This window comes from Scardinius erythrophthalmus (genome assembly GCF_964197995.2).
Source record: "Scardinius erythrophthalmus genome assembly, chromosome: 4".
NCBI classification, from domain to species: domain Eukaryota; kingdom Metazoa; phylum Chordata; class Actinopteri; order Cypriniformes; family Leuciscidae; genus Scardinius; species Scardinius erythrophthalmus.
In genome coordinates, this window is record NC_138224.1 from 42310055 (window position 1) to 42382143 (window position 72089).

The 72089-nt window shown below is 40.8% G+C and overlaps 1 protein-coding gene across 1 annotated transcript; it reads left to right on the forward strand.

Moving 5' to 3' along the window:
- Window positions 1–33901: 33901 nt before the first annotated feature.
- Window positions 33902–46865, forward strand: LOC308689310 (chymotrypsinogen A-like; the record flags this gene model as incomplete). The annotated part of the gene is made up of 8 exons (XM_081362962.1): window positions 33902–33947; window positions 34291–34453; window positions 34542–34822; window positions 34909–35063; window positions 35234–35422; window positions 46361–46459; window positions 46559–46606; window positions 46809–46865. 8 exons carry the CDS (start codon window positions 33902–33904, stop codon window positions 46863–46865), a joined length of 1038 nt encoding a protein of 345 aa, XP_081219088.1.
- Window positions 46866–72089: the final 25224 nt, after the last annotated feature.

Sequence of the window (72089 nt, forward strand, 5' to 3'; positions counted from 1 at the left end):
AGTTTTGCTCCGGTTTTGTCCGTCATCTTTTCAGTGCTCATCACTGCAACCTTTAATGTGTTGGGAATAGATCATTATGATCAATACTTTTCACGATTCCTTAATCTCGATTGCTGTAATAGTAAAAATGTAGTATTGTAGTAAATGTAGTTTTAGAGAGAGTTCCACATGTAATTCTAGCTATTTCATATGCAAGTATGTCAGCCAATCACACCAGCGGGCGTTTACACTGAAGTCTCACAGCCAATCACAGCAGTGGGCGTTTACACTGAAGTCTCACAGCAGACACGCCCCTTCAAACAGAGCGTTCAAATCAGGCTAGGAAAAATGCCTGATAGAAATTATGACCGATGTTAAAATCATACTAACATTATAAGGGCACCCCAGGAAACATAAAATTATAAAATAATCCAGTCTATGACCCCTTTAAATTTTCACTGACAGCCCAAATTTTGCCTTGTTTTAGCCTTGTCAGGGCTGTGTTTGGACGGCTATTAGATGTCTTTTAAACACAAAATTGCTTGCTGGGCTGTCACTCACATGGTTGAGTTTCACATATAGGCTACATACGAAAAGGGGAGAAAAGACCATCACAACTTCTGCTTCCTGTCAACTTTAAGGGTCTGATGGCACTTTTTTTTTCTTCACACATTGACCACAAGCTTGTTTGCCACTAGCTTTAAAAAGATGACGAGTGCTGATTACATCTAAAAAAACAAGGAACAAAATCAATTATTGTTAAAGAGGCCGACAGAGAAAATGGAGATGACAGTGGTGATCTATGAGAGTACAGTGAGAGATCATGACTTCAGGACAGAGATAAACACACATCAACCACTTCAGCGTTCAGGTAATCACATTCATTACTTTGATAGAAACATCACAGTCTGCACATGTTCAGTCATCTAATGTCATAACTGTGGTGTTCAGTCAGTGATTGTGTGAAGATCAGAAGCTCAATAGCAGCTACAGTGTGTTTGGTTCTACTTTTTGTTCTTCTGACGCTATTATTGGATTTAATTTCTAACCGTTTGTATTTAAAAACAGAGCAACATGTTTACTCAGCTTGTGTGTTTTAGTTAGGATGGTCATAAATCTGAAATGATTTTATGAACTGAACTGTACACTGATAACATTGAACACAACTGAAGCACAGTGTCAGTCTATTGTTTGCTCTTTATTGATGAAGCAATCCTCAGATGAGGTCAGGTGTATTTGAGTGTCAGAAAAACTGCAGAGAAACATCCAGCATTAGTTTGGTGTTATCATGGCCTTCATAATAATGTTCATTGTGTTGCTGGAGAAACAGAGAAAACACAGATCATAAAAAGTGATCTTAGCCTTGACTTTAGTGCTGTTAGTCACAATCCTTACACTGTAAATTATTTGGCCGTACATTTACAGTAAATTACTGGCTAGGCCTACTAGTATGGTTTTGCAGGAAGTTACTGTATCATTTTTATCGATTTTCATCGCATTACTGTGATTTAGCAGTGTGCTCCAGTATAGGCCTAATTACTATATTTAACTGTGAAGTTAGTTAATGTCATGAGATTACTATGATTTAGCAGTGTTCTCCCGTAGAATTATTGTATTATTGTACTGTGAAGTTAGTTAATGTTGATGAACAGCCAATTAGAGTCCTCTCTCTTACCGACGGCGATTCAACATGTCGAATCGGCCAAAAAAAGCCAATTTCAGCTGACAGTGCGGAACACAACTTAGATTTACAGAAAACTTAAAGATTATGTGGGCAAACAAACTTGTTAACTGTCATAATGCCTACATTAAAGGTATCTGTTATTGTGTGTTAACAGATTATCATAAACAATCACATGTCTGATAGTGCAGATGTCTAAGCAGGTACATAGCATTAGACACATTACTCTTCATACCACACTCAATTCTCAAGAAATACATGCTCTAAATACATAAACATCATAACATAGATCTGAACATGTGCTGTGTCCGCTCTCACATGGCATAAAGGAAAGGTCTGACGAATAACGTCATTAAAGTTTCACAAACTCCTTTAAAATGAATACAAGCGAGTCATGCATTTAAACTCAATAACCATAACCATGTGAATATTTAGAGCTATTTTATATAAATTCACATTATTCTAGCATTGATAACTGCACATATATTTTAATACTCTTTTTAATCTTCGATGAAATATGCTAATGAACTGACTATATCATGAACTAGATTTCAACCGATCACCAGTTACTGTGTTCTCATCATAAACTCACAAGATGATTAATAAAAGCATTTTACCACTGAATCTGACTGGACTTCTTATTAACAGTACATATTGAATGCACTTTTACATGTAATGGCTGACAAAGTAACGCTAAATGAGGTTAACATGTCTATGTGTAGACTAATCACAGACACGTGTGTATGGGGGTATTATTGTTGCAATATTCCAAATAAATAGATTAATATTCACAAATAAATGTAAAGAGGTTCACAAAAATGTATCGAATTCACAAATAAATAGATTAAGATCCACAAATAAATGTAAAGAGTTTCACAAAAAATTATAAAATTCACAAATAAATAAAATGAGATTTGCAAATAAATAAAATATTTACAAATGTTTTATTATTTTACAAACACAACTCTGCGTGACATTTATTTGTGAACCGCTTTCTGTGCATTTGTAAATCGCTGCACACATTTGTGGATTTTGAAACACTTCTAGTGTCGACGTGCAGACAGATCCACAAATAAGTGGACTCCACCCACCGCCTACTCAAGCCAATCAGATAACGGCCACCTCGAGCTGGCCAATCGTAGCACATTCTCGCTTCAACCAATCACGTTTTTTGACTTCGTTTTTAATACACTGCATGTTTTGCTAACTATTTTTCATATTTCAATCGCTGATCTGAACTTACAAATGCGCTTCCAGAGTTTTCATTTACGCTTCTGAAGTTTTCGTTTACGCTCCCAGAGTTTTCGTTCGCCGTTCTGACACATTTCTCTTGTGGGGGCGGGGCTTAGTAGCAGTGTGTTCTCATTGGTTACTGAGTTTTTGATTGACAGCTTTGTGACCTGGAAGTGAAGACGTCAGTGTTGTGTTTATGTGAGCGTCTTTATATTTCATTTTAGTGATAAGTTATGTTTGTTTTTTAATTTTATCTGTATTTACCTGCTGCTACTACTTAGTTGGCAGAAGCTTTAGGAGCACAAGAGATCTATTCAGTCTATTCAGGTGTAATTGCACATTAAAGTAATGTATATAATACTTAAAATATTGTAGTGTCCAATGTTTTCGGAGAATATTTGTTTATTCCTGATGATTCCTTTGCATGTTAGGCTCTGATTAGGTTGAGCTGTTACAATTTAAAGAGAATACTAGCAAACGTATGTGATATATTCAGCCGTCAAGAAAGTCAAACTTCAACCAGGTAATCAAGGTTGGCAACCATGGCCATCACACTACTCATTGTTAGCATGATATACGTTTACACCATCAAAATGAATGATCACTTAAATAAGAGGAATTTAAACAACATGAAAATTACAATCGTGGCCTGCTGTCAGATACAGACCTCAAAGGGCATTTCATTACATATGTCACACAAAGAATGTTCTTGTTGCCATTTTTTTAATTGATAATTGTATTTAGTTATTTCATTTAATTAACACTATCTTCTAACATTTAAAATTGTAAATATATTTTAACAATCATCAACCATTTCAATCGTGACTTATACAACCAGTTAAATGAATGTAATTGAAAATATGAATTCAAATAAACTTACATTCTTTATTGTCACCAAAGCATAAACACAAGTATCGAAGTGAAGGTCTTGGACGCAATTATGTTGTGACTGGAAAGACCAGAATCCACAAAACATTAACTGCATAATATACATGTAATGCACAGTATCTCATCATATACATTACTATACAAAGTGCACAATTACAAATACAGAATACATTTTAAAAATTCATATACATTTTAAATGTTGCAATGATTCTTTGAGCAGTTCCTGTTGCAGTACAAGTAACAAAGCAGTGACTGGACACAAGCAGTGCAAGGATAGTCCACCCAAAACATGAGCATTCTCTCATCATTTACTCTCTTTCATGCCATCCCAGATGTATATGACTTTCTTCTTCACATAAACATAGACAAAGATTTTTAAGGAAATAATCCATCTCTGTGAGTCCATAATACAAGTGGATTGTAACACATGTACGTAAGACAGTTGGTCGGAAGTGATTTTTAATAGTTAAAACAGTCATATTATTAGTATTTTTCTTATCTAGCCTATTGTTTGACTTCAGAAGGCATTGATTCATCCACTGAGGTCGCATGGATTACCGTCACGCTCACTGTGTGTGGTTTTTAAAGCATCTTTAGGACTCGCAGAGATGGATTACTTTCCTTACAATCTTAATTTGTGTTTATCTGTAGAAAGAAAGTAAAATGCATCTGGGACAGCTTGAGGGTGAGTAAAATAAGAGAGAATTGTATTTTTGAAACATGTAAAAAATTGTAAATAAAATATAAAAAAAAAAAAGAATTGTATTTTTGGGTGAACTATCCCCTCAACATTCATATGCTATTGGTATGCTAATAAGAATAAAGTGAAACCTCTTGTGTACTTGTGAACTATGTTTGTTTTAATCTAGAGGAAATTGAAATATTTGCTAGTTTATATTAAAATAAATCAGGTGTCTGAAGATCAAGATCCCAGTCATTCAAAGGTGATGTGTCTGAACAAAGTAAGATTATTGTCTGATAGGGACAGTGGATCTCTGGTACTATCACTCCATCCTCTGTGTCAGCATCAAAATTTTGTTTATGGAAAAGTTGCTCCACTCCCTGGAAGATGAGAGAGGAAATGTATTATAATCTAACAATACAAACTGCTTTGAACTCCCCATACAGTAACAAGTTATTATATACAGTATATATATATATTTAAGGGATTTTACAGTACTAAATATTTACCTCGGAGTCAATCAGCATTTATCATCTGTAATACTGTTGTGTAACCAGTAGATGGCTGTATTGCCCTATATATAAACATATATCCATGGCTGTGTATTCCCTAGTTGCTGGATGTTTTCAGTAATAATTACTTGCATGTATTAAGTTTTTAATTTGGACATATATTATTATTAAAGACTATTAAAGATTAAACATTTTTCTCAGAAATGTTCATTTCAATTGCACTTTTTTTCATTATTATTAGTCAAATAAAAAAATCATTTTGTTACTCATACGAGATACATATAATAGCTTTATCAGTCATCTTTATCACACAAAGGTAATCAGAATAAATATTGCAACCAGGGCGATACTTCAAAATAATTGAGTGTTTACATATTACGAACAGAGACGTGGTCTGTGGTTAAGTCGTGTCTCTCCACTTTCAAAAACTTTGCATCGCAAATTAATCAGCAATTGAGAAATTCAGGTTTAAATAGCTTTATTGGCATGGTAAAAAAGGCTTTACATTGCCAAAGTTGAATCAGGCAGTGATTGACAGTGCTCTGGTCCTATGGCATCGGCCCAATGTTGTTTGGGGTGGCTGGGGGGAAATATGATCTAATCGAAGCAAATATGATCTAATCGAAGACTGTAACCGAATGTAGATAAACAAGTCATGTAACGTAATGATTGGGCTAACAGTTAAATCAAGACAACACAGCTGTATAATGTTATGGGCTCTCACTGAGCTCTAAAATGCCTCTCCACCAGAAAAAAAGCCAGTAGCCTATTATAAATAGTATTAGTATAGTATTAATGGAAAAAAAAATCAAACTTACCATGAGTAGGCTAACGTTATCCAGTATCCTCCTGATATAGCGACGATGACTAATGATAAATATCATTCGTCTGTACTGTTCCTTCTATAAGAAATCATCTCAACAATATAGTGTAGCAGCAAATAAATACAGATATAAACTTAATATCACTAAAATGAAATAGAAAGCTGCGATTACAGACGCTCACATCCACACATAAACACACCACTGACGTCTTCACTTCCAGGTCACGAAGCTGTCAATCAAAAGCTCAGTAACCAATGAGAACACACTGCTACTAGCCCCGCCCCCACGAGAGAAATGTGTCAGAATATCGAACGAAAACTCAGGCAACGTAAACGAAAACTTAAGAAGCGTAAATGAAAACGTCTCCGGTTACTTATTGTAACCTTGTTCCCTGAGAAAGCGGAACGAGATGCTGCGCTGCTCAGCGCATTGGGAACATATTTTATCGTGACCAGCTGTGAATAGTGTGTATAACACGTCGATGGAATTGACCCGGAGGTAATATAGCCTCGGTCGGTGACGTCATCGGCGCGCCCCCGCGACACGAGGCTATAAGTAGATGAGCCACAGGTGCATCATCAGGATATTTTGTCTGAAGAGCAGTCCCGGGACATCTTCAGCACAGCAAAGTAGCGCAGCATCTCGTTCCGCTTTCTCAGGGAACAAGGTTACAATAAGTAACCGGAGACGTTCCCTTTCGAAAGCTACAATCGATGCTGCGCTGCTCAGCGCATTGGGAACGAGAATACCCACGCCGCCGTGCTTGAACATGTCTGGACTCCCACGGTTGTGCAGGTGTGTTTCACAAGAACGTAAGAAGGCCTAGACATTAGCTTGCGATGTCGACTCAAGGACATGAGAGCCCGGAGTGGCATGAACATCCAAACTATAAAATCTTATGAATGTGTGCGGAGAGGACCAACCTGCCGCATCACAAACATGTTGCAAAGGGGCCCCCCTTGCCAGAGCACTAGAAGAGGCGACCCCCCTGGTGGAGTGAGCTCTAAGACCTATAGGCGAAGTTTGCCCGCGCGCCTCATAAGCAAGAGCAATAGCATCCCTGACCCAATGAGACATGGTCTGCTTGGTAGCAGCTCCTCCTCTGTTGCTGCCCCCATAACAGACGAACAGTTGCTCCGACTTACGCCACTGGCTAGTGCGGTGGACGTAAGCCTGAAGAGCACGGACTGGACACAGCCTATGAGATCTCTCCTGCTCCGGCGTTGAGAACGGCGGGGAGCAGAAAGCCTCAAGAGTGACAGGATGTACAGCCGAAAATGGAACCTTAGGCAGGAAATCAGGATGTGGATGCAAAATCACTTTCACCATACCTGGGGCAAAGTCTAAGCAGGATGGCGAGATAGACAGAGCCTGCATATCCCCAATTCTCTTCAAGGAAGTTATTGCCATCAGAAAAACCATTTTTAGAGTCAGAAGTTTATCAGACGCTGATTCTATTGGTTCAAAGGGGGTGTCAACCAGACCCTCAAGAACTATAGCTAAATCCCATGAAGGGATCTTGGTTCTTACTGGAGGCCTCAGTCGCCTGGCTCCCCGAAGGAAGCGTGAGAGCAGAGGGTGTCTCCCAAGTGGCGCCCCGTCAACTAAGGCGTGGAAAGCCGAAAGAGCGGCCACGTAAACCTTAAGAGTGGCAGGACATGTGCCTGTTGATATTTTCTCTTGCATGAAGTCCAGCACTGAAGCAATCTGGCAGTTAACTGGATCTACATTGTGTTCAACGCACCACCTTTCAAAAACACCCCACTTAATAGCATAACTTCTTCTAGTGGAGGAAGCCCTAGCACTCAGAATGGTCTCAATAACATCCGGCGAAAGCCCAGTGTCTCTTAATTGGTTCCCATCAGGGGCCAAACATGAAGATTCCACAGGTCGGGCCTGGGATGGAATATCGTGCTCTCCGCCTGAGACAGAAGGTCCCTCCTCTCCGGAATCGCCCACGGCGAGCCGTCGAGGAGAGCTATTATCTCCGAGAACCACACTCTGTTCGGCCAACGTGGCGCTATCAGCAAGAGGCAAGACCCTTGTTGGCGAACTCTGGCTAGAACTCCCGGGAGCAGAGAAACTGGAGGAAACGCATAAAGGCGCATCTTGGGCCATGTGTGCGCCATCGCATCCAGACCCAGAGGAGCCGGGTGACTCAGAGAGAAGTAGAGGGGGCATTGCGCTGTCTGTTGGGAGGCGAAGAGGTCCACCTCCGCTTCGTAAAATTTGGTCCAAATCTGTTTCACTACCTCTGGGTGGAGTTTCCATTCCCCCGTCGGTAGCGTCTGTCTGGACAATAGATCTGCTCCCACATTCAAATGCCCTGGGATGTATACTGCCCTGAGTGACAGGAACTTGCCCTGGGCCCAGAGAAAAATCTTCCTCGCTATTCTGTTCAAATTGCGTGAGCGCAGACCTCCCTGGTGATTTATATACGAGACTGCTGCTGTGTTGTCCACCCGCACTAGGACATGACAGCCCCTCAATTGATGGAGAAAATATTTCAGAGCCAGAAATATGGCCATCAGCTCGAGGCAATTGATGTGCCAATCGAGCTGATGACCCTCCCATTCCCCTTGAGCTGGACGGCCATCCTAGTATTAACCAATCGTCTATGTAATTCAAAATGCGAATGCCCTGGAGTCGTAATGGAGCCAGTGCTGCATCCATGCATTTTGTGTATGTGCGGGGTGACAGTGCTAGACCGAATGGAAGAACCCGAAATTGGTACGCTTCGCCCCCGAAAGCGAACCTCAGGAACTTCCTGTGTTGTGGCAATATTTCTATGTGAAAATATGCGTCCTTCAGATCGATCGTGACGAACCAATCGTGATGTTGTATTTGCGACACGACCGTCTTGACGGTTAACATCTTGAACTTGAGTGCTTTGACTGTGCGGTTTAAGCCTCGAAGATCTAAGATTGGACGCAACCCCCCATCCTTTTTGGGTACTAGGAAGTATCTGCTGTAATAACCTGACTCCCTCTCTGGAAGAGGAACACGTTCTATGGCCTCTTTGCTCAGAAGAGTCTGCAGCTCTTGCGACAGTACATGCATCTGCTCCGGTTTCACGGTAGTGAAAATCACGCCGTTGAAACGCGGAGGACGACGAATAAACTGGATTCTGTATCCTAACTGTACTGTGCTTAATACCCACGCAGAAACGCCCGGCAGAAGTTCCCACGCTGCCAGACTTTCTGAGAGTGGTATTAATTTTAATACTTCCTTTTGAGGGGATATTAGATGTTCCGTGTCCGGAATGACAGCCGGAAACGACGGAACATCTAATATTTCGCTGGAAACCGCTGCCCCCCGAAGCACGAGAGGTGGCGGGGATGGAGAGGTTTTGTGAGGGTAGCGGGAAGGGACGAATAGATCTTGAACGCGCCCCATCCCGCGGGGGACTACCCCCACTAGAATGGGCGCCAGACCATCAGGACTTCCTCTTTCTATTGATGACAGTCCTGAGGTCTGGCTTGGGAGGCTGCTGAGCCTGGCGAGTCTGCCTCCAGTCTCTCTGAGGGGGAGCGCGACTCGCCACGCTCTGCTTTTTCACCTCCCTGGCTTTTGAAGGACCGGGGCGGGGCTGGGTGGCAGACGGCCCCTCCCCTTGAGTGCGGCGAGGAAGAAACTGCACGAACGCTTCCTCGTGTTTCTTGACTTCCTTAAAGCGTGTGACTACGGTGTTAACCGCGTCACCAAACAGCCCAGATGGAGATACAGGAGAGTCAATAAGAAACAGACGATCTTTCTCTTTAATCCCTGTCAGATTAAGCCACAGATGCCTCTCCGTGCTGACTAAAGCAGACATAGAACGGCCGATGGCACGGGCCGTCTGCTTGGTCGCACGGAGAGACAGATCTGTGGCACGACGAAGCTCCGTGAACGCTTCCTCGTCGATCGTACTGCCCACACTCAAATCCTTCAACAGGTCAGCCTGGTACGCCTGTAACACTGCCATAGTGTGCAGCGCAGCACCAGCCTGACCTGCAGCTTGATAAGCTTTCCCCACTAATGATGATGTTATACGACAGGGTTTAGTGGGGAGGGTAGGTTTCTTTATCGAAGATGCCGACTCGGGTGAGAGATAGCCCGCGAGCGTCTCTTCAACCCGCGGCATCTCCGTATACCCCCGCGCTTTCGCACCCACGATAGTCGAAAAAGTCGACGTCGAGGGCACAAAAACGCGAGAAGTATATGGTTTACTCCATGACTTAGACAGCTCGTCATGGAGGTCCTCGAAAAAGGGGAGAGACTGATGTAATGTTCTCTCCCCCCTGCCACCGGACAGAAACCTATCCTCAAGCTTACTGGGTTTGGGGGTCTCTTGGTCGCGTGGCCAGTCAAGCTGTAACCTGGCCACCGCGCGAGTGACCACCTCTAGCAATTCCTCAACAGATCTTTTTTCACGGGAGGAATGCTCAGAGGCTGGCCGCTCGTTATGATCTGACGAACCAAGAGAAATATCATCCCCCTCGTGAACCGAAGAAGCACCGGAGCGCGCTTCGAGATCACGAGAAGGGATGTTAGGATCTGGTGACGCAGCAAGCGAAAGGGACGGACCCATCTCTTGCTCGTCATGCAGATCCATACGAGAGCCCCACGATGGTAATGCGGGTGCGGACTGGAAATAGTTCAGACGGGAGCGAAGCATCTTAACTGTGAGCTGATCACAATGCTCGCACCCGCCTTTCTCTATCGCCAGTACCGCGTGCTCTTCCCCCAAACAAACAAAGCAATAATCATGTGTATCCAGCTCAGACATGGGACGGGAGCATGGAGGAACACAACGCTTATTGCTTTGTTGGCTCATTTCTCTTTCTTTTTTTACTTTTTAAACTCTTTGTTGTAACGTGAGAGAAAAAGATTTGAGAATGAGAAATTTCTGCACACTGCCTGACAAAAACTAACTCCTAACAAAGATCTGAGAACAGATGAGAGTAGAGAGAATGTTTTTCAACGCACACACTGCACAGTAATGGTCTGAAGACAAAAGACCTGATGATGCACCTGTGGCTCATCTACTTATAGCCTCGTGTCGCGGGGGCGCGCCGATGACGTCACCGACCGAGGCTATATTACCTCCGGGTCAATTCCATCGACGTGTTATACACACTATTCACAGCTGGTCACGATAAAATATGTTCCCAATGCGCTGAGCAGCGCAGCATCGATTGTAGCTTTCGAAAGGGAACTCTGGAAGCGCATTTGTAAGTTCAGATCAGCTACTGAAATATGAGAAATAGTTAGCAAAAATGAAGTAGGCTATTAAAATTTATTAAAATTTTAATGTATGAAATGTATTAAAATGAAATGTATTAAAAAATAATGAAATGTATTAAAAACGAAGTAAAAAAAATTGCCTGCAGTTTATTCTTTTTCAGTTTTAGAGATCATTTATTTAGTTTCAATTTATATTTTCATTAGTTTCTTGAAAAGCTACGTTCATTATTATTGGCACGAGAATATCTCCATACCCGCCCGCCATTCCGCTGATTGGGCGATGCAAGGCACTGCTGATGACAGCCGTGAGACTAGTGCTGCGTTCCAGTCCAAAATTGTCATGCCCTTCACTCGCTAACTTCCATCCGTCTCGTTCACTCGGATGTACGTCATTGCTTACGTTGCACAAGTGCCCACTACTGACGGAAACTGCAATGGGCTGAACTGGAACGTCCTAAGCCCTTAATCACTTGGAATCAGCTGTGGAGTTGATTTATTATTTACATTTTTTTTATCCTTTAAGAATTTGTTTAATGCAGCATCCAAATGTTTATGTGTGTTTGTTTTTTTTTTAAATAAAATAAAAAAATATAATTAATATATCATAGAGTTGTCTGTTGTGGTGGTGATTAGACAAGATATGTGGTGATGTCACAGTCGTACTGCATTGTGGGACATATAGGTACCTGAAGTGTACATTTGAAGTAGACTCGCTCCCTCGGTCAAGGTCGAGGGAACGAGGGTCTGTCCATATAAACTTCCCTCGTCCACTTCACGAAGTGGAACGCACTTCAAAATGGTGGCAGGGATTCCCCCAAGGGGAAGTGCTTAGGGAAGTTCGCAAGTGCGTGTCTAAAAGTGGACTGGAACGCAGCATCAAAAGCTCTTACCTCAGAATATCAGCTGTGAACTCTGTCTCTGATCGGCGCACAGGGACAAAAATAAATAAATAGCCTAAATTAGACGCACTTCGGCAAAGCTGACCTTATCTGATCTGATCTGATGTACGGCTTCTGTACAATATTTTCATTGTAGCCTAATAGAAAACGCATTTTGGCACATCATTTCAACATGCTGCTATTTAGCCTACTACTAATGAATGCCTATTTCACTTTATTTTTTAGCAAATAGATAGAAAGCACGAATAAAATAACAAGCCTGTTCTGAAGACTCCCGTTAATTTTGAATGCACGGGAAGAGAGCGGAGAGCGCGTCTTTTTCAGGCACAGTGCAATTCATTTTATACCAACAACAGGCCTAACAATCATATAATAAACTATAGAGCCTCGATATTAAAGAAACATCGACTCTGTTCATTCCGAAATTCGATGAAATTCCACCGCACAACAGTGCATGTTCACATTTGTAATTGTCCATAACAACCCCAAAAACATACCTGCTTGTCTTGCACATCTAATTAATGATGTGAACTATTTCAAAGTGTGCTCACATTTTTTTGGATGAAGGTATAGTCACATAACAATATTTAACAATGATACATATATTTTTCATTTGATTGGTTCAACCGCCCACCCGCCCGAATTTAATTAAAATATTATTTTTCGTCACGTCATCCGCCCGATCCACGGTTTATCCACTCTATCCATTCTATTCTGTTAGTCAGCTACCGATGAATAGTGTAACTCTTGGGTGCCCGCTGCTGACGAACCTGAGTTTAACCAAAATGAACACAGTGCGATCCAGTAATACAAATAAATGTGACAATAATGCCTTTACCACGTTCAAAATTTAAAGGGGGTGCAATTTTATCTGTCCCTTTGACATCCTCAGTGCTACATGAACTCAGCATGTTTCCTAAATATCTGCAAACATATTGTGGTATTTTTATGCTTTAGTAGAGTGAAAAATTACATACAGCACCTTACCTTACAACTTTATTTCCCAGTGGTCACCACAGAAAAATGCTATCGTTGTTAGTACTAAGCTATAGTTAACACATAATGACCAATGTTTTTTAAATGAGGCTCCAAAGAGATTTCCGACGGTGTATCTAAAGTCTCACAGTTTGCTACTAACTTAATACAGTACAATTAACACTAAAACTAACATCTTTAAATTGACATGATCAAATCTACGCAAGTATGTTAACCGCTAACAACATAAGCTACAACTAACGCTATTTGGTTAATACTTTTAAATTACATGCTCTATCATATCGTTTAATTGAGCAAATTTTTACATTTTAACACTTACCACTGAATCCATCAGATGAGACCACACAGGAGACGAGGGCGCTCAAAGACACAGTGTTCACAAAAGACTGAATTTACAGTAGTTTCCTGCATTATTTTCACAGTACAATTCTGAATATGGTATTTTCAAATATCACAGTTAAAGCCTGTGTGATAATAATGTAATTTACTGTGAAATATTAGTTACATCTTGTAAAATCCTGGAAATAATTTACACTCTAGGTTCTGTGGTACAGAAATGAAAATGTTTTGAAGATTTCTTGAGATTAAAAAAAAAAAAAGCTTAAAAGAACACGCTTTTAAAGTGCTATTAAAAGTATCATCAAATATGACCATATGACCTGGGGGTTTATTCCAAGTCTTCTGTAGTCATGATATGTTGGTGTGAAGAACAATCTGAAATTCAAGTTGTTGTTTATTGATCAACTTCTCCAGTGAGCTGTTAAACGATGCAACTGAATAAGAGTCACCCTGAAAATGTGTTAACTTGAACCCGGCTACTACATCTAACCACACTACCACAACGGTGCCTTTTAGCAAGAGCTTTTTGTTACGCAAATTTATTGGTATTATTATCATTTCCATGACCAAGTGAACAAAAATGTCTCAGCCTGTTTATGGCTATATAAACACTGATGGAACACAAGATCTGGACAGAGACACTCAGAGAAACCATACAGGTAAATATAAAACACCATTAGGTAATTAATAAAACCTTTTTCATTATTTTCTTTACTTTATTTTCAGGAAGTGATTGTGTGAAGACCAGAAGCTCCAGAGCAGCTCCAGTGTGTTTGGTGCTTCTGTGTGTTCTTCTGCTGACTGCAGTCATAGTGCTGTGTGTCCACATCCATACCAAGAGCACAAACTACACAGAAGAGAGACAACAGTTACTAAACATGATTACCAACCTCACAGAAGAGAGAGACCAGCTACTAAATAAGGACATAACCTTGACAAATGAAAGTGATGGAGTAACCAAGAACAATTACCAGACTAATGAAAGAGACCAGTTTAATCAGGAGAGAAATGCACTGTGGAAGATGCTCAATGAAATGGGTAATGTTAAACTAAAGTGTTTCCATAATTCAGTACCAGTGGTAAAAGTGCTAGTGGATGATCTGGTTCTGTTTACAGATGGATGTATTAATCAATCCAGTTTTTACTATATGTCTTCTGAGAAGAAGAACTGGTCTGAGAGCAGAAGATACTGTACAGAGAGAGGAGCTGATCTGATCATCGTAAACACCAGAGAGAAAGAAGTGAGTGAAACATAGATTGACCACCGAAGGTTGTGCTGCACTCTTACAGTATGACCACTCAGAAACACAGACGTTAAAGAGTTAATTCACCCAAAAACTCTGTCATCAATTCCTCAACCTCCTCTTTTCAAACCCATAAGACTTTGTTCTTTCTCAGAAAACAAATGAAAGATATTTTTAATGGAATCTGAAAGTTTTCTGTCCCTCCATTGAAAGTGTATTCACCCAAAACTCTGGTTCAAAATGCTCATCGAACATACGTAGAGATCAACCGTTCTTGCTTGATGCATGAGAACAATGTTGCTCTGTTTGTTCGCTGATCAAAGTTTATATGTGAATAAAAGCTAAATTGTATCTGTCTCTAAATTGAACAGTCTCTGAATAGACTGTTAATGGAGGGGAGAAATCTCTCAGATTTCATTATAAATATCTTTATTTGTGTACCGAAGATGAATGAAAGTTTTATGGAGCTGGAACAACATGAGTGTGAGGAACTGATGATAGCATTGTTCATATTTCGGTGAACTAACCCTTTAAATGTAGTTTCCTTGTTGGTTCTACTAGGAGCTTGTTAAGAAGATGACTGGAAAAACTGCAGTCTGGATGGGTCTGACTGACGGTGATGAGGAGGGCAGATGGACATGGGTTGATGGCAGCACACTGACCTCTGGGTGAGAAATCACTGAACTGATTATTCTCTAATAAATGATCATATCTCACAGTCTGAACATCTAATGCTGATCTGTTGATGCAGGTCCTGGATGTTGACAGAACCAAATGGACATAAAAAAGAGAACTGTGCTGTGTTATTTCCATCAGGGTGGTTTGATTATCCATGTGAAAATGCTTTTAAATGTATCTGTGTGAAAAATATTTAAAAAGAGTAATTAAATATATTTTAATCACAGCCGTAACAACATGTGAACTGTGTTGTAAGTCAAGTTTCTTAATATTCTCCCCATAGTTGTAAATAATGACAGTCACTACTTTATAGTGACAGTGTGTAAAGTATATATAAAACAAGATGACATCTTATCACAATAAATACATTATTTATTAACGTATTTAATAAATGAGTCCAAACACAGAGTTCAGTCAAATATAACCAACAGTAGCTTGACCCCAGACCACAAAACGATTAGCTTTGATGGAAGACTGAAGATTAAACCTTTAGATGACACACAGCTCATACGCTGAAGATTGACCAGATCAAAACAGTGATGGACTAGTTAAAGTGGTCATGACAAATCAAATCAGCCCTGATCTTTTGACTTAAAAGAGGTCTTTGTACCATTAAAACAGCTTAGCTTAAATCTCCTCCTCATTATATAAAGCATTTATTTACATTAATAACCTGTGAAAGTGAACCTTAATATAAAGTATACACTTGCCCCAAGCGGTCTTTATAGAGCTCCAGTTGAGTCTAAAGCCACTGTGTGATTTATTATAGTCCTTTACGACTGTTGCTTGTCAGACTGAACGAACATGATCCTCACTGTAAGCCGTGTCACACTGTAAGATCTCAGTTGTCATTAATGTCAGACTGTACGACAGTCAAGATGCGTTAAAAACTGGAGTTTTACATCATCAATCAATGACACGTTCGTGATGTGAGCTGCGTTACATGCCGGATTGAAATGGTGACTACAAAGAAATCTCTAACGTTAATTTTGGTCATGGCTTGTCTTGAAAAACTAAGACAATTTGACGGTTGTCGTAGAAGTCACACTTGCAGGACTGAGAGTCAAATCTTCTGAAACTGCCAGAATTTCGTCTGAGGTCAAATTTGATCGCAACGGTTTTTACGATCAAAGACTTCAGATTTTAGCCTAGGATTAGAGGAATCTTTTAGAATTTGAAAATATGTCTCAAAATCGCACAGTGTGCACCCGACTTAAGATCTACTTATTTTTCTCAGATTATTGATAATAAGGCAACTCTTCCTACTATAAACAAGACTCCTCAAAAGTAATGTTGGATGTTTCTTTTCTCACACATTTTTTTTTTTTTTTTTTTTACAGTAGGCTAAAATATTAAATAGGCAGAATACTTTTTGTTTAGAGCAGAATTTTACAAAGAATGCTTAGTTTTAGTATTGTGAGAATAAGCCCTTTTCACAGACTGTACTCAGATTAAGCCAAGATTAGTTTAATTAGGACATTTAAGTAGCTTTTATAAACGTGATTTAGGAAGAAAAAAAAAAACATTAATGGTCTGAATCTTGAGACAAAACAATGGCACTGACATATTTTAAGATTTGTCAGTGCAAGTTTCTTTCAGGTAAAACAGCCCAAACATGCTTTTTAGTCTCAGACTAGGCTTAAAGCTTTGTTTGAGAAATCGTGGGTAAATGTTTAAAAAAATTGATTATAAATGTTTAAAAAATTTGATTAAAATGTTGTAACGCAATGAATATTGAAACGCAATGTAACACAAACTGATTTTATGATTTAAAAACAGAAAAATGTCCACTATTGGGACGTGACATTTATCTGTAGCCTATCAACAATTGCAAAATTATGGTCAACAGTCTCACAATGTAACACTGCACGACAAATCTGAACATCAGCCCAACTAAAAAAAATAAAATGTCACTTGAGTCAGAATTCGGCTCAAAATCGGACTAAAATTGCACAGTGTATGCTACCCTAAGGCACTGCATGGTCTGGCCCTTTAGTATCTTTCTGTGCTTTTAACTTTTCCCAAGCGTCATTTGTGCTCCTCTCAAGCTGGTTTACTGGCTGTCCCAGACACGTTTGCGATCTGTAGGGGTACAGGGCTTTATCATCCTATGCTCCTAAACTCTGGAACGCACCCACTTCATATTAGAGATGCACACAATCTAAGCATTTTTAAATCTAACCTAAAAGCTAATTTTTTAAAGTTACCTTTTTCTTGATGGTTTTAACTATTTTGTATTCAAATCTGCTCTTTTTTTTGTACGCTTTTTATATCTGTCTGTTTTATTGTGTAAAGTGCCTTGAAAAGCTGCTTTAAAGACGCTATATTAAATAAAGTTTATTATTATTATGTGAAGTCCATTAAGCTGTGTTCAGGGCCCCTATAGGGAGCCAATGCAGTGTTGACAGAACCGGGCTAATATGGTCATACTTTCTGGTTCAGGGGCCCGTTCTTCATACGTCGCTAACTCAGTTAGCTGGATTTGATTGTTGACGATTTGGCATGATCTTGGATTGTTTGGTTCTTCGAAGCTCATCCTGGACTTGCTGTCATAGCAATCTTAAGCCTGCTCGGGAGCAGCTTATTTCATGTAAACAGGATTAGATCCCGGCTTCATAAGCGGAGCTGATACGGGAAGTCCAGCGCAGCACGATAGTGCACTTTCTGAGATATATATTTTTTCTCGTGACCCGTGAGATTGTCGTTTACATTATTAAATTGTTGGAAACACACATTTATTTTCGGCTTGTCGGAGTACGCCTTTAACTACAGCACAAACTGTTTGCATTGCCCTAAGATTATTTGCGAGTGGCTCTTTCCTTTACACTATTGGAGATGCGGAGAACTTGATGTAAAGTGCTGTCTGTCGTGTCATTCGGAGTTTACCTGACGCTTTTAGGTTTAAAAACAGTTTTAGGTTTTTTTGTGGCATTTCCAAGCCACTGAAGACCCAATGTTGTAAAGCAGTTTTTTTTAAAGCAATTTAAAGCAATTTTTTTTTAGGCTATCATAATTTTTTATGAAGATCGTGCAATCATGACCATGTCGATTTCAGTATATGTCACTCAGGCTTCACTAACTTGATTGGTACCATATAGGCTACCATAGACTGCCATCAAGGCCTCAATGAAGGGGATTGTGAACAGAAAGGGGGTTCACAATGTAAATGTGCAGCCCAGTTACTATTGGGATTCTTAATATTCCAGATTAGTAATATTATATCAAATAAAAAAAGGCAGTTGACTAAAATCTTCCATATCACAAATGTGAAAGAAAAATGGCCAGGATCTGTGCATGACTTAAGAATTTTCAGAGATTCACATTTATGGACATTATTTGAAAGTGGTAAGAAAAGTTTGACAATTAAATATCAAGCTCACTGTATTACATACACTTATGCTGATCCTAACAGAACTGCATTTTTTCATAGGTGATTATGACATGTTCCTGCCTGCAGACAGGTGTTTTATGACCCCATTCCCTGACCCAAACCAGTTACAATGCAGCTCTAGCCAGGACAAGGGCACACAATGAAATGATCTTTGGCTAACTAAAGGGAAGATTTCAGTGTCTGAAAAGTCTGAGGGTTGCACACCTGACAGGGCCTGTGACATTGTTGCATGTGCCATATTACACAACATTGCCAAAAAAACAACACTTTCCATTAAATGTTTAATAAAAGACAAATATGCTTAGTTCCTTGAGTTTTATTTCAATTGTTCTTTGTAAAGAAAAGCCAGTGGTCAAGTGCCTGCAACAAGAGATATTAGACACATGCCTCATGCAACAAATAAAAAGGAAAAGCTGGCTATACACTGCCCACCTGTAGGACTATGTCTCCTCTGTCTGTGCAGACTCCTCTGTAGGCCTTTCTGTAGATGTGGAATCCTGCAACTTATATTGCAGCCATAAAGCATACAAGTATAAATGAAGTAAAGTTATTTATGCACTTGCAGGTAGGCTAGTTCCTCCATATGACAGTTATCTGAGAGGGTTTATTCACTGTCCAGTGCAATGGAAACAAATGGACATTTCCTTTGGAAAGTTAGAAAATGTCCACTTACTGCACATATTTCAGCCACCACTTTCTTGGGAACAGATACAAGTGTTGGTGTATTATGTAAAAGTGCACAAAAGAGGAAAACACAATGTAATTACAATGAACTACACTCGGGAAAATGTGATCAATAATAATATTTTTACATTAACATAAGTTTATCAGTTTTCACTTTCACAAGTCGAAGCAATTCATCATTACTCAAGATTTAACAGTTGAAATGACTATACAGCCTTAATTTAATGCAGCAAAAATGATTTTACAGTGTAAGACTAAGATCTTTTCTTTTTTTCTCAGCCTTTTTCTTGGTTGCTTTTATAAACAGACAACCATTTATTTGTCAGTGCCTTTTATAAAAGAGACTATAATAACTAAAAATTACCATTATGTAGAATATTTTTGTACTTCAATTGTATTTGTTCCCATGTTCTAGTGTGGTGACTCTGACATTACAATGAACAAAGTAATTATGCAATTATTAAAATACAAAAATATAGGCTATTAAGTGATAAAAACATCTAACATGGCCACTTCTAATGGATTTAAATTGTCTGCTACTTTTTGCCAGGCCTCTCTCCTGGCTTTTGCAGACTTTGAGGTGTTCCCTGGCGTTTTAATTAAACATTAAAATTCCGAATAAACTTTGACTATTAGTTCTTGCTCTGTCGAGGAGAAAAACTGAGCGCGCTCTTTAGCCCACGCTGAACAGCCAATAGCAGCGTTGCTGATCAATGTTTCTACTATCGATACATATCCCCTTTTAACCAGCGCATGAACGCGCAATTATCTCAGATAACTCAATCCAGCGATACTAATCATATCCGGCAAGTGTGTTCGAAGAACCGAGTTAGCCAGATCATGATTCGCACGATGATATCATCTTGGATGTGTCATTTGATCTCGGATGTAATAAGCAACGTACGAAGAACGAGCCCCTGGTTATTATGGGTGTGACAAATAAAGGAGTGTGGGACGGCCATCGGGTGATTTATTCAGAAATAACCACTAACATTGAGAACTGATAAACATTTTGAGATCAGTATCAGGAGGAGCACCACCTGCCTTCAGTCGTGGGCCAATTCTTCTACTGCATCTGCTGGACATTCACCGGTGCTTTTGCATTCATAATTAGACAATATAAAATTACTATTATAACACAATCATGTTTTGTCAGAGTTTATCACTTCATTTGTACTGAGCTCTTGGTTTTAACAATTCTGCCTCTTAATGATTAATGTGAAACCTCAAAATGGTGTTATACTGAGGAGATTTGCAATAATCATTTCAAATCTATCTACAACAAAATGTGTGTGTGTGTAACAGGTACAGAAAGTGTATGTATGGTTTATTATAATTCACACAAAAGAGTGTATTTTCATATATCTGGTATACCTGCCTGAATAACGAGCGTTTTTCCCCTTTAATTGCTGTGATGTCATCATGAGCCTACATAATTTCCTGTTTTGTCTCCTCCTCTTCCTCTTGGCATTGTTAATACACTGAAGAGGTGAGTTATGTTTGGCTCCTGTTAATCCTAATTAATCTTTAGTGTAATTGTTGCTTTTATATCTGTATCTTCACTGCAATTTATGTGTATTGTGTTATTTTACTTACCTGTGTGATCATTCTTGTCATTTTACAATATTTAAGTTATATTTATTAGTCATGGTGAAATGACGCTTTCCCCCTCGACTGTATTGTAAAATGGTTCATTACTCGAAGCTTTTCAACACGTTAGCTGTCAGATGGGGGAAATGTAAAGTGGGTTGAGAGATAGTATGGCTCCTTTGTAATTTGTGTGTGTTTGATTTCGCTTGCAGTGAGATCCTGCGTATAAAGATATTGAGCACGTGTGATGTGTGTTTATAATGAGCACATGTGTTTGTTGACATTGTCTTATCGGAAGCCTACTGTGGGTGTGGTATGTAATGGACTACTACAGGTGATCCCCATTGACTGAATAGCTGCCACACCTCCCGATCACCATAATCATGAACTCACAGCTCTATAAAAGTGGATTGAAACTTACCATGGGTGCGCTGTCCGGACGCTGATCTCCCTTCCCTACGCGGGTGCTCCTCGGCTGGTGAACGGCACGATCGATCGAAGACGCGAGTATACAACGCACGCTAGTATCCCTAGAAAGGGACATTCTTTTTTTCCTCTCGTAATCCATTGCTTGATGCTGATGGTCTAGCGCTCGCTGTAGCCGCTTTTGCTGAGGACTTTTTGCTGATTCCTTCTAGGGCGGAAAGCCGCCAAGCTTTTACTGAGTGAATTATAAATGAATTGGTTTTAAGCTTTCTAAAATATCTGTCTGGCTCTAGTTCCTGGGATTCCATTAGTGTGTAGAGGGGTACCTCTGACACACACTAACCACATCTTGTGGTCAAAAGGTTGAAAAGCTGCCTTTCTGTCCCAGAAGACCGTTTTTTTTTTCCATTTAATAAATCACTTTCTGCTCTGTAAACCACAAAGCAATACAATAAATCCTCATAATTCATGTGTTAGTGTTGATGTAGTTCTTATACAAACAACTATATGAAAAATAATAATGAAAAAATATTATAATTAATAATATAATTTATGAAAAAAATAAATAAATAAATGGAACTAATTCACTTATACAGAAACAATTCTTATGAATCTGCTTTGATCTACAAATGCAGCCTTATTCACATAAACTTTAGCCTCAGTCCTAATCCTATGAGTTCATAGGCAAGGCTCATAGGCATATAAAATTAAATTAAAGAAAATTGTGTGGAATGGTGAAGTGCTTGTGAACTGGGGAGCTGACATTTTATTTTGTGGGTAATTTGATAAATTAATGTTTATTTTATTAAGGAACAGGACTTGTTCAACAGTGTGAGGGCTAAGTCTATTTCTTTTTTTATACACTACTACCAAAGGGCATGACACTCGAAACCTGCTCAAGGGGTCCGGCTATTTTTGAATCTGAATACAAAGCAGTCACATGACTGTGTGTGGAAATGAAGCTTCAGACGTCACAGAGCACGGGCATACGGTGCATGGTATAAGAACTTTTTTAAGCTGCTAAAAGAAAATTGGTTGTCTGAAACAAAGCCAACTTGCAATCTTTTAAACTACAGTATGTGAGCTCGTTTTGAGAACGTCTGCATAAACGTGAGCCTCCTCTTTATTCATAAAGAAACATGCAAGTTGTTCTTCGTTGTTGTACAACAGGAAAGGTCATGTCTATCTGCATCTTTTCAGCAATTTCTCCTGCATCTGTTTGAGCTGATGAGGGTTCACCATCTCTGTAGGGGAGAGCAGAGACGGTTGCAACACTTTAATACATTAAACCCACATCTGTCAGCTACCCACCCACACTGCTGTAACATGCATGCATATAATATACATACAATTGATACTTAAGTAGACAAAGTCACATCTTGCACCTGGCCCCATAAGAGGAGATGGTTGCAACAGTCCACAGGGACAGTTTATCATCTTTGATTAACTTTAACTTAATCAAAGGTAGACTACTGCCACTGCTGTCACTTTAAGACCGAATGCACAATATTGAATCAATATATTGACATGCATCCGGTTTCTTTCTCAACTGCTTCGGTTAAGACATAGCTGACTGTACCGTTTAGTTGACTAGTTGTGCACATCCCTACTTTCAAAAGGATGTCAATTGGAAGTAGCAATCTAAATTTTGGGGTGGCCAATCAGATGTCAGAGGCCAGTTGTCACGTAAATTACAGAAAACAAAGGGAGGACTCAAATGCAAAGGGAAAAAGATATTTATTACAAAAGAAACACTAAACACAAAACAAAACCCACGAGGGGGAAAACATAAATAAATACAAAACAACAACTTCAAAAACGAACATACCAAAAGGGGTCACGGGAGAACAGGAGACGTGTACAAGACAACGATCCGACACAGACTGCAAACACAAAGGAACTTATAAAAGGGACAAATCAGACAGGTAATGAGGGAACAACAGGTGGGACAAATGAAACCAATAATGAGATAACAAGGAGGGTGGGGTCAAAACAGAGACAGGAACACAAACACCACATGTGCTACACAAGACAGGACAGGCATGTGACATTACCCCCTCCTTAAGACACTAGGGACGGGAGGGACAGACCAGGGAGGGACAGACCAGGGCGGGACGGGAGGGACAGACCAGGGCGGGACGGGAGGGACAGACCAGAGTAGGGCAGGGGAAATGGACAGTTCGGGAGGCCAGGGCGGGCCACAGAGTTCGGGCGGCCAGGGCGGAGACCTTCCCTCGGGCGGCCAGGGCGGAGACCTTCCCTCGGGGGGCCAGGGCGGAGACCTTCCCTCGGGCGGCCAGTGCGGAGACCTTCCCTCGGGCGGCCAGGGCGGAGACCTTCCCTCGGGCGGCCAGGGCGGAGACCTTCCCTCGGGCGGCCAGGGCGGAGACTCTCCCTCGGGCGGCCAGGGCGGAGACCTTCCCTCGGGCGGCCAGGGCGGAGACCTTCCCTCGGGCGGCCAGGGCGGAGACCTTCCCTCGGGTGGCCAGGGCGGAGACTCTCCCTCGGGCGGCCAGGGAACAGGCACCGGCTCAGGAACAGACATCACCGGCTCGGGCACTGGAACTGGCACCACTGGCTCAGGCACTGGAACTGGCACCACCGGCTCGGGCACTGGAACTCCCACCACCGGCTCGGGCACTGGAACTGGCTCGGGCACTGGAACTGGCACCACCGGCTCAGGCACTGGAACAGACACCACCGGCTCGGGCACTGGAACTGGCACCACCGGCTCGGGAACTGGCACTACCGGTTCAGGAACAGACACCACCGGCCCAGGAACAGACACCACCGGCCCAGGAACAGACACCACCGGTCCAAGTGTGTGCGTAGCCCACACACACCACATGGCTGTGGTCATAATGGCCAGTGACGCGGTCACTGAGGGAACAGAAACAGACACAAGCACAGGCACAGACTCAGGAACAGACACTGGCTCAGGAACTGGAACTGGAACAGACACAGACACTGGCTCCGGCTCAGGAACAGGAACAGACACAGACACTGGCTCCGGCTCAGGAACAGACACTGGCTCCGGCTCAGGAACAGACACTGAAGGTTTGAAGGGCGTCTCCAGGATCCGAGCTAAACGCTCCAAATAGCCGATCAGTGCCCCCCCCGGCCATGAGAATGGGCATCTCCCGATCTGTCTCCGACTGGGCAGAACTGGCTTGAACCATCTCTGGCTGGGCAGATGTGACCTGAACAGTCTCTGACTGGGCAGACGGAACGTGAACAGTCTCGGGTTGGGTCACTAGACTCGGGACCACCAGACTCGGGACCACCGGAACAGGGACCACCAGAACAGGGACCACCAGAACAGGGACCACCGGACTCGGGATCGCTGGAACAGGGACCACCGGAACAGGGACCACCGACATAGCCACGGAGGGGTTCTTTCCTCTCCTCCTCCGTTTCGGAACCACCGGAACTGGGACCACCGGAACTGGGTCGAGGAGGGGCCAGAGTGGAGAGTGGTCTTGAAATTCCTCTCGCCCACCTCCTCTACTGCGGCCTCCACGGCTCCCGCGAAATATGACCAACCGGGTCCCCTCAAAACTTTGCCTCCTCTCCCGCTCGGTGGCTGGGGAAGAGACCCTTTGCTGAGTCCTTGACATGGTCGGATCGTTCTGTCACGTAAATTACAGAAAACAAAGGGAGGACTCAAATGCAAAGGGAAAAAGATATTTATTACAAAAGAAACACTAAACACAAAACAAAACCCACGAGGGGGAAAACATAAATAAATACAAAACAACAACTTCAAAAACAAACATACCAAAAGGGGTCACGGGAGAACAGGAGACGTGTACAAGACAACGATCCGACACAGACTGCAAACACAAAGGAACTTATAAAAGGGACAAATCAGACAGGTAATGAGGGAACAACAGGTGGGACAAATGAAACCAATAATGAGATAACAAGGAGGGTGGGGTCAAAACAGAGACAGGAACACAAACACCACATGTGCTACACAAGACAGGGCAGGCATGTGACACCAGTGCCCACTGGACACCCCTCTGGCTCCGCCATTGTCTGGTCGGTCTGGTCATGTGCCAGTGTTTGGTTGATGGTGCCTCAGAAAAACTGACTGGTTATCATATGAAAACTTACGACAAAGCACTTTGGCCACACCCTGATGGAGAAAGAAAAGTACAAAAATGAAATGATGCTTATTACATGATTTAAAGTGGTACAATATTAGTTCATTACTTGCTTAAATTGTTATCGAAGCTGGTTGCTATTCTTGTTTAGTTTTCTTAATACATCATCTTAGATTCTGAATCACTTGCATTCTGAATTAAATGCAAGGTCAGTTTTTGTGTGTGTTTGGAATGTCTGTGTGTGATTGGAATGTCACGTAGAAAGCCCATTATCTCTCTGGCTGAGAGAGAGAGCAGGGGGGGTTGCATTGCAAACTTCGTTTGAAGCTTGCGAAGCTAGGAGGACGTGTTGTGTCGTGTTGTTCTGGTACTACTCCGAGGTGCCATAAAGTGTCAGAAAGCAATCTAAACCCAGACCTGGTGGCTCCATGCCAGTAATTTAGATGCTCGAGAGTCAGGAGGTTAAAAGCTTTAGTAAGCTTAGCAAAGAATGTGTTTAGAAGAAATGTGCTTAGAAAACACAGAGAGTCCGAATTTGTTAATTCAGAACAAACGAACGAATGATTCAATAGCCCAGTCGTTACAAGACTTACATGTCTCCTCCTCTTCTCATCTCACTCAAAAAACAAAAAAATAATACTTAATTCCAAGAGATTTACTCACCCTAATACGTCACAGGAAAAGCATGCTGGAAACTACAGTTTGAACAGAGTGAAAGATAGCACCTTCATTTGTGTGAGATTGCTTTTTATGGCCGTGGGCAAAGCATGCTGGAAACTACAGTTTGAACAGAGTGAAAGATAGCACCTTCATTTGTGTGAGATTGCTTTTTATGGCCGTGGGCAAAGCATGCTGGAAACTACAGTTTGAACAGAGTGAAAGATAGTACCTTCATTTGTGTGAAATTGCTTTTATGGCCGTGGGCAAGCATACTGGGAACTACAGTTTGAACAGAGTGAAAGATAGCACCTTCATTTGTGTGAGATTGCTTTTTATGGCCGCATACTTAGTCTCAAAAGCTGTTACTTTTACCAGGATTTGCATAGCCAATTCTCTGAACATTCAGTTATCACTTCTCAAACACTGTCCTCTCCCCACATCTCTTCTCCCTTTGTACCTTACCACCAGAATTTAGTAGTCTAAATTTTGCAAGCTACAAAGGCAAAAACACTGGTTAAATCTGTAAAGCTAGGCTATGCAAGTTCATAAACTAGCAAGGCCAAGGTATCGTTTTACAAGGCCAAAACTAAAAAAAGCCCAATACCAGTTTCAGAGCTCCAAAACACACAAACACACCTTTGCGTCGGTGGCGAGAGCAGCGCAGTCTATTAAAACTACATCATGTCTACATACACAGGGAGGATGTAAGAGTGTAAGATAACATCTTCATGTAGAAGTTTATATCTGTGCTCTCTGTGGATGTAGTTTTCACTTTCTGTTCCAGTGAAGTCTTGACAAAACTTAGCCTTGTATTGTTTCATCTAATTATGCTTGCAGTGGTTGATTATTATTTTTAGAGACATGTTGACCATGCCAAAGGAATAGAGTTCAACAGCACCCCAGATGAGAAGAGTCCTTCTGGAATTTACCTGTGACCCTTACCAAAGATTTGTATGTTGCTAGTATGATCTGTACTGTTAAGCAGAACTTGTGGGTATGATGTCAACTGATTACCCATTTGACTGTAAGTAATAGTGTTTCTGTATCATAAGTTATATCCTCTTATTCGTTTTCTATGTCCTTTAGAAGTGTGGAGAACTTAGTCTTTAGTAAATCCTGTCAACTGAACAAACTTCAACTTCGACTCCTGGTCATCACTGAGCATATTGCTCTCTTTATGGGGTCCAATTGTACAAAATAACACATAATATATATATATATATAAATATATATATACATACTGAACAAAATTATAAACGCAACAATTTTGTTTTTGCCCCCATTTTTCATGAGCTGAACTCAAAGATCTAAGACTTTTTCTAGACCTTTTATTGTGGCCAGCCTAAGGCACACCTGTGCAATAATCATGCTGTCTAATCAGCATCTTGGTATGCCACACCTGTGAGGTGGATGGATGATCTCAGCAAAGGAGAAGTGCTCACTAACACAGATTTAGACAGATTTGTGAACAATGTTTGAGTGAAATAGGCCTTTTGTGTACATAGAAAAAGTCTTAGATCTTTGAGTTCAGCTCATGAAAAATGGGGGCAAAAACAAGTGCTGCGTTTATAATTAAATGACTAATAACAAAAAATTATTTGTAATAAACAAATAATTAAATGACTCAAAAAAAACTTATACAGTCATTGTCACATAGAAGGGGACAGACAGGTGGTAGGTGCAAAACAGTCTTTATTGAAGCAGTATGGTGAAGCAGTAGCAGGAACATGGAACATCAGGCCCCCTCCACCCTGGCCCTGCAACATCAGGCCCCCTCCACATCAGCAATGAGTCCTGGTCTTGGGCTATTGCTCCCTTCTCCTGACTCCCCTCAGTCTGAGGCCTCCGTCATGTGCTGGGCAACGTCATCCTGGCATTCCAGAAAACCAGCCATTATTCTCCCGCCAAAAGAGAAACCGGGGATGTTGTGGCTGCAGTGAGAAGCTGCTTCAGTCGGAGAAGAAGAAAATATCTGAACTCCAGGGAATCAGGAGAGAATCGAGAGCCCTGAAGGAGCAGCAAGGCCGACATCATCAAGAGGTTATGGCCTATAGGAGGGCTAAATTGGAACTCCTGCCACAACAAGCCAGCAAGCCCTCTTTAACTATGTTTCTACCAACCGACAGTAAGTGCAAATTGCGTTATTTACTCAATATCGAAAGTCAAATCATGTGTGGCTGACAACTACCGTAAAACTTCAAATAATAGCCGAGTCCCAAATAGACGCCTGTCTCTTTTACACGCCTGATGTGGCTACAGGTTTGGATAAATAAAGGCCGGTCTCAAATAGAGGCCCGGTCTGTTTTTTAGTTTCGGGTTGTATTTAATCTTCTAAAACCCGTCAGATCGTCTGTTTAAGCCAGTTCTATGGAGCAGATTGCGCACGCAAGAGAGCCCTGCGCATCTGGGCGGGAGCTGTTAGCGCAAGCAAGGCAGGCAGAGTTAGCGGAGGCCGGAAAGGGAGAAGTGGAGTAGGAATTCGACAATGAACTTGTAGTTAAGGATCGCGCACACCATACGAGAAGCGCAGTGCCGCGTCGCGTCTATGACAACTCGAGGTATCGCACACCGGACGCGCACTTTGTCAGTTTATGGCCAGCAATATAGTTATGTTTAAGGATATTATGGAATTAATATCATGTCTGTACTATATTATGATTGTACTGTACAATTAAATAGAATCATTGCTAGTCTGCAGTCTGAACACTTTACCTCAGAGCGTCCGTTAACTGAATGAATTGAGAATATCACCTGAAAATCCGATAACATCAGCAATTTTCATTCAAGCAGCTGATTTCTGTAAATGAATGTAAAACTGAATGTATATTGCAGCACAGGGTGAAGTCAGTATATACATTAACGACGATTTGAGGCAATGTACACTCATAGAGAATAATGTGTTCGAATTTTAAAGACGTGGCGCTGCGCTTCTCATCTGGTGTGCAACCTCCAGACATACGGAAATATAGTAGGCTAATTCTGACATTAACTGATTTGTTAAACACAAACACAGATATGATAACCTCCTACTGTCATGCTCATCTCAACACTAAATTAAAGGCCTGTCTCATATAGATGCCTGTCTCAAATACAAGCCGGTGCAGTTCGGCGATTTGGGAAAATAAAAGCCCGGGCTATTATTTGAAGTTTTACGGTATGTAATCTTTTTTATTTCTTTTCTTTTTTTTCAGATCCACAGATGTAACCCTCTTTTCTTTTCTTTTTTTCTTTTTTTTGGCTACATTGTTGACCATCATGCCTCCCAAAATACAACCCCTCGTCCTTGTCGTGGGAGGTGGAAACAGACTGGTTCTGGCAAATGGGGCTCTGGTGAAGCTGTGTGGTGCATGGCATTCAATTTGTTTTTCAGTGATGAAGTTAAAACCCTTCAGCAGTTGAACTGAAATACAAAATAAAACATTTTATTTTATGGCCAAATATACTCTTACAGTAGGTTAATATGAGGAAAAGAGCATACTATTGTAACTTGACTCATCAAAGTAGTATATTAATGCCAGATCAAAATGCAGGCATTACTGAGTGAAGCGGAAGCATGTTTACCATGCCATGTCATCCTTTATTAAATACCTGAATAATGTGACCAAGCCTGATAATGAAACATATGGAATGGAACTTTTATTTTGCAGTGGTGAGCCACCATCACATAAACCATCAAGTAACTGAAAAATTTTACAGCTTTACAAAGAATCTTACAGCTGGAGCACAGAAGGCGACACAGAAGTCAGTCAGTTTATATAAATGCCTACATAAGGACAAATTTTACCCCTCTTGACTCACTATCTGACGATGCTATTTTAAGAATTCCGTCTTCCAAGGACCAAGATCCTTGAATTATTTCAGATAGTGAAACCACACCTTCAGAGGGCAACAAGAAGAAACTACGCCTTAAGTCCAGAGGTGCAATTGTTAGCTACACTGCGTGTTTTGCTGTTGGAAGTTTTATGGAGGTGGTGGGTGATGGCCTGGGGCTCAGCAAGTCTTCAGTCAACAAAACTGTGACAACAGTAACACCTTTGTTGTTACAGCTGATGAACAGCATCCTGGTTTCCCCCAAAACTCCTGAGGAAATACAGCTGGCCAATCAACAATTCTATGATATTGACAACAGTGATTGGCATCACTGATGGCACCCTAATCCCAGTGTTAAACCCTGTGGTAAATGAGCCCTTGTACATTTGCAGGAAGGGCTATTCAGCCATTAATGTTCAAGTAGTGTGTGATCACCAGGGAATGTTCACTGCAATTGTGGCAAAATGGCCTGGAAGCACACATGACTCTTTTGTATGGGCCAATTCTGCGATTTGCCAGATAGCTAAAGAAGGTGGCTTTGGTGATAGCTGGCTCCTGGGAGACAGTGGACATCCTCTTCGCCCATACCTCTTGACACCTGTGCAGCATCCAGCCACCATTGCAGAGGAAAGGTTTAATCAGGCCCATGGAAGGACACGCTGTATAGTGGAGAGAGCTATAGGACTGTGGAAACAACGAGAATACTTTTTGTGCGAAAAAAAAAAAAAAAAAAGACTTTATTCCACTATTTATTTCCTTCTCTCTGGGCCTCGAGTTTTTTACCGTAGTATAACAGCGCAGCGCATCTGTGTTGTACGTCACACGTAGACTCACTATTGGCCAACGCTGGTATTTTTGTGTTTTTTTTGCGCACAAAAAGTATTCTCGTCGCTTTATAAACTTAAGATTGAGCCACTGTAGTCACTTGGACTATATTAACGATGTCTTTAATGCATTTTCGGTAACACTTTATTTTATGGTGCCCTTGATACAGAGTAATTACTTAATTAGGTACGTGTAATAACATGTAACAAAATGTACTTAACATGTAACTAAGTTATGGAACAGCCTGTACTTACAGATTGTAATTACACACATGTAATAGGCAGCTACTGTTACACATGTGTAACAAGCCGAGTTGGATAAGGTTTATAGATACACATGAAGTACACTTAAGTACATTCTTGATACACTTTATTTTACGTAGCTTATACCTGTGTAATATTATGTAATTACAATGTAATTAGGAAACTACTGCATGCATTTAAGCTGTGAACTAGTGAGTTAAATCAAACTAAGGAAGAGATGGATAAGGTATGTATACACAAAGTACACTTAAGTACATTCTTGATACACTTTATTTTACGTAGCTTATACCTGTGTAATATTATGTAATTAGGAAACTACTGCACGCATTTAAGCTGTGAACTAGTGAGTTAAATCAAACTAAGGCAGAGATGGATAAGGTATGTATACACAAAGTACACTTAAGTACATTCTTGATGCACTTTATTTTACGTAGCTTATACCTGTGTAATTGCAATGTAATTGCAATGTAATTAAGAAGCTACTGCATGCATTTAAGCTGTGAACTAGTGAGTTAACCCTCAAACCGTATTCACTTTATAGCCCTTAATTCTGTAATTGTGGACAAATGTGGGCACAGAGGACTCAGATGTGATCCTATTTTTTATTTATTATAAATGTTATATCACTGTCTTCGATAAATTTTCAAATTTTGCAGAATAAGGCATTAATATGTGCTTAATATGTACTAACAGCAATATCCTAGTAATATGCATGCTAATAAGCAACTAGTTAGTAGTGAGAATTGGACCCTAAACTAAACTGTTACACATTATATTTTGGGTAACCATTATATTTCTTACCCCATTGTTAGATACTGTGTTAAAGCAAAGACTCACTTAATTTTGATTTTTTATTTCTTCGGAAAACAAGATATATCATGAAATGAAGCATGAGCAGACTTATGGCTTCAGCTTTACTGTGTTTCTAAGTTTCTACACGACAGCCACGTAATGTTTTATACATTTAAATAAATATATTCTTAATATTTTTTATTTTTATGTTTGAGCATAATTTATGTCCATAATAATAACAGTTCAGTGCTGAGTCTTGAAATGTAAACTCTCAAGTGTTGGCTTTCTCAATGCATGTTAATTATGTGTATATTCAGAATGATAGACGCAACCTTTTTATTTTGGGCATGTCATTTTTTGCCCCACTTGCCAAAAGGGGGGTTTGCTTGAGAAGGGGATAAACTTCATGTGCTTCCACAAAAAAAAAAAAAAACATGGACAAGCTTTGTGCTTTGTGTGTCCATGCAGGATCATGATGATCAATGTTTCTGAAAAGAAGGAATTGCTACTGTACTGACGTATATAGATATGCAAATTCTGTCTCTATCTCAACTGACATACAAAACTATTGAAATATTCTTGAACAGTAAAGTTGTGATATCTCTGTTTGCCATACTGGTGAGATTAAGCACTCTGATGTGATCTTTCAGTCACCGGTTGGTTATTTAACAAGGAAAATACTACTCAAGGTTTCAAGTGTTTAGGCACTGCTGGGGCTACTGGCTTTTAGAGAATGTGGCATTTCAATCCATTCACAGTCATTTGCTTATCTAATTAATGTATTTTACTTTGGCAAAAAAAAAAAAAAAAAAAAACAGTACAAGTATAAATAAAGAAATAACACTTCAGCCTTAGCTTTTATTTAAACAGCACATGCTTGCACAAGAAACAAAAAACAGCAACACTTTAGAATAATGGTCCGTCATTAATAAGTAACTAATGCAGGGCTAATGATTATTACTACATTAACTCTTCAGCTACTACTAATAAACTAATATAGAAACAAGCTTAACTAATCAGGAAGCAATATCGAATTTAGGACTAAGATAGTCCCTTATTAGGTAATCAATAATTACTTGATGAGATTGGCATCATTGAGAATTAATAGGTAATTATAACAAATAATAAAGAACTATTAATTAATTACTAATCACAACATTAACGGTTATGAGTTGTGAGCAATTGTAATTTTTTCTCTCAACGTGGTCATAAAATGCATCACTAAAGTGTTACTTAGTCACTGTGCAGGAACTATTAGTGATCTGGACCATTATTGTAAAGTGAAAAACATATTTTCCCCTTAAATTATTGGTCCAGACCACTAGTTGTTCTTGAAGATTGCCCTTTTTTTAAAAAAAATCAGAACATGATCATAAAATGCATCACAAGTAACTCAAGTACCTAGTCATTCTTCTAGGAATACTAGTGATCTAGACCATTATTTCGAAGAGGAAAATATGTTTTTCACTTTAAAATAATGGTCCAGATCACTAGTAGGTCCTGTGTAGTGATTAGGTAACACTTGAGTTATTATTAATGCATTTTTTTTTTTTTTTTTTTTTTACTATTTTCAGAGTAAAACTGATGACTGATTACGTCTCAGACACACGATAATGTTCTTTATAATTTGTCAGTTAGTTAATAGTTATTAATGAGGCTAATCCAATCAAGTAATTATTGATTAACTAATAAAGAACTATCTCCTAAATTCAATACTACTTACTGATTAGTTAAGCTTATTTCAATATTAGTTCATATTAGTAGCTGAAGAGTTAATGTAGTACTACTCATTAGTCCTGCATAGTTACTTATTAATGTCGGACCATTATTCTCAAGTGTTATCCAAAAAACAAACTGTAAAAAAAATGATCAGTGTGTTTTGAAAGGTTTCAGTAGTAATAAAGCATCTGTTAATAGGAAAAAGCCTGTGCATTTGTGGAATGAGACAACAGACAATAACCTTTTTTTAGTAAGTTTTGTACTAACAGTAGAAAGAATACGAGGAATAAAAGAAGATTATGGAAAATGGAAAATGGGCGTGACAGACGACAGGGCAGAAGAGTGATAAGAGATACTAGAGATATGAGACATTATTAAAGGAACTGTGAGAGGCACAGTAGAGCAAACTGCCTTAGACATCCATCCTACCAGTGAAGAGAGAGTCTGCGTGAAGATGTGGAAGACGTGTGTGACTTTGGCACTGCTCATATGTGTCCAAGGTAAGATCTTACTCTCAAAGACACTGGAAAATACTATTTCTCTACCGCTCTGTCACTTCTATGGCAGGTTCTGTTTTAAAGTTAAATAAAGATTTAAGTGATTTTTCTATGGAAAAACTACCTGACAAATCACTGAAAATGTGTCCTGAAATATCACACTTGTATCACATGAATGTCATGTCTTTGGAGGGTGTATTTTTGGAGAGAGTTGGAGGTCCAATTGAGTGGTTCAATTTGGTAGAAGTTATCAAAACATCTAACATCTTATTACACCTTTAATAAGACACCCCAATCTGGAGGCTATGTGATATTTCTGTCTCTGAGCAGTCTCTCTTTCTCACAGTGTGTGCACATGGCCCTTTGTACCCTCGTATTATGGGTGGTGCTGATGCCCAGAGGAGGGCATGGCCGTGGATAGTTAGTTTGCACGACCCCACCTGCCATTTTTGTGGAGGATCCCTCATCAGCAGTCAGTGGGTGCTGTCGGCCGCTCACTGTTTCGTTAGGTTAGAGCCATATCAACACAAACAGTATATTTACAGACTTACAAACACTGTCTTTTGTGATTGCTCTTCCACTATTTTTGTTTTATAGGGATGATTACACAATTAAGAATGAGACCAGCATACGTGTATACTTGGGAAAGATGACACAGCGTGAAGTTAATAAAAATGAAATCATGATATTTGTACAAAAAATCTACACTCATAACTTGTACAATGCAACGACTGACAACAATGACATCGCTCTGCTGCACTTGTCTGCTCAAGTCTCCTCTGACTATATCAGACCACTGTGTCTGGTGGCTCACGGCAGTGATTTCCTTGCTGGCAACAGTAGTCGGATCATAGGCTGGGGAAAAACTGCTCGTGGAGGTACATAGGTCCTGTCAGCAACTAGATTTGACAAATTTATTCAGATAAAGACATAATGATGATGTGTGTTGTGTGTGTGTGTCCAGTGAATCTACCTTATCCTGGGACTCTGCAGGAGGCTAATGTTACTCTGGTGAACAATACTCAGTGCCAAAATCAGCTGAAGAAACGGAAATATGTACAAATCACCAACAATATGATTTGTGCTGGCGTTCCTGGTGGTGGCGTAGACACATACTGTGTACAACAACAAGATGATTATTACTCATTACTGCATACAGACAATGTCTGCCTGAATGTCTGTCAAGATTTACTGTACCTTTAAACTTCTAATACTTGATATTTTTTCACCCCAGTTTGTATTTCTGTTTGTTAGCATGAAAAAGCTAAACAAGTGACTCTCGTCTGCAGGGGGACTCTGGAGGTCCAATGATGAGTCAGTACTGTTCAAAGTGGGTTCAGTCTGGCATCACCAGCTGGGGTATTGGCTGTGGTTTACCCAACACACCCGGTGTTTACACCCGCGTCTCACAGTATCAGCAGTGGATTAATGACACTATCCGGCACCATCCAAGCCAGGACTTCCCACAATTCGTTAACGTAAACCTCCCGTGCCCACGTAAGATTCTCTCACACACATTTATCCAGTTACACACATTTATACATCATTAATAACACACTTCTTTGACTGATGATTGTTTATGTGTATTTAAACAGCAGACACAGGAACACAGGGCGGGAAAGGGTGCTGCTGTTGTGAGTCACACCACTGTTATACACACACAACACATACATTAGTCATTTCACACCAACAAGAGTGTGTTGTGGCTGTACATCAGTACGTGTTCATATACAGCTATAACACACATCTGTGAATGTGGAACTCCTTTTATAAAACAGTTCAACACAAAAAACAAAACAAAAAAAACAAGGAGTATCCCAAAAAAACTCTTATGTGTGCAACTTTCTTCTGATACGCATTCAGGATCTTCAGAATGTTATGCAATAACTATTGTAGCTTTTTATTAGGGGAATAACAAATGATAATTTAAAATGATAAATGATAAAAGCTTTACATCTTGTATCCCATGAATTAAGGACAAAGCTTTCTTTTATTTAAATGTTTAGTCCTAATGAATTTGAACTTTAGTTAAATATTAATTCAATAAGAATCTGTTGAAAAATCTATATCAGTGTCTTACATAAATTAGGAGTTGACTTGCAAATGTTATTGTCGTTAATAGTACTGTCAAATGTGCATTTCTATCTGACAAAGAATGCAGTATTTTATTCTAGATTTCAGATTTCAATGGTATGTTCCCTCACTCCCTGTTTATTGTGTGTCTCTGCAGTAATATGAGGTGAGGAGTAGCTCTGAAGACTCTTCCAGAATGAGCTTACCTGGACACACACTCGCCAGTCACATGATTACATCTCTTCAACACCCAGGAATCAAGATTGCTTTTAAAGCTCTGCAATATCATTAACCAGTTCCACTGAAAACTGTTTCACAGAACTGCAATGTTTAATGAGCACTTTTCTCTGTTTTCCTGTCATCTGTTCTTCATCTTCATTTTGCATAATGTTTGCCAATAAATATCAAGCATAGATCTTACATATAGAAGTGTCTTTATACCAACTCAAAATGGTTTTAATCTTAAATTTAGTTTGCAATCATTTTTTTCTGACAAATGAGAGCATTTTAAATGCATTATTATATTTTTTTGTCACAAAATAAATGGCAACACTTTACAATACGGGTGCACTTATATGCATTCATGATTAACTAATGCACAGATAATATTGAGTTAATGTATGACTCATGATTATCTAAATGTGTCATCATGGTTTAATTCCCTTAAAACTAATTTCATTAAAACGATTATTTAATTTGTTAATTACTACAGTGAGTAGTAACTAGAGAGAAAAATACAGAGGGATGCAGAGATACAAAAAAGAGATGTACAAAATATCACACACACACACGACAAACTGATAACAGGACTAATGTAACACCTTTATTTATTTTCAGTGTCTAGCAGTTCATTGGCTTGTTTCATGGCAATGATGTAAAGCTTTTTAACATTTTTGCTCAAAAAAAAAAACAAACAAAAAAAAACCTTTCAAACAAACAAAAAAAAACCTTTCTATTCCTACTGAAAAGTTCATGTCAAATAAATAGTGACATATGACATGCATTTATAGATAGATATGCCCCCTTTTAGTAATAATGACTCCTGGAACTATTTTTGAAAGGTTGGATGTTTTTTTTCTCTCTTTGATCATAAATAAATAATTTAAATCTTTTTGTTTTTTTCACTTTATCAAATGCTGATTGCAGTCCAAGTCCACGAGTATCCTCTTGAACTAAAGTGGTAAAGAGAAATTCGACTGTTTGTCATTTTGTCAAAACTCTTCACACAGTGATCACACCATCGGTCTATGTGGTTAAACCGTGCATCATTTACCATTGCTTTGTCTCAAAATACAGGTGCTGGTCATATAATTAGAATATCATCAAAAAGTTGATTTATTTCAGTAATTCCGTTAAAAAAGTGAAACTTGTATATTATATAGACTCATTACATGCAAAGTGAGATATCTCAAGCCTTTATTTGTTATAATTTTGATGATTATGGCTTACAGCTTGTGAAAACCACAAAATCAAAATCTCAGAAAATTAGAATATTACATGAAATCACACAGTAGTTACACAGTGATACCATGGTCATTGAACCAGGTTTTGGTTATTTTGGCAGTGTGGGCAGGGTGCAAATCCTGCTGGAAAATGAAGGAAGCATCTCCATAAAGCTTGTCTGCTGAAGGAAGCATGAAGTGCTCTGGAAATGTCCTTGTAGACGGCTGCGTTGAGTGGACAGCACAGTGGACCAACACTAGCCGATGACATGGCTCCCCAAACCAACACAGACTATGGAAACTTCACACTGGACTTCAAGCATCTTGGATTGTGTGCCTCTCCATTCTTCCTCCAGACTCTGGGACCTTGGTTTCCAGATGAGATGCAAAATTTGCTCTCATCAGAAAAGAGGACTTTGGTCCACTGTGCTTTATTAAATCCAGAGTCAACGCAGCCGTCTACCAGGACATTTTCAGAGCACTTCATGCTTCCTTCATTTTCCAGCAGGATTTGCACCCTGCCCACACTGCCAAAAGAACCAAAACCTGGTTCAATGACCATGGTATCACTGTGTAATTACTGTGTGATTTCATGTAATATTCTAATTTTCTGAGATTTTGATTTTGTGGTTTTCACAAGCTGTAAGCCATAATCATCAAAATTATAACAAATAAAGGCTTGAGATATCTCACTTTGCATGTAATGAGTCTATATAATATACAAGTTTCACTTTTTTAACAGAATTACTGAAATAAATCAACTTTTTGATGATATTCTAATTATATGACCAGCACCTGTACATTCAATGACTACATCTTTCAAGTGCCATGAACTATTTTCTCCTTCAGACAAAATCACCACATCTCCAAATACCTACAGTTTACTCTTTACAGAACTATAAACTTTAGTTGAAAACCTATCATAACACAAAATGGATTAAGACAGCAATTTATTACATTTCTACAGCAAAACCATACTGAAATATATTACGAATCTAAAAAATGAAATACTATCAAAACAATTAGACAAAACACAGTTGATTCCCATTGTAGCTGAACATCTGTCTGAGTTTTAGTCATTCAATTTCATTACCATCTATCAAAAGGAAACATCTTAGTTATCATTTGATACTGTAATGTAAATATGGAGCATTATACAGTGAATCTGAACAATAGAAAGTAGAAAATAAAAATCACCAAATAAAATACTATGTAATTCTACATGCTGTTAGAGTTTTTTAGGTTATAGTTTTATGAGTGACAATAACCGTGTTTCCACCGCAGGAACCAGGGTCTAAATGAAGTTCTGGGTAAATATTTCCCAAATAAATAACAAATAAAGATCAGGAACTTTTTGGGGTGGGACTTGAGCACTGAACATGCTGATTTGTTGAGTTCATGCCACATTTTGATTGGTTGACTGCATATCTGTTGCGGTGCACTAATTTGCCTAATCTTCACGGTACTTTAGACGCAGAAAGCAACAGGTCTGGGGGGAAAAGGTCCTGGGACAAATTGTTCCGGGTAATTTAGGTGGAAATGTGGCTAATGTGTGCTTTGTTGGGAGACAAACTTTGCTAATGTTTTGGAAGAATGCATTGATTTGAGACATGAATAAAGAGTTTTGTTAGTCAACACTGTATCAACATCACCTTGCGATCTGGTTCATTGTAGAATATTGTCACTTCTAGTGTTAAGGTGATCAAATATTTAGTTTGCCGCTGTTTTACAGTCTGGGATAGAGAATCAAGCAGCCGGGTAATATTCATCTGCAAAACATGAGAAGATGGTTGGGTGGGTGTACACAGTCCTGGTTACATTTCTGAAGGCATGCACCCACTACCTCAGTACTACTACTTCTCTTTTAAAAGCTACTGTACTGTGTGCCAGACACTCACTTATTCAGTGCAAAGTTGTGCATCGATATTATTTTTTAAACTTATTTATCGCAGGGGAAAGAACTGAAAAAAGTCTCTCACTGCTTTGTTCTGGATTTTCCCCTCAGTACCATCCTTGTCAACTCTTAAACAAGATGCAATTATAAACAGCTTGGACAACTGATTTTTTTTTTTTTTCTGACTGTGGTTTGTTTGTTAAAGATGTTTTTTAATTACTGTTGGTACACACTGTTTATCTATGCTTTTGTCACTGTTTACACTCTTATTTGTTTATAATAAAAAAAAAACTGAAAAAAGGTACTGTACTACTCATGCCTCCTCACAGGACTTTTTGTAAAGAGTAAAAAAAATCAAATAATAATAATCACACAGATAATGTTTTACAGAAAAGGGCTGTAAAATAATTAACCTACTGCTTGAGCTCCAGAAACAGATCTATAGCGGTGTCTACTTACTGTTGCACCTCATCCTTCCCTCGCGGGTCAAAATGGCCCGAAGCCCTAAAGTTATATTTCATTTGTTTTTGTCCAGAAAGCTTATTTTATGTCATTTAGATATTTTTTGTTTTATTAATGCATTTCTTTTGGAGATTATTTACATTTAAATGACTAGATTTGATCAATAAATAATAAATTGTTTAATATTTACTAATTTAAGCACATTCCTCACATTCTTTCAACTTAAATTCAAAATACCTCTTGTGAAAAAAAATATATAACATGATATTTCATGACTCTTGCCACTAGATGGCCTTATAGCTCTATATGGAGCAAATGAGCTGTTCCTCTGGGTCCTAAAGCCATTCAAATACACATGCATGTAGACATAATAAAATAATTTTTTGGTAAAGTTTTAGCATTTTTAGTTAGAATTTTGAGCATTTTTAGGGTTTTTTATGTGTACTGAAGCATTTCCTTGCATTCCATTCATTCTATGGGGGTCAAATTGACACCCAAAATGTAATCAATACATTTTGTGTGTGTGTGTGTGTGTGTGTGTGTGTGTGTATTCGTGGTTAGTGCGACAAAAGTCCTGGGGTCTTTCAAATAATTAAAAAATTTCAAATAAAAATTCCGGGTCAAAATGACAACATATTACAGTAATACAAAATATCATTCAAATAGTACAAGAGACTTATCCAACTCACAGAACTACCTATATATATATATTAGTGGTGGGTGGTATTTTTCAAAATGATACTGTTTCATGGGAAGTTTTTTTTTTTGTTTGTTTGTTTTTTAAGCATGACTGGGTGTTAGCCACATTTTCTACTGATTGAGAGAGGAAATTCTACAGTAAATTGACTTAGAATGCCCTATATTACTGACATGAGTGAATATTGTAGAAAAAAATCCACACTAGTATTAAAGGAGCTGTATGAAAGAAATCTATTTCAATTAATCATAAAATGGCCCTGATGTGTCACTAGACATTAAGAAATCATGTTCATTTCAAATACTTATATCACTGACAACAGTAGTATGGCTAGGATATTGTCATTTAAAAAGTGGACTTGCAGCCCTCAACTGATGTTGATGTTGTCATTTTGTGTTTTGGCCTGACGCGCCTCCCTCCACCTATCTACCAATCACGAAGTCAGTAGTGTTTCGGGATCCGGGTTGCCAGCTTTGCTCTAACCTACCCTAACTCTAGTCGGATAAAAATGTCTAACGTAGACCTCGTTATAATTCAGAAATTCGTCGTGACAAAGTCCGAAATAAAACCAGAATTTGTATTGGAGATGCTTTTGAAAGATGGAGACGGCTGAAAACAGATGCCAACGTTGCTAATTTTCTCCTGGACAGGTAAGATTCATCTATGCTTGGCTAACTTGTACTTGATGTCAATAGACATTTCATATATTCATGACAGTCGAACAAAGTTCTGCATGTTCGTGCAAAGTAACGTAACATTAGCTCACATGGACGTATGCTAACATTAGCAATGCATTATAGGAGCCCGTTTCTCTGTCATTTTGCCGAGACGCTGAGGAAAACAACATTAGCATGCCCATTATGGCAATTTGAAACGTAATTGAGAGAGAAGCCTAACTTTACCTCAGAAAAAATGATTCGTCATTCGTTCTTCACGTACAGTATATCGTGGACTAAGTTACACATGCTGCAAGTTGACCTGTATGACCATTGCTAATGTAATTTAGTTTCTGCTGAATCCTGCAGCTTATCTGGCAACCTAGAGTCAGGGGGTAGAGGGAGGGGATACACCGCTCTACAGTATTTTTAAAGTGATTGCAGTACCAGTTTTGACCACAATCCTACATACGGTTCCTTTGATACAGATTTGCAAGGCTGTTTACAAAGAGGTCCAGCAAACAACGGTTTCCACGGTAACGGCTTTACCCAAAGCGGTTTCCCCGGTAATGGCTGTACACAAACCAGCACAGCGCTCATAAACGCTGCTTTATCAGGACAGATAAAGAAAGATTCGATAGGTGGTTTGCAGTCACGTGATTGTGATGACGCGCGAAATTCAGATGGAGGGCAGGAAGTGAAGAGCGGAATGGACGAGATGGAGGAAAGTCCGAACGTACTACTTTTAGACGCTATTACAAGAGAAAGATATAACAAAAAATTGAAACATATGTTGGACGTGATCCTTACGTTATGAAGAGGAGCGATTTTTCAACTGAATTGAAAGATTTGCCTGTAACATTACGTTTGTCTTCAGTTACAGGGGTAACTTACAAACTCAAAGAAAAGAAGAAACAATTACTTTGACTTTACAAAGTTCGGAAACTGGTACGTAACACAAACATAGCCCCATAAGTTGTATTAACTCACCTTTGACGAAGTGAATACTCATAGGCGTCGATTTCGGTGGGGACGCACACCCACCAGATTTCGTCACGAGTCATTTTGTACCCACCACTTTTAACTTAACGTCCATAATAATTGGACTTTGGGTTCGATTTTTTTTATAGTTTTCAGTGGTTATGAGGAGCAATATGAGAGAGAAATTTGGTAATTATTGTAACATTAAACCACGTCACGTCATATTGTCAACATGGTAGGCCTACTTATGAAGCAGAATAGTGGGTCATATGTCTAATGCTTTTTGAAAACTTAAGGCTTTCTTCTTCATAAAACGAGTCGGACATCATCACATTTTTGTATACACTATTTATTTACATTAGTAAGCTACAGGACATAGTCTTTCAAAACATGACCTGCGCGAAAGAAAGAAAAAAAAAATGCGTCATTGTACCCAGCACATTTCAAACCAAACTGACACCCATGTGCACACACAGGCATTTTCCGATTCGGCTCCTCCCGACCGCAGGCTTAGGTTTGCAAGCTATTTTTTCCGGCGTTTTTCGGTCAATTTCTTGCATTTTTCCCCCTTATGAACAACAACTTTTGGTACACGATAAAAACTCCTTGTGGCATTTTGAGTGTGTTATAGTGCTTCCTAAATGTAGCACATTACTTCCTGCCCTCCATCTGCATTTCGCGCCATGGCAACGCAGTGACGTGACGTCATTTGCAAACGGTCAATAGCTTGTTTGCATAAGCCGCGCCCCCTAGTTATTGTTACTACGCCTGTCACACAATTGAGAACCAGACACATAGCCATGGCTGGGTGGAGCTCCATACCTATTGGCATAAGTGATTGGTTTTGGAGTAGCAATGCAGCAGACATATCCTCCAGGGCACTACAGAAAGGGCTGCAATATGCAGTGGAGGGATATGTTCAAAATGTTAAAATAAGCAAAGACGGGAATATTACAACAATCGAGGCCAGTGCTTGAAGTGGGGGGAAAAAAGGTGCCGGTAGGCTAACATTACTCTCTTACATTGGCAAATCATGACATTTGAGATTTCTACAGTGAAAAACAAAACTTGAAGATATTGCTGGTACAACAACAATTTATTGTTATTTATTAACAATATAAATGTATTTAAACAAGTCGTGTGTTTGTGTGTGTGTGTGTGTGTGTGTGTGTGTGTGTGTGTGCTTGTGTGCAAACAGAACTCCTCCAAGTCTGCAAGTCCAAAAATACATTTAGGCTATGGTGAGTTTACTACATTTTATTTTATTAAATGCATTTATGGTGAGATTATTATATTTTCATGTCAATCTGTGTTCATTTTGACCAAGAACCATGCGCTGTCAATTTAATTCAGCGCGTGCAGCACAGCAAAAATAGACTCGGTGCAGAAACGATTGCAGCATCCGCGTGCAGTGTGAAAGCGTTACCTGTTAACATGGGTGCGAAAAAAAAAAAAAGCACTGTAAACGGACTACGGAGTATATGTGAAACGGGCGTGACTGACGCTTATATATGTTATATACGCTGACATATGTATGCTTATTAATCTTTTAGGCATTTAGCTGTGAGTGAGGTCTCCCACACTGCTTAATCCATTGTCGGCATCTTTCCGCTTGGGTCTTGGGTTTTGGAAAGGCGAAAAAAACGACCCCTCCCTCTAAACTTTTGGGGTACCTGGTGTCAGACTTGCAGGTGCCATAGGCGCATCGTTTCACCGTGTTGCTGAAATCGCAATGTTTGACGGGGGTCCTTCTCCTTAGTTACAGTTTCTGAGCTAGGATTGGACGAGGACTGTTCGAGGGCGGGGTTTTGCGAATGGTCAATTGAAATAACATCGAAACTTTTCTAAAGACTGTCACTTCCCTTCAAAGATACATTCATATAAAAACAGCCGCGCCGCGTTTTGACTTTGCAGTGCAGTGCTCATGTTTATTAAACAATGTCAATGCCAACCACTAATAGATTTTCCAAAAGGCTGTGTTGATATTGTGAACCAATGTATGGGAAACACTAATATAATTTGATAGCTATCAATTAGGCTATAGTTTAACCTATCCATCTTTACCGTCACAGTAACACACACAGCTGTGTATCACCAGTGCAACAGACCCTCTCGAACAGTGTCGTGACGTGTTCCCAACGTTGTTAAAGCGACATACACCGGTATTGCGGTATATTAAAAATGTATATCATAACAAAAATAAACACCGGTATTCAGTATGAACTGATATACCGCCCAGCACTAATATATATATATTGTTGTATAATATCAAGAAAATGCAATTACCTGCCTCCTTGTTTATTGTAGATGCCGTTTTATTACACATATTTAGCCAATGTATTGGATATAATGCATTGCATTCAATGTTGTTATTTATTTTGTTTGTAAAATATGGCTTATATTGTTTTGGCATAGATGTACAGTAATTGGTTATGTATGTATATGTGACTGTGCCAACCCATGTTGAGAGGAGCAGAAAAGTGCAATTATGTTTGTGCTCTAGAGGACTCCTAGAAATCAGCCATCTTAGTTGAGTTTACTGGATTTCAAGGATATGAAGAGGTTGACCGCTTGCACATGCCTGGAGAAGGATCTGGGAAACTTTGGAGGAGTGTCAACCTAACGCCTGTTAAAAACAACAGGAGTATAAAAGACTGATGAACTGACTGCCTCAGGGGATACTGATACGCCAGTGCCCCCGACGCCTAGAAGCCCAGAGCTGGGGACAAGAAACCCCGAGCAGAAGATAAGAAGCCCAGAGCTTACTACACCTTTGTTATAAAACATGACTATTGTATTTTATACTTAAATGATGAAGTTTTATTTGCCTTTATACTTTTATTTATTATAAAAAGAAAAGTAACCAATTAAAAGAAATTTAATTGATTACAAAATCTGCCTTCTGAGATTTATGATGCTGGAAGACTTTTAATGCGAACATACCACAGAGGAGTCTTCTGACCAAATTGTAAGTACCTTTTGAATGCTTACGGTTTAGGTCAGATTTGACTTTCTTTACCTTACCTGAGAATAATAAATAAATAGGTAAAAGGTGTTAAGAGTAAAGTACACACCGTAAAACATGGCGCCCAACGTTTTAGGGGCATTGCTCCATCGACCCCTGGCCACAGTCGATCGAGCAATGCTTGCCCATTCGCTTCCGCACTCGTACGCTTGAGTATAGGAGTACGAACTTTGAATGCTAGTAAATTACCAACTAAAAGGCAACCTGTAAGACCCCAAAAATGTTAATAATCTAAAAAAGATTATTTAAAGGAACAACCCATAAAGGGTTAAAATAAAAGACGTCTAATACCCCTTTTCCACCAAGGCAGAGTTGGTGCTGGTTCGGAGCCAGTGCCTAGTTTCAAATCGGTTCTTTGTTTTTCCACCGCCAAAGCACCAGCTCCGAACCAGTAAAACTGGTTCTTAAGTAGCACCAAATCATTGCAGGGTCTAGAACGGAGCCAAGAAAGAACCGCTTGCGTCAGGGGCTGGGGGCGGGGTTACCGTGACCAACAAGACGAATAGAAACTTGTGACCGCCATTTTTAAATAGCAGCTAGTCGAGCTAATAGCAGCTCGATTATAATATCTGTCTATGTAAGTTACGGCGAGCTGCACGAACGCGTTGGATTCCGATGTATTTTTGTAAACCCATGAGCATCTGTCACGATGTGACAAAAAGTATATGGAACCTATTTTTGCTGAGAAGTGTTTCCGGTGGGACACTTATGGGTGAAACTCCGTCCACAGGCCTGTGTGTATGTCTGTCGCCATGACAACCTGAACAGATTGGCAACAGGTGTGGGGAATTTACCCAGAGAGTCTAGAAGAAACCCCGCCAGCATTTGAGAGGATAAAAAGCAGGAGAGAGAGGTGGTTGAGGTTGGTTCTTTCTCCCCCGTGAGAAGTTGTTTTATTGGGCGGTTGCAGTTATTTGAGGACGGGCGAACGAAGAGGAGAGTGTGAGCTGATGAGAGACAGGAGGATAACAGAGGGAGAGTGAAATACCCCATTTGCATTGGAGAAGAGCTAAGTGTCACAGGTCGGGATGGGCCAAGCCGGACTGCGCCCACCCCTGAACCAGGACCACCTCGAGGAGCGTGTCAGAGGGAGGAGTCGGAGACAGAATAAATTCAACAAGTTTTATTTAAAAGTAAAAGCAATTTGAAAATCCTAATCTAAAATCTTCTTCCTTCTTGCCCTCAGGGATCGAAGGTGAAACGGTGCAACAACCGGGGTCTCTCCCGCTCTCTTCCTCAGTGCGGGCCCTGTAGTGGATGGGACAGTGAACAGATAAGTGGTCGGGTAGGTCTTTCACAGGTGGGGATGCAGTGAACAGGCGAACAGTCCGGTAAGTCTCTTCTGGTAAGTAAATACTTCCAACCTCCCTTCTTTCTTTCACAGGTGCAAGATTTAAGGCAGATGGTTATCAGTCGAGTACGTATGCAGCAGGTACACGGCCTTATGGTGGGACGGCTGGGGAGTCTTCCTTAGGTAAGTAAGTGATTCTAACCTTCCTTCCTCCACAGGTATGAGATCCGGAGCAGATGGCCGTCGATCAGGTACGTATACGGCAGATTCACAGTCTAATGCTGGGGTGGCGAGGGAATCTTTACAGGGTAAGCGAATAATTCCAACCTCCCTCTCTTCACAGGCACAGAAACTGGAGCAGATGGATACTCCAGACAAAGTGTACCGACCACGTTCGTAACAGAAGGACAGCCACGTCTCTCAGCGCAGGTAACTATAAGGATACAGTAGACTCGAAGTCGACCGGCTGCACAGGGCTCCTACTGGGACAGACAGAAGGGATACTTCAAAGCAAGCATACAGTTCACATGAGTTGGAAGGGGACGAACACTTCTCACGATACAGATGAATTACGGGAATTCAGTAGACTCAAGTCAACAGGCTGAACAGGACTTCTTCTGGCATAGATGAAGTGGATATTCCAGACAGAGCGGGCCGGCTTTACGTTCACGGCAGAGGGACAGTCACTTCTCCCCACACAGGTGGGCTCCCAGGTTACAGCAGACTCAAAGTCAAACGACTGCACAGGACTGCTACTGAGACAGACGGAAGGGATACTTCAAACAAAGCATACAATTCACATGCGTTGACAAGGACAACCACTTCTCACAATACAGATGCACTGCGGGAATACAGCAGACTCAAAGTCGATGGGCTGAACAGGGTTTCTTCGGACACAACAGAATGGATATCTCAGACAAAGCGTGCCGGCCTTACGTTCGTGACGGAGGTAACAGTCCCTTCTCCCAGCACAGGTGGACTACAAGGATGCAACAGACTCAAAGTCGATAAGCTGCACGGGGCTTCTACTGAAACAGACAAAAGGATGCTTCACACAAGGTATACAGTTCATATGCATAGAAGGGAGCGAGCACTTCTCACAGTACGGCTGCGTTGCAGGGATACAGCAGACTCAAAGTCAACGGGCTGAACGGGACTTCTACTGGAACAGACAGAAAGGATGCTTCACACAAGGTATACAGTTCATATGCATAGAAGGGAGCGAGCACTTCTCACAATACGGCTGCGTTGCAGGGATACAGCAGACTCAAAGTCAACGGGCTGAACGGGACTTCTACTGGAACAGACAGAAAGGATGCTTCACACAAGGTATACAGTTCATATGCATAGAAGGGAGCGAGCACTTCTCACAATACAGCTGCGTTGCAGGAATACAGCAGACTCAAAGTCAGCGGGCTGAATGGGACTTCTACGGAGACAGACCACGAACAATTCAACAGGGCATCTCGTCTCCTATTAGCTCAAACAGAGGGGTTAATTCAAATTCCAGATGATAATTCTTCAACATCCACACAGTTAGAACAGATCAATGACACAGAACTCTCACTATTGACAGTAGACCCGCGTAGCACAGGGAGAGTGCACGGCAAAGGGAATGTATCTTCCACACACACAGCAATTCCACTTCTAGCATATAATGTGGGGGAAACGTCAATCTTAGGCACTGCAATCTCACTTCACGAAGTGCAATTTAAAGCCCGCACTCACCCTTGGGTCTCTGTCCGAGGGGACCGCGTTCATCAATGCTGCAAAGGATGTTTCGGGATGTTTTTCTTCACAGACACAGGCAGAGTTCACATCACCATTTATAATGGAGAAGAGATAGGAGGTCGGTAATGAATCAGTACAATCCACTCAGTGACATTTATGATCGTGATCCACACACTCCAAACCACATCCAATTCAGTGTCGAATACATGCAATTACGAGACTCAGTTCTCGATTACTTAGCTCCTCTCCAATGTAAACAGGATATTTCACTTTCCCTCTGTTGCCCTCGAGTCCCTCATCAAGTCAACACTCTCCTCTTCATTCGCCAGCACTCAAATAACTGCAACCACCCGATAAAACAACTTCTCACGGGAGAGAACCACACCAACAGTCTCTTTCTCTTGCTTTTTATACTCTCTCAAGTGCTGACAGAACCTCACCCAAACTCCCAGAGTAAATTCCCCACACCTGTTTTCAATCTGTCATTTGGGGTTGTCATGGCAACAGACGCACACACAGGCCTGGGGACGGTGTTACACTCAAAGTGTCCCAGCGGGAACACTGCTTCAACGGGAATAAGTTCCATATACTATTTGTCACACCGTGACATACCCCCCCGCCAAACCGTTCTAGTCCCGAGAACGGTCTCCAGACACCCAGTCTCCATACCTAGCTGGAGGCTGACCTCGATTCTCTCGCTGGGACCGTCGAGGTGGGGAAACAGGTGCTTCAGGTCGTGGTCCTAGGCCTAGGCCTCTGGGAATCACCGCCCATCCTACCAGCGGGGGCATCCCGGACGTCTCGACCGGTGGATTCTCTACAACACATTTTGGATAGTTTGGACAAGGGCGAATCAAATTACGGTGTAACACCCGTTCGGGGCCTGCCTTTCCTTCTGGTCGCAATGCATATACAGGTTGGTCTGGGTGTGGCTGTCGCTGGACGACAAACGGCTGAGCCTCCCACCGGTCACTCAACTTTCCCTTCCCTTGTCGGCGATTGTCCCGCACCAGCACCCTCTCCCCTGGCAGTAGCGGTGCCTCTCGAGCCGTCCGGTCATACAACCTCTTGTTCTTTAACGCTGCTCGATTAATCTGGTCAGAGACTCGTTCGTACGCCGACTGGAGGCGTTGGTGGTGTCCCATCACCCAATCTGTCAAGCTACCTCCCTCTTCCCCTGCAGTGGTCCCCAGAAGCATATCCATTGGGAGTCTCACATGTCTGCCGAACATCAGGTAAGTAGGGGCGTAGCCGGTGGTACTGTGCACACTGTTATTGTAAGCCTGCACCATCGCCGGGAGCCTGTCGACCCAATGGCCTTGCTGTTCCTCCTCCAAGGTTCCTAATAAACTCAGTAGGGTCTGATTAAACCTTTCACACCCCCCGTTCCCTTGGGGGTGGTAGGGAGTCGTGTGGGTCTTCTTGCATCCGTACAGTTGGCACAGCTCATGGATCACCCTGGACTCAAAATTGGTTCCTTGGTCTGAGTGGAAGATTTCCGGGCATCCGAATGGTTGGATCACATACCTCCAGAGGGCGTTGGCAGTCGTGACGGCGGTTTGGTCCACAGTCGGGATGGCCCAAGCGTACTTGGTAAACAAGTCGGTTACCACGAGGATGTTCTGGATCCGATCCATTGGCCGTCCCAAAGTCAGATAATCCATGGCCACCATATGCAGCGGTGCCTTGGCCTGAATCGGGACCAGCGGTGCCCGTGCCTCCTTCTTGGTCTTAAACAACGTGCAGCGGGGGCACCTCTGAAGGTACGTCCTCGTGGTACCTTCCATCCCAGGCCAGTAGAAATGTCGTCTCACCAGTGCCAATGTCCTCTCTTGCCCTTGATGTCCCATCCTGGAGTGATATGCCTCCAGCAACGCCTGACAACGCCCTTCAGGGACCACGATTTGACAGACCTCTTCGCCCCGACCTGGGTCCTGAATGGCCCTACAGAGCACACCTTCCTTCAAGTAGAGTCTCCCCTTCTGTCCCAGCAGGCCCCGCACAATCCGAGTCTGAGCCCGGCGTGCCGCACCCTCAGGCCAGGCCTTCTGTTCTAGCCACGTTCGAACCAACGCTACATCTCCATCTTCGCCCTGCCACAACCTCCATCGCTGCGGGTCCCACCCCCAACAAGGGGGGGGTTCCTCCGGCGTTTGCCCCGGTGCCTCTACCACTCCCACCATCAATCCCTCGTCGAACCCCGCTTCTGGTGCCGGTACCTGACCTGCCGATCCTTCGCCGGGTAGCCTAGATAGTACATCGGCATTAGTATGTTCTCTTCCTGGCCGGTACTGGATCTGATAGTCAAAATTGGCCAGTTGTGCCGCCCAGCGTTGCTCCACCGCCCCCAGTTTAGCAGTCTGCAAATGTACCAATGGGTTATTGTCCGTAACGACCCGTACCTTGGCTCCCCACAAATAGTCCTTGAATTTTTCACACAACGCCCATTTCACTGCCAGCAACTCAAGCTTAAAAGAACTGTAGTTAGCGTCGTTCTTCTCCGTTGGATGTAGACTTCGGCTTGCATAAGCAATTACCTTTTCCTCTCCCTGCTGCTTCTGTGCCAAGACGGCCCCCAAGCCCAGGTGGCTAGCGTCGGTGTACAGAGTGAAGGGTTGTGTGAAGTCGGCATAGGCTAGAATCGGGGCCTGTAGTAGTTCCTGCTTGAGCTTCTGGAAGGCGGCTTCACAAGCCGGATCCCATTGGATCGAAGGGGACCCTCGCCCCCGAACTCTTCCCGTACCTCCCAGCAACTGGTTGATCGGTTTAGCAATTTTAGAGAAATCCTTAATGAATCGTCTATAGTAACCCACGAAGCCCAGGAACGAACGGACCTGGCGCACCGTCTTGGGCGCAGCCCACTCCTGTACTGCCACCACCTTCTCCGGATCAACTGAAATCCCTGCCGCGCTCACCACATGCCCCAGGAATTTTACTTCCTTTCGGAAGAGCTGGCACTTGTCTGGCTGGAGCTTCAACCCATATCGCTCTAGAGAGCGGAAGACTTGCTCTAGGTGCTCAAGATGGGACTTGAAATCTGGAGAGTAGACGATAACGTCGTCTAAGTAGACAAGGGTGGTATCCATCAGTTGGTTGCCTAGACAACGCTGCATCAGCCGTTGGAATGTGGCGGGGGCGTTGCAAAGGCCGAATGGCATCCGGTCCCATTCATATAGGCCGAAAGGGGTAGTGAACGCTGTCTTCTCCCTGTCATGCTCGTCCATCTGCACCTGCCAGTAACCGCTGGCCAAGTCAAGAGTGGAATACCAGGTGGCTTGTGTGAGGCTCGTGAGAGAGTCTTCAACTCGAGGCAACGGGAAAGCATCTCTTTTGGTTACTTGATTCAGCCTTCGGTAATCCACACAAAACCTCCAGGAACCTGTTTTCTTTCGAACCAGTACTATCGGGGCGGCCCAAGGGCTACTGCTCTCTCTAATAATCCCCTTGTCGAGCATCCCTCGTAAAAGGGTGCGGACCTCTGAGTATAAGGTCGGGGGCACGGGTCGATAACGCTCTCGGCTGGGTGCAGCGTCCCCAGTTGGGATTTGATGTCTTACCACATCTGTGCGACCGTAGTCCTCGTCATGAGTGGAAAACAAGTGTTGCCATTTCATCAAGAACTCTTGGAGTTGTCCCAATTGCTCTTCACCTAGTCCTTCACCCCGTAAAGACTCCCCCGTCAGGTGGGCAGGCATTCCTCTTCCTGTCTCTCCCGCCTCCGGACCAGCTCGTGCCAGGGTCACCTCGACCACTGTCGGGCTCACTCGATTGAAGTTAACTTCACCCTGTTCACGAACCTGCTGGGGTCTCACTGAGGTCACTCGGGCCAACCGTTGGTGACGATACAAATGCACAGGGAAGGGGTTCATGTTCCTAACCCGCACTGAGACCCGGCCCCCCCGAGCAGTCGCCAATCCTCGAGCGACTTCCACCTTGGGACCATCTTCATGGGGTTCCACCATGACCCATTCCTCCGGACTATAAAGTCGAGGGGGCAACCTGGCCCAGACCACAGCCTCACTCTGAGCTGGAATGGACAAGGCGTAACGGCAGGCCACTCTTCCCGTGCTTTCCCTGTCCCCCTGTCGTTCAGCAAGACATACCCGGCGGCAGTCAGCCCTGATGCGGTCCCACTCCTGGCCGGCCGATGTTGTAACTGCCCGAGCCGGTCTACTTCGAAACAGATCCTCCCAACAGTCTGCAATGACGTTCATCCCAATCAGGGCACGATGAGACCCCAGGCATGTGTCTCGTACGACCACCACTCCTTTCTGAGGCACTACAACTCCGTGAATCTTCAGATCAGTCACAAGATATCCTACGTACGGGATGTCGAGGCCATTTGCCCCACGTAGCGTCAACCAGGGGGCTTCCGCAGGTGGTCGACTTTCGGTGCCAAACAACTCATGGGCCAAGCTTTCGGTGAATAGGGTCACTTGGGAGCCTGTATCCAAAAGGCACTGCACTTCCTGGTCATTAACCTGAACTACCACCACCGGGCAACAGCCCACCAAGCGGCTCCTAGAAGAAGTAGGTAGGAAGGGGTCTGATGAGGGGGTCCCGACCACTTGACCCACAGTGGCCGGAAACTCTAAAAACCCCCTTGCGATGCACATCGAGCAGGACACTGACGAAAGTAATGCCCCGGCTCTCCACAGCCGTTACAAATGGGACGCCCGTGTTCATCCCACTGGAATCGAGAGCCCGAAGGTCGGGATGGACGGCGGTCGGGGGGACGATTTCCATCGGAGTAAGCCCGCTCCCGCGGTAAAGAGGACAACTGGAGGCGTTCTCGACGGAGCTCCTCCATAAAAGATTTGGACAGGTCAAACATTTGTTCCCGCACATCTCTCTTCAGCTCTTCCCGAAGGGCCTGCTTCCAGTCGGGTGCCACAGTAGTCGAAGGGGTGCCCACAACATTCGTGGCTAGACAGCTGGGGGGATCTACATTCTCCGTATGATCATGCTCAAGGGCCAGCGCTTCTCGTCGAAGCTCTTCAAAAGTCAGATTCGGTGTTCGTCGAAATTGCACCCGCAGACTCTGGCGCACAGGACCCTCCCGTAACCCCAGTAAAAACTGATCTCGGAGCAGAGCCTCTTCGCCCCCCAGGCCATGATCCTGTCTCCCCGTAAGTCTAGAAAACTGCTCCCGCAGCTGTAGGGTAAATGCCCGAACAGATTGGCGAGGGCCTTGCCGAGAATTGAAGAATTGCGTTCTCAGAACAGCTACCGGGGTGGCGTCTCCATATTGTCCCGTGAGAAAGTCAAAAATGGCCTAAACAGTTGCTCGGGTTGCTTCCGGAGCCGCCTGAACTTCTCTTCTCGCTTCTCCATCCAAGGAGTTTAGAACAAACTGAACCTTCTGTGGGGCACTCAGACCTTGAAGCCCTGCCAGGTACTCTACCTGGGTCTTCCACATCGACAAACTCATTTCAGATCCCGGGCCTCCATACTTCGGAGCCCACGGAGCCCCCATGAAGATCGGCATGACCGGTTGCCGCACCCCGGGCTCTTCCTCTTCTGCCATCTCAACCTCTGGTCGCTCAACTCGAGGTAGACCCTGCCGACTACGCCAAATGTCTGTCACAGGTCGGAGTGGGCCAAGCCAGACTGCGCCCACCCCTAGACCATGGTCACCCAGAGGAGCGTATCAAGGAGGAGGCAAGAGGCAGGAGTAAAAGGAATGGCAACTTTATTTTATTTTAAAAGCAATTAAGAAATCCTAATCTAAAGTTCCTTGTCCTCTTCTTCCCAGGGACCCGGAGCAGCGCCGCCGCGAGTATGGACCGGCGAGTATCTCAGGTGAGTATCACAGGTAGGTAAGGATATCGAGGCGCACTTCCTTCCCAGACTGGTGCCGGACTCACAGTAGGAGGGCCGTAGACAGGTGCGTATCACAGGTGAGTAGAGGGTTCAAGGTGCACTTCCTTTCCAGACTGGTGCCAGACTCGCAGTGAGAGAGCAGTAGACAAGTGAATATCACAAGTGACAGAATCGACTTCAACAGCAATACACAATTCTCACGTGGGTTGCAGGGGACAGATAACTTCACACCATGCAGATAGGCTTAGGACTGCAGCAGGCTCAAAGTCGCAGGCTGAGCGGGGCTTCTCTAGAACAGACAGAATCAACTTCAACAGCAATGCACAATTCTCACGTGGGTTGCAGGGGACAGATAACTTCACACCATGCAGGTAGGCTTAGGACTGCAGCAGGCTCAAAGTCGCAGGCTGAGCGAGACTTCTCTAGAACAGACAGAATCAACTTCAACAGCAATGCACAATTCTCACGTGGGCTGCAGGGGACAGATAACTTCACACCATGCAGGTAGGCTTAGGACTGCAGCAGGCTCAAAGTCGCAGGCTGAGCGGGGCTTCTCTAGAACAGACAGAATCAACTTCAACAGCAGTATACAGTTCTCACGTGCATTGCAGGGGACAGATAACTTCACACCATGCAGGTAGGCTTAGGGCTGCAGCAGACTCACAGTCGCAGGCTGAACGGGGCTTCTCTAGGACAGACAGAATCAACTTCAACAGCAATATACAGTTCTCAAATGGGGTGATGTTGTCTCGCAGAGGTTCTTCTTACTAGACACCGCACGTAGATGTAAGCAATCTCACTCAGCTCTCACAGTAAATAGTAGATCCCCAGGGCACATGGGCAGTTGCGGGGCAATAACAGGTATTCTTCCACACACACACACTGCAATCCAACTCTAAACATGTATTCGTGAGGGGAAACGTCAATTTACACACTGCAATTCCACTCTTCTAGTGCGCATAAGGCCAGCACTCACCCACAGATCCTGGTCTACCGGACTGATGATCGCCAGGGGCGGACAGGACACTCCAGAGATTTGTCTTCAAGGTCACAGACGGACTTCACTCTGCTGGACTCCAATCGGGGAGAGGAGATGAGGAAATCAACAAGAATCAATATTTCACTCGGTGAAGGGTGTACACATGCTCCAAACACTTCAATCCAATACCCAATTTAGTGTAGAACACATGCAGTTATGAGATCCAGTTTGATAACTACTCATCTGTCTCTTCCCCAGCTCAGTCAGCGAATTTCATTCCTCTTGGCCGTCCCCGAGTCCTCTCAAATAACACTCCTTTTCCTTCAAGACAACCCCTCAACTGCAGTTCCATAAACAAATCCCCACGGGAGAGAAGCCACCAACGATCAGGGGGAAGAACAATCCAGATCAACGGGGCAGAAGAACAGCGCAACACCACAGCATGGCATGGCACCGCATGGCACCGCACCACACAGCACAACCCCGCACCACACAGCACAACCCAGCCTTCTCTTCCTTGTGTGTTTTTATCCTGTCAAGAAGCGGGAGTGGTCTCAATCAAACACTCAACGTGAAGCCCTTACACCTGTCACCAATCTGCCGTTTAGTTGTCATGACGACAAACACTCATACAGGTCCGGGGATGGTGTTACGCTGAAAACGTCCTGATGGGAACAATTCTCCAGAGGGGAATTGTTCCGGGGCTGTTTGTCACCCCGTGACATAAGTAACTGAGAACTGAGTCTCGTAATTGCATGTGTTTGACACTGAATTGGATGTGGCTGGGAGTGTTTGGATCACGATCATAAATATCACTGATTGGATTGTATGGATTCATTACCGGTCTTTTATCTCTCTCTCCATTAAAAATGGTGATGTGAACTCTGCTTGTGTATGTGAAGAAAAATATCCTAAAGCATCCCCAGCAGTATTGATGATCTTGGCCCCCCCCTCGCACAGAGACCCAAGGGTGAGTGCTGGCTTTAAATTGCACTTTGTGAAGTGAGTTTGCAGTGCCTAAGATTGACGTTTCCCCCACATTATATGCTAGAAGTGGAATTGCTGTGTGTGTGGAAGATACATTCCCTTTGCTGTGCACTCTCCCTGTGCTACGCTGGTCTACTGTCAATCGTGAGAGTTCTGTGTCATTGATCTGTTCTAACAGTGTGGATGTTGAAGAATTATCATCTGGGATTTGAATTAACCCCTCTGTTTGGGCTAATAGGAGAGGAGATGCCCTGTTGAAATGTTCGCGGTCAGTCTCAGTAGAAGTCCCGTGCAGCCTGTCGACTTCGAGTCTGCCGTATCTTGGTAGCCCATCTGTGTTGGGAGGAGTGACTGTTCTTCGTCACGAACATGAGGCTGGCATGCTCTGTCTGAAATATCCATTCTGTCTCAGTCGAAGCCCCGTTCAGCCCGCTGACTTTGAGTCTGCTGTATTCCTGCAACGCAGCCGTATTGTGAGAAGTGTTCGCTCCCTTCTATGCATATGAACTGTATACCTTGTGTGAAGCATCCTTCTGTCCGTTTCAGTAGAAGCCCCGTGCAGCCTATCGACTTCGAGTCTGTTGCATCCTTGTAGTCCACCTGTGCTGGGAGAAGGGACTGTACCTCCGCCACGAACGTAAGGCTGGCACACTCTGTCTGAAATATCCATTCTGTTGTGCCCGAAGAAGCCCTGTTCAGCCAGTCGACTTCGAGTTTGCTGTATTCCTGCGATTCAGCTGTATTGTGAGAAGTGTTCGTTTCCTGCCACGCATATGAACTGTATACTTGTTTGAAGCATCCATTCTGTCTGTTCAGTAGGAGCCCTGTACAGCTTGTCGACGTCGAGTCTGCTGTATCCCTGTAGTCCCCTCTGCCGTGAACGTAAGGCTGGCCCGCTCTGTCTGGAATATTGTGGCAGGAGGTGTGAATTTTAATAGGTATTGCGAACCTACAAATACACTTCCAGATACATATACACGCACACACATACATAGAAGTCCAAAGAAGCGCAAAGGACGGAAAGGACGCAAGAATACCCATTTATGGGAAACAGCAGTGTCATCAAAAACCCCCTCAGAGACTATAGATGGTTGATGTTGCAAGACCCTATCATGAGACTGAGTTCCTCTGGAAAAAACCCAAGAAACTGTATTAGAACAATGTACCTCAGTTCCGTATAAATATGACTGCATTTTTGACTGTTAGTTGCTGCATTTTTGATTCTGATGTCGATTGCATCACTAGAGAGAAATCAGATCTCTTCTAGTTTAATCCTAGCTGAATTTATTTTGGTTTAATTTGCTCTGCTGTATTTTTGTAACTTGAAAACACCTCGGATGAGAGCAAGTTCATATTTACTCCAATTGCTTGAACTGCTTCAAGGTATTTAGCCTTTGTAATATTCACTCATACAGGACTGCCCTGTTGAGCTTGAATAAGCTGAAGTTTTATAACCTGTAACATTTTCTTTTGATTTGCTACAAGTTTTAATTTTTGTATAACCAGTGTTTTAATCTTTTGTATAAATAAAATTTTATTTCTAAAAGACAATCACTGTTAAGTTTTTACTTCAGCTATTACAAACAGTTCTATAAAGCAAGAGTCAGAGCAATTTATTAATCCTTTTATAAACAAAGAAAACAAGGATTCCAAGAGCGATTCTGCTGGATGGTAAGCATGAATTTTATTCATATGTCTAGTAAATGTTGATTATTATTGTTTCCTGGGAGTGTAGGGACTATACCTAGATTTACTGGTATAAATTATAACAAGCTAAGGAGGGAGTGATACTTATTCTGACCTGACAGCAAAAGACCACCTTGACACATTGATACTTGGGGTTAATCAGGAAAGTGGGAGTAATACCAGATCTCACCACAATATCCACCTCATCTATGCCAGAAGAAGTCCTGTTCAGCCTGTCGACTTGAGTCTGCTGTATTCCTGCAACTCATCTGTATCGTGAGAAGTGTTCGTCCCCTTCCAACTCATGTGAACTGTATGCTTGCTTTGAAGTATTCCTTCTGTCTGTCTCAGTAGAAGCCCTGTGCAGCCTGTCGACTTCGAGTCTACTGTATCCCTATAGTCACCTGTGCTGAGAGAAGTGGCTGTCCTTCACGAACGTGAGGTTGGTACACTCTGTCTGGAGTATCCATCTGCTCCAGTTTCTGTGCCTGTGAAGAGAGGGAGGTTGGAATTATTCGCTTACCCCAGGGAGATTCTCTCGCCACCCCATCATCAGACTGTGAATCTGCCGTATACGTACCTGACCGACGTCCATCTGCTCCAGATCTCGTACCTGTGGAGGAAGGAAGGTTGGAATCACTTACTTACCCAAGGAAGACTCCCCAGCCGCCCCACCATAAGACCGTGTACCTGCTGCATACGTACTCGACTGATATCCATCTGCCTCAAATCTTGCACCTGTGAAAGAAGGAAGGAAGGTTGGAAGTATTTACTTACCAGAAGAGACTTACCGGACCGCTCGCCTGTTCACTGCATCCCCACCTGTGAAAGACCTACCTGACCACTTACCTGTTCGCTGTCCCATCCACTACAGGGCCCGCACTGAGGAAGAGAGCGGGAGAGACCCCGGCTGTTGCACCGTTCACCTTCGATCCCTGAGGGCAAGAAGGAAGAAGATTTTAGATTAGGATTTTCAAATTGCTTTTACTTCTAAATAAAATTTGTTGAATTTATTCTCTGTCTCCGACTCCTCCCTCTGACACGCTCCTCGAGGTGGTCCTGGTTCAGGGGTGGGCGCAGTCTGGCTTGGCCCATCCCGACCTGTGACACATCCATAGTATTGCAACGTCCGTTATTGTTGATGGCTTGTTCGAGATGCATCGGAGCGGCGAGGGCCGATCAGCTGCGGGAGTGTTGTGCTTTTAGATCGCTATCGCAGTGCTTTGATGTCATGCGGCGATCGATCTGCGAGAAGCCGATGCATCTCGAACAAGCCTGGCGTGTTTGTTCGGCGCTACCGCACTAGCGGTTGCTGGGCAACATGAGACGGAAGGACTCTCTCGGCCGTCCATGCCTCCAAATGAGAGTTTTACAACAGAGTCAGGGTGAGTTAAAGTCCAATACCTCTGATACACAACACAGAAAGTGAAAGCAGGTAATCAAATAATATTATGTTGAATGTAACAAATATATACTTTTAATATTGAATGATTAGTCAGAGGTTAATGTAGTAAAAACAGAGGACTAAATACAAATATTCTGATAGAAAGAAATAAAGTAGGATGCTATTAAGAGGAAAACGATAAAAATGAAAAAAAAAACTGCCTACAGAAATTTTACTTACAGAGATATAAAGTTAACCAGTCTAAAATGGGAACCCATTTACTGAGGGTTTAAGTAGAAAAGTGACTAAAACTTTAGAAGTAATAGTGTCATTAAAAACAAAAATTAGTTTCTGAAGCGAGACTTAGGCACCGTAAGAAGTTAAGAACTTCAAAAGACAAGAGAGGGTTAATATTGGTAAAGAGAAGTTTCAAAGTCCAGAAGAAGAGATGGAAAAAGACACTGGGACTTTGAATATGCTAGTCTGACTTTTAACCCAAAATTCAATGAATAGTTTATAAGCTGAAATATTAGACTTAAATCATGTCAGGTCATACTGCAAACATAAGTAAACAGGTAGGAGTTAAGAATGACATTACCATATAGTGCCTATGCTGACAGGAGGTTAAAGCATTAGAAAATGTATATAGGTGAGCCGAGATTTTGCTACAAGACAAACGTGTATCTGTCTTGGATATAAAGACAAATATAATGATAGATTACTGAGAGAAATAGGTCACAAAAATTAAAAGATAGTAATAACTAAATAATATTAATAATACGAAGTAATAAATCAATATGTAAATTAAATAAGTGGGCAAACAAACAAACATGAATAGAATATTTCATATTTTATAGGCTACTTTAGTCTTGAACAAAATTATAAATAATGTCTACAGCAGAGAAAATGATAAATACTTCAGTAACTTAGAACAGGGCTTGGTACGCTGATAAAGGTTCAAAAATGGAGATGTGACCGAGACTGAACTATAACGGGTTTTCTACAGGGAAACTTTGCTACTCTAAGGTAAGAAAATATAATTTATTTAAAATTATGGAATTAAGGGCTAGCAGCAAGAAATTAATTCATTTATTAAAATAACAAGATAAGGCAAAGCAAGTTTATTTACATAGCACATTTCTTACGTAATGGTAATTCAAAGTTCTTTACATAGAATAAAATAAAATAAAGGAAATAAGAATAAATATTACAGTTTAGAAAAATAATAATAATTAAATAAAATACTGTACAAACAGTCGGACGAACAGATAAGCAAGAAGGATGAGCTATAATTAGTAAAAAGTGAATTATAACTATACATGAAGTATGGATTTTTATACAGAAATTTATACAAAAACTTGTATTGTAAACTTCTTAGATTAGGAGAGCTGTTAAAAATATAGTAAATTCAAAGAGTTTTATTAAATGGAATGTTTAAGTTAGCGACAAGATACAATGTTTTGGACTGGAGGAAAAAGTCTGATAGATGTTTTATTAACATCTGAGAAACTAAGAATAACAGATTGAAAATCGATCTAATAAATACGTTTAGATAAGAGAGGTCTATACCAATTGAAGAAGTTGTGAAAGAAGGAAAAGCTGTTTTTATGTATATATATATATATATATATATATTTATATATATATATATATATTTATTTATTTATTTTTAATACTATTATACTAATGGCAGAAGGTTTTAAAGGAGTGAAATGCCTATCATTCCAGCTGCTCAAGATAGCTAAGGAAACACCCTGGACAGTGAAATTTAGATTTATTAATTTAATTGAGGACTCAATAAAGCAAAAACTGTTTAAAAGCTTATATACTTAGATTTAATAAGTATATATACAAAAGATTATTAATGTTTAACAAATTTGAGTTTAAGAGTTTTAGATTTTGGAATCTGAAGTGGTTTGTTTATACGCATAAAATACATGGCTTAATGAGTTACATTAAAGCATGTTATTGCTAGCAAATGATGAAGCATATTTACATATTAGAAAAAAATATAATTGATTAAACTAAACAGGAATAAGCTGAAATGTTAGTGCAATTAAAGCAGCCATGTGAAAGACGTTGAGTTCTATAGAGAAAAACAAAAAAATGTGTTGTAGTTTGTGCCGAATGTGTGAATATAAAACCAGCTTTACCCAAGTATTAATAATACATTTATTTTATATAGCACCTTTAAAAGTTGCTTTCTCAAAGCGCTTTACAGGCAAACACAAGAGTGAAAACTACACATTTTAAATACAAATATAAACAAATAAAATGGAAAATCAAGTAAATCTTAAAATAAAATGTTTTAAGAAGAGATTTAAGTCACTAAAGTGTTGCTTCACTGTTGCTGTATTGTCAGTAACTTTACCCTAAGTATCTAGTGCAATTATAACTAGACTAATGAGATAAAAACATTAGGAAATTTGAATATTGATGCTGATACAATATGATATCAATTAATAAAATAAAATAAAAATAAAAACATACCTTGCTTCTGAGAAAAAGTTTAGCAGTTCTGTGCAAAAGATATTCCAAGTTGGAATTTTTGACCGAGGTCAAAAGATATGCTTCATTTGACAAACAACTACAGTTAGAGAGCCTCAAATGTGGAAACATTGCAGTGAGGAAGAAAAATAAAATAAAAGCAAAACATTATAATAAAAGGATGATTGATATCTTATGTTGTAACAATAAAAAGTCATAAAAAAGGAAAGAGGTTTCTTAAAAAAGTACAATTGTTTGTAAAACTATATGCACTGAAGATTTCAGTTTGAAGTCCGAAAGAGAAGCATGTTAGGGGGAGTGACTTTTCTCCTGGTACAGCCTAGCACGCAGAGCTCACGGGAGTAGCTCAAGGTCGCTCAACAGCATTTTTGCCAGACAAACCCAGCAATACATGGAGAAACAGGGTTTGAATTAAACTGTTTTGAAAAACGGGAAAATAGACCGCCAGGTACACTAACTGATTTAGCTCTAAAGCTTTAAAAAATGTTGGGGGGACTTAACCTCTTATATAGATTAAGCCTTTGTCTGGCTGGACTAAAAGGTTCAGACAATTTTAAAGAAAACACAGTGATATGATATTAATACAGCTGATAAGCTAGCTTGACTTAAAGAAAAGTAGAGAAACGGAAACAGAATATATAATATATAATAGATATTGGACCAAATTTAACACCTTAGTGCAGTGCTTCTCAAATAGTGGGTGCGCGAGACCCCGGGGAACATGCTTTTTCAGGAAGTGTTTTTTTTTTTTGCACTGAACAAGAGCACACAACACAGAGCATGAGATATGAAGTGCAGATAACAAACCCTTAAGAGACACCATGGAAAAATATTTAACAGGGATGAAAAGAAAGGCGGAGAGAGACGGAGATAATGAGACAAACGTAAGTCTCCCGAAAGCTAAGACGAGGAAATATGACGAAGTGTATGTTGCGCTTGGCTTCACTGTGACTACGGTGGGAGACGAAGTAAGACCGGTATGTTTACTGTGTCTAAAAATGTTGGCAGCGGACAGCATGAAGCAAAATAAATAAAGGCATCACTTAAAGACATTACACCCCAATCACGCTGATAAACCGCTTGAGTTTTTTCAGCGAAAACGTGCTGAATATTGCCAACAATCGTCTTGCTTTGTGAGTGTTACTTCAGTCCTGACTTCCTCATTTTGATAAAAAAAAAATAAAAAAATCAGCACAAATTGTTTTATTCATTTTTGTTTTATAGATCAAAGTGTTTTATATATTGTGCTCCTGAGTTAATGTTGCTGATCGATTTGAATTTATTAATATTTATTGATTATATTTAATTTTATTTTTCAGTATCAAATGGTCAAAAAATGTTTACACTTTAAATAAGGATTGATTTATTTTTTTTTTTTCAGGCAAATTGATGCACTTTAAGTATTTTATGTTACAGACTAAAAAACAATGTTAATAAATTTATTCTTTGTTGTAAGTTGATCTATATTTCTTTCTTTTTTTGTTTTCTTTAATGTTAATAAGGATACAATGTTATGCAGAGGTGTACTTATAACAATTTTATAGACAAATTATACTATTTACAGTCGCGGCAGAGAGTTGGGGGGCGCGAAATGTTTACTTCATCCTAGGGGGGGCATAACAGAAAATAATTGAGAAGCACTGCCTTAGTGAGAATTTAATCTTTGAAGTTTTGACTGATCACAAGAAACATATTCCTACATTGAGACAGACATTATAATATTATTATTGTTTATGTTAAAGATATAATACTATTGCATGTGTTAAAGATATGCAACAATTATAATGGAGTAATTTAAAAGTCAAATATAGATGTTAAATATAGTGAACAAGAAATAAGATATTAAAATAATTAAGTGGGTTACATATTATAGTAGTTCATGGATTTTTAGGGAGTTCTAGCGTCTGGCGTTGCATGAGTGCACTCCCAATGCTGGGTCGCACAAGGAAAGGAATTTGTTGTTAACCCCAATGCCACACAGATATGTGGATGATCCACTGTGATGACCCCTATAACGGGAGTAGCCGGAAGAAACATAGAGAGAAAAAGTGGATGGATCGTAGGAATGAATTTAGGCCCCGTTTACACGATGGGAAAACGCAGATATTTCCCTGCGTTTTGGCCTGTCATTTACACGAAAACGCCGTTTTTATCCCAGAAAACGATTATTTCTAAAAACTCCGGCCAAAGTGGAGATTTCTGAAAACGGCGGTTATGTGTTGCCGTGTCAACTGTGAGAAACGGGGTTTTAGGTTCTCAAACGTCACATTATGCGCCAGAAAATGCTTACGTCATGTGAGCGCCCTATGTTTAGAGTTTGTTTGGCTACTATTTGATCATGGATGCTGTTAAAGTGGTACTCATTTTTACTTTTGTGCAAACGCTTTTGGCCTGTTTGCATTTGCTTCGCTGTCTGTCCACACGAACGAACCTCGCGCCATGTCTGTTGTTTTGAAAGGAACAGGAAGTCGCTCGTGCTATTCGTTGTTGTCGATTTTGAGGATTCTGATTGGCTTGCATGGCTTTATCCTTCTCCCTACACTGCCACCCATTGTATTTATGCGGGTTGATGTAAACGACAACTTTTTTTGAAAACGATGTTGTGTGCACGATGTTATTTTTGAAAATGGAGGGGGAGAAATATTTGTTTCTCTAAATACCCGGCTATGTGTAAATGTGGCCTCAGAAAAAAAAAAAAAAATAATGATAATAATCATGATAAAATAATAATGTACATAACAAAAGTAAATGTATAATTTACTACAGTGGAAGTAGTGACTGCTTTAGACTGAGCAAATAGTTTTAGGATATTTAGAACAAAGACAAGGTTTGAATATTGATTAACTGAAATGAGTTCTAATATAAATATTAAGATATGCAGCAGAGTGATCAAAATGCAAGAACAGCTGTTAATAGCCTACTAATAAAAGTTGCAGGCAAGATGTGATAAATGAAATTAATATTTTTCATTTTACAGCTATTTAACAAACTGAAAATCAAAAGTACTGCATACAAAGTGACTGTAAGAAATGTCTGAATAAGCTTACTGTACATGGAGATTAGACATTTACAGATGTAAAAATAATAATAAAAGTGAGGATAGTTTACTAAGAAATTTGGAGTTATTAGAACATTTCCTCTGATTTAAGAGGAATTTGATCCTTGCTAAAAAAAACAAGGTGACAAATGAAATTGAAATTAACAATAAAAGTATGATTTAGATAAAGAAAAGCTTCTTAAGTTAGAGATAACTAGAGAGGTATTAACAGGACTGAGGTTAATTTAACGATGAATTGAAAAAGAAGATTGTCAACAAACAATGAAAGAACCTAGTGTGTTGTTGTCTGCCAGGAATGTAGGATGAGTTATCCTCAAAGTAATAATGAATGACCCAGTGACTATCGGCGAGCACATGGATGCATAGGACTGTTAATGTAACAGGGTTGCAGTGGACTAAATGCGATGAATGTTTGAAAGACATTAACCAAAGTAATTTGCTGGTATATATGGTAGGCAATAGGCATAGAATTTGGGGCATGGACCTTTGGTGATTTAACCATTTAAGGCAAAATTATGGAACAAAGGTGTACGAAGAAATCAGACTTGGAAACAGCTGGGTATTTCTAGCGTCGTAAATATGGTCATAATGTATTGAAATAAATACAAATGACGTGCAAGGCAAGTGGCTGCTGGTTTTGTCACAGGAGACTTGGGAGAACACTAGAGAGCCTAAAATCTTGCTTTGAAGAAGGAAATATTCCAACCAAAGTGAGAAATGGTTAATGGAAACAATTGCTAAAAGCTATTTACAATATAGCGTAAGAATTGATCACAATAAAAAATCTCCCAAAAAGGGGGAATGTGATTAAATGAATAATATATATAATTTAAAAAAAAAGAAAAAAAGTGATTGAAAGGCAAATACATGATTGGAAGGCAGAGCTGATCCTGTGTGCCAGTGAACTTCTGGAAGGGGGAGAGCCTGCTAGCAGAGGTTCACTCAGCACGACAGGCTGGTCTTCAAGGAAAAAGGGAACAGGACCACCAGCAAAGCACCTCGATTGCCTGTGCCAAGAGAAAGAGCTGGCACAAGATTAACAAAACAGTAAAATATTAAAAGTTTTTGATGTGGGTAGAATGATACTTTGGAATTTACTTATCAAAAACAATTAAAGTAAATAGTCCAAAAAGAGGAAGAATAATGCTGAAATATAGAAAAATCCTGCTAATATAAATCAATTGCTGTGGGTAAATGATAATTATTGATTGTTTAAATTATTATGAATGTAGCAGCAATTTGGCATTTTGTTGATTTTATTGTAGCCTAACCGTACAAGCGATTTAAGTGAACTAAAGTTTTTGGGAGCAAAATAAAGCAGGAAGTTGTGCTATAAAGCTAATGTGGAAAATCTACAAGTATAAAATATAGAAAGTGGGAAAAACATATTTAATAGTACATAAAGGAAGAACGTTTGAATAGTGCACTATGAGACTACTGAAATTATGGGATTCTCATATCTGCATAATCTTGCCTGATGAATCCACTGTATAAAGCACTAGAATATAGGTGAAGTAAATTAGGGTCAAAAATTGGAGAAAAAAACCAATGATATTAGTATTACAAACAGAAAGAACAAGATGTTTTAAAGTGAGTGTCCTGATAGAAATATTTAATAGGAAGGTAAACAAAGATTATTCACTGTAAGGTGAATCTACCCTAAAGGAACATTACAGGAAATTAAAAGATTTTGTCGATAAGAGAGAAAATTATACATTTGGTTAGAACTGAAATATTTGGGGAAAATGGAAAGACATCAGTAAACACTGCAACAGTATAGTCAGTCTTAGCAAAGTTTAAGAAGAACATTCATGGACAAATTAAATATGAATTGTGTAAGAATGTTATTTAGAAAATGGCATAGAAGCAAATCCTAAAAGTCTTAATACAGTTATGGAGACTTATTAGGTGATAATGAAACTAATATTTTGAAAACTATTAAATAATATGAAGAATGTTGAAGAATATTCTAGCATTGGCTAGAAGGAAAAATAACCACGAGATAATGGTAATATAAGATAAAATAATACATGGATAGGAGGCTAATACCTCCTACTTGTAGTAAGAGTGAGAAATGAAAAATGATATAAAACATGGGTTATTTTTAAACATCATCCTAAATATCATGATAGAATTAAAAATTAAAATAGACAGTATTTCTTTTTAGAAAAAAAAAAAATGTGTGCACGTACTTGGCAGCAGAAACAAAGCAACATGACATCATGACTTTGCGTAAACATACACGCCACTTTCAAGTCAAGTGGTGTTATCTATACGCATTTTGCGCTATCCGCGTGTATGTTCACGCCGTCATCTTCCGCGTGTATGTTTACGCCGTTAAATGTCCAAACGAAACGGAGCAAAATGTATATCTACATCTGGGGAGCGATATTTTTTTTCCTAGGATGGTAGGGGAAGACTCATAAATGGTATTAACCCCAGTGAGGACTATTGTGAAGTGGGTGTTTGATATTGTAAACACGAATGAACTTATGATAAAATGTAATAATTTTGTCATCTATAATGCCAAGTATTTATGTTTTTTACTGACTGATAAAAACATGTTGATTTAAGAAAACAAAATATATTGCTGTAAATGAATAAATAATATTCTAATTGAATTATGTGGAAATGTATTATACTATAGTAACAAACAAATCTGGGGTTAGAAAAGATTATACCTTTTAGATTTAACTAAGGAGATGTTTAGGGGGAGAACTCCTGATAAGACGATTTAATTATTGGGTTCATTTTTGTGGATTTAAAATGTGTGTGATGCCACCAAACGCTGATGTAACAAAGTGTGAACCTTATAATGGGGATGTAAAGATAATTTATAGTAAGAAATTACTGAAAATAATGTTGTTGTTTTTGCTTTTGAAATATTTTGAAATCTTTATGAATTAAAGAATCCCTTGCCTTCAGTGGACTTTGAATGTATATAATATATTAAGTAAAATAAAATATATGCTATGCTAATTGAAGAAGAAACTCTTGTGACCGTAGGGCATGTTAAAAGACGAACTTGTAAATGTAATTTAAAATACAAAAGGTTTAAAGATGGACATTATTAACTTGAGATTGTTTATGAACTTTACAATGGGAACCTTATGTATAACAAGGAACAATTTGATTTATATAATTTATGTTTGAACATATATATTGTTCTCAGAAATTAAGGGAAACATTAGAAGAATTACTCTGGATACAAAGGTTTAATAACTGGATTGTTCTGATTATAGTAAATGTATGAAATGTAACCATAATTAAATAATTGTAGGATGTGATATGTTTATGCAACAATTACTACAAAAGGGTTTGTTATTTGATGTTACAATTATGATATCTGAGAATCTGTTAATGCTTAAACATCCCCCTTGGTTTGAACCAGTCTAGAAATTTCTTCAATATTCAAACAGTGCACAAGGTTTCTTTTTTTATTATTGCTTGTAAACGTCCAGTTCCAAACCTCTGGGTCAAATATTTTCAAGCATCTCATTTTCTCATTCAAATATCTTACACCAAATCCAGTAATCATTTCTTAACCCTCTGAGGTCGACAAACGCACGGGCGTTTGGTTTGGAACTGGACGTTTACAAGCAATAATAAAAAAGAAACCTTGTGCACTGTTTGAATATTGAAGAAATTTCTAGACTGGTTCAAACCAAGGGTGATGTTTAAACTTGTAGTTGGGGCAAGAAAACCCATCATACCCCAGATACTGACTTTGTGCCCTAAAGATCCCAGTATATGTAGCGGCTCACGCTTCCACGTTTCACCTGGAAGCGCATCCCCTAGCTGGGCTTCTGCATACCTTGTCTGATGCTGAGCCAGGGGAGGAGCCGCGACTCCTAGGGAAGACCGGGTGCTTTAAGTAATGGATTCTTTTTGAGATCCAAATTGGCCTAATATATGATAAACAAGCAGAGCACAAAATTTTGCCCCTTTGATAAATAAATAATTTTAATACAATTACAAAAGAAATATAATTGATTATTTCTGTTATGGGAACCAGAAAACAAAACTGGGTGAAATATTGCATGATCTGTAACAAACCTTTATTTAAGAATGATGGACAAATGTCCATGTTATTGGTAACGTTTGATGAAGTGAACAAAGTTTGTGCTACAATTATGAGAATGAAGGATAAAGAGTCAGGATAATTGCATGAAGAAGTGTATAGTTGTATAATATCAAGAAAATGCAATTACCTGCCTCCTTGTTTATTATAAATGCCTTTATTGTTACACATATTTAGCCAATGTATTGGATATAATGCATTGCATTCAATGTTGTTATTTGTTTTAGATGTACAGTAATTGGTTATGTGACTGTGCCAACCCATGTTAAGAGGAGCAGAAAAGTGCGATTATGTGTGTGTGCTAGAGGACTCCTAGAACTTTAAATGAACTCAGCCATCTTAGTTGAGTTTACTGGAGTTCAAGGACATGAAGAGGTGGACCGCTTGCACCTGTCTGGAGAAGGATCTGGGAAACTTTGGAGGAGTGTCAACCTAACGGCTGTTAAAAACAACAGGAGTATAAAAGACTGATGAACTGACTGCCTCAGGGGATACTGATACGCCAGTGCCCCCGACGCCTAGAAGCCCAGAGCTGAGGACAAGAAACCCCGAGCAGAAGATAAGAAGCCCAGAGCTCACTACACCTTTGATTCAAAATGTGTTTATTGTATCTTATACTTAAACGATTAAGTTCTATTTAGTTCTATAAAGAAATTTAATTGATTACAAAATCTGCCTTCTGAGATTTATGATGCTGGAAGACTTTTAATGAGAACATACCACAGAGGAGTCTTCTGACCAAATTTGCTTACGGTTTAGGTCAGATTTGACTTTCTTTACCTGAGAATAATAAATAAATAGGTAAAAGGTGTTAAGAGTAAAGTACACACCGTAAAACAGCATACAAGAGCACTGAAGCGTACATGTATTTTAAATCAGGATGGGTGAATGATCCTCGAGTTTATCATCTGGAGATGAAGAAACTTTTCTTATTTACAGGAAAGGTAAGATATTTGTTTACTTAACTTTACTAGCTGGTGGTGTAACAATACCCTAATTTCACGATTCGATACATATCAGGATACTAAACTCACAATACGATATTATTGCGATACTCCAACACATATAATAAAAGGTTAAAGGGGACCTATTATGCAAAATTCACTTTTGTATGTTGTTTGGACATAAATGTGTGTTGGCAGTGTGTGTACACAACCATAGTGATAAATATCCACTTACTCCCTTTTTTTTTAATCTCCATAAATCAAAAGCAGTCTCTCCAAACGACCCGTTTTCAGAATCACTAAAGATGTCACTTTAGTGATGTCACTAAAGCCACAGGCCCCGCCCCCGAGTGTTGACTGACACTGCCGTTATAACTTAGACCCGCCCTGGTCGAGTTCACTGCGAGTTGTACCAGAGAATGTCTAATAGGAAGAGAATTGGCACTCTCTGCTTACTTCCGGGTTCTGGATTGGTTGCAGTAACACGTCTCTGTCCATGCGGGGGCGCTCGCGAGCGAGTGCAGAATGAATGGAGGTCTATGGCGAAAAACCCTCAAAATCCACTTTTCTCAGGATATAATTTTTTGTCTAGTAATTTAAATGTTGTATTCGAAAGGGGGGGCTAAGATAATACACTCAGCTGAAAATTGCATTTTTAAGTTCACTTATCTGCTCTAAAAAAGCGTTCAAAAATGTGATGACGTCACATATTTTCACACTGCCAGAGGGTCTGCTTTACGGCAATTTCTGACTTCCGCTTCATGGCTTCCTTACTCGTGGCATCGACGATAACACCAGCTGCTACTTGAGGTAAGGCTCTTTCGGTTAATACACGAGTTACAAAGAGTTTTAGTTAGCTAATGTAAAAAGGAAAATGCGCGAATATTTTACATATGTATATTACTTACAATGGTAATGGCAGCGACTTTGATTTCTTCGGCTGGCTGTCGAAGAAATCATATTTTCTTCGACAGCCAGCCAACAGTTAGCTATCTGTTATGTAGCCTAACGTTAGCCAATTTATGGCGGCAATGGTGAAGATAAAATAACCTTATATATTAACATCATTAATTTATGGATGTTGCCGTATTGATTTTTCTCTAGACAAAGATATACCTACTGAGCTCACAGCTAAAATACATGGATGCATTCATTGAAGTTTAATTTTCTTTAAAACAATGTAGAACAATGGTGATGGCTAATTAATAAATAACAATCGTTCCATGTGGTATTTTTTTTATTTAGACTACTTGTTTTAAACTTCGTTAATATTAAGAAAAAACTTATTCACAGGAACAGCCACAGCAATAATGGTCTTCTAGCTCCAGCTCTCCATTCAGGCCGTGAAGGAGGACAGCTTTCTCTGAGCTGCTATGGCGCTTTGTTGTTTGCTCAGCCTCCTGTTCCTCTCGCGGATTTCTGCCCCGAGCCTGCACATCACAAATTTTTTAATAGCTATTGTCTCCAATAGGCTGGCATGCTCAGGGTGCGAGCTAAAGAGGCTGTTGAACACACCCAGATTGCCCAGAGTCCTTTCCATTTTTTGGGTGATCTTGTTGTGAGGCCAGAAAGTGTCTATGTGCCTTGCAAATTCCCCCTCCAAAAGCTGGATTGCAGCGAAAATTTTTTCCGATGGCTTCATGAGGTTTGCCGATGCTGTGTATTTTTTGGCCTCCAGGAATGGGTGGTCCACACTTGCAGCATAGCTGTGGTCCTGATGTCGGTCACCCAACAGCAGCACCTCGCAGTGTGGACAGGCTTGGATTATTTCCTCCTGCTGAAGGACCCGGACAAGCCAGCCAGTGACGTAGAACAGGCCCTCCTCCTCGATGCAATCGCCAACAGTCTACAAGTAAGAGAAAATACAGTGTTACATTGAATATGAGCATTAATATGAGCATTATCATGTCTGTTCCATGTGATTTATTTGTGTCAATGCAGTGTTTTGTGTTGTAGAGATGACCTTATCTTCTACAATGTCCGACATCAACACCAGTTCTTCGTCCTCGATCTCTGTGGTCAGTGAGGTAGGGAGTGCCAGTGAGGTCATTGGAGCTGTTGTGGAAGAGGTAGAGGGGATTGCATCCTCTGAGACTGTGGCTAGTAGGGTTGTTCCATCATCCACCTCGCAATTGGATGCTGCCGATGCAGAAAGGGCAGGTAGGATATTGGAAACACTCAATCCCCTGAGCGCAGCGGTGAACTCTCTCGCACTTGGGTTGTATTTGTGGCCCCCTTTGCCCCGAATCAAGGAGAATAGGTTCTAACAGAAAAAAGCAGGTGGTCAAAATCCTAGTTTTCAGCTTTTTATTTTATAAACTTTTTATTTGAAAAGTAATTCTGTGTTGCACTACCTCAATGCAGTCCTGATTTAATTTCGAGGTGCACAGATACTTCATTCCAGCATCTGTGCACCTCTTGTGGACTAGAAGAACGCTCTTTA